At 42.3% G+C, this 72,089-nt stretch overlaps 2 protein-coding genes and 2 non-coding genes across 5 annotated transcripts; all 4 read right to left on the reverse strand.

The window, feature by feature from the left end:
- Positions 1 to 9,173: 9,173 nt before the first annotated feature.
- chd1 (chromodomain helicase DNA binding protein 1) lies at positions 9,174 to 49,243 on the reverse strand. Of its 2 annotated transcripts, XM_042302694.1 has the most exons (38): positions 48,906 to 49,243; positions 47,542 to 47,604; positions 47,235 to 47,369; positions 40,906 to 41,089; positions 40,411 to 40,515; positions 40,093 to 40,145; positions 39,849 to 39,995; positions 39,030 to 39,304; positions 38,056 to 38,281; positions 37,775 to 37,875; positions 37,380 to 37,558; positions 36,692 to 36,816; positions 36,097 to 36,313; positions 34,624 to 34,713; positions 33,680 to 33,870; positions 32,753 to 32,941; positions 29,359 to 29,521; positions 28,228 to 28,380; positions 27,673 to 27,744; positions 27,297 to 27,446; positions 25,299 to 25,447; positions 22,103 to 22,199; positions 21,578 to 21,673; positions 21,075 to 21,251; positions 20,630 to 20,790; positions 20,370 to 20,411; positions 20,141 to 20,274; positions 19,612 to 19,750; positions 17,575 to 17,725; positions 16,969 to 17,091; positions 15,073 to 15,210; positions 14,382 to 14,639; positions 13,381 to 13,509; positions 13,097 to 13,275; positions 11,907 to 12,006; positions 11,681 to 11,732; positions 11,247 to 11,487; positions 9,174 to 11,001 (listed from the first exon to the last, which is right to left on the reverse strand). In XM_042302694.1, exons 3-38 carry the CDS (start codon positions 47,285 to 47,287, stop codon positions 10,635 to 10,637), a joined length of 5,406 nt encoding a protein of 1,801 aa, XP_042158628.1. In that variant the 5' UTR covers positions 47,288 to 47,369; positions 47,542 to 47,604; positions 48,906 to 49,243; the 3' UTR covers positions 9,174 to 10,634. The 2 variants fall into 2 exon arrangements, with proteins under 2 accessions (XP_042158628.1, XP_042158627.1); XM_042302693.1 differs by lacking the exon at positions 47,542 to 47,604.
- Positions 14,715 to 14,842, reverse strand: LOC112220443. Its single transcript, XR_002948877.1, has one exon. It is a non-coding gene; the product is annotated as a small nucleolar RNA ACA64 (small nucleolar RNA).
- LOC112220439 lies at positions 30,008 to 30,227 on the reverse strand. Its single transcript, XR_002948873.1, has one exon. It is a non-coding gene; the product is annotated as a small nucleolar RNA SNORA53 (small nucleolar RNA).
- Positions 49,244 to 50,843: 1,600 nt separating the features above from the next.
- LOC121840161 (transmembrane protein 217-like) lies at positions 50,844 to 52,873 on the reverse strand. The gene is made up of 3 exons (XM_042302031.1): positions 52,734 to 52,873; positions 51,329 to 52,208; positions 50,844 to 51,230 (listed from the first exon to the last, which is right to left on the reverse strand). The coding sequence occupies exon 2, from the start codon at positions 51,916 to 51,918 to the stop codon at positions 51,352 to 51,354; it is 567 nt and encodes a 188-aa protein (XP_042157965.1). The 5' UTR covers positions 51,919 to 52,208; positions 52,734 to 52,873; the 3' UTR covers positions 50,844 to 51,230; positions 51,329 to 51,351.
- Positions 52,874 to 72,089: the final 19,216 nt, after the last annotated feature.

Genomic DNA, 72,089 nt, shown 5'->3' on the forward strand with positions numbered 1-72,089 from the left:
GAGGGGGAAGTGCTCTATTGGACAGTCCCCTGGGACAGGAGGCTTCTAGCACAGAGAGGCAAGAGGCCTGCGGGACCCCTGTTCAAATTCACGTGCCTTAAAGGGCCTATCTGTCAACTACAACTCCCACACTGTGAGTTTCATTCTAGTGAGTGACGATTTCATGAAAGACATAGTGCTTCAAGACCACTGTCATTCCGAATGAGCCTATTGTAATAATTGTTTGATATCTCATCATTTAGCTGTTATCATTACTCATCATTTAGCTGTTATCATTACTCATCATTGCCAATCAAGTCAGAGAAATAAGCTCCACATGTTCTTTTTCTTTCCCAGAGGGTGAATGTGACTTCCTGTCTGTAGCCCATGTGATGGATGACAGTTTGGAGTTTATCCGTGACGTTCAGATAACCGAAAAAACATGTTCATATTAAACATCAATGGATTCTCTGCTTATGGCATGGTCAGGGAAGATGACTCGCCCACTGTCCCTATACGTGCACTTATCTTGTTATTTTACAAACTCCCAGTTGTTCCTAAGAAGAGGTCCATCCTTAATGTGTTGTTGCTTCCCAGAAATGTTATGATCAGGGAGGTAAATAGATTAGAGGTGTCAACCAATACTTTGGCTGGAATTTGCATGTTTTGGTAACATTAATACTTGGATAATGTGTTATAGTTTAAACATTGGATAACAAAATGTTATTTTATGCAAACATTCAAAGGTACAGGAGGAGTGGAAGAGAAGGAATGGAGACCAACAAACCTACATTGAAACTAACGCTCACTGCCAACTAATCCCAAAGCAAGAATAACCCTCTCCACTGATCTTACAGATGAACATCAAATAAGACCAAAGGTGATATCTGATATGAGAATGTATTTGCACATTAAAATTATATCACAGACAAACTGTATTTTACACCAGGATGCAGCGTTTGTGGATATCGAATCCTATGAAAACTACATCCCAACATTTCAGTTGTTCTTACAAACTGTTGTTGAACAAGTTGATCTTCTCCTGAAAGAAAATGATGGTGCAGAGTCTGTGTGGGATAGACTTGTCTGGCTTCCAGGTAACACAAAGTTGCTGTACTAGTATTGCAGTTGTTGTTATTGAATTAGTACATCTTTATATCATAAGTTTTGGTTATAATAGACGCAGTCTTATATCACCGTTAATCAGACGGTCTTCTTTTCTCATTCGCAGTTTCACCAACAGAAATAATCTCTACAGGTAACTTGATATTCCACTGAGATTTACCATTTTAAACATCACAATTGAATGATATTACAATGATAAACAAAGACATTATGGAATTAAAGAAATCTGATTCGTAGTGCTGCTCCTGTGTAGTAAAAATAATATTGACTTGAGGTCATAATTTATCTTCGATGTTTAGCATACATCTTGATTTAATCATCCTAAACTGTATTTTACAAATAGTGTTTTCCCTCTCTCAGCGTCCGGCCCTCGCCCTGTAGCCCCTCCTGCCAATCCTCCTACTCTCTCAGGAGGGGACTTCATAACAAAACACAGAGTGAAACTGGAGGAACGCATGGGTGAATTGCAGCCCACACTCCTCAAGCTTCAGGACTGTAACGTACTGAACGATGTGGAGCGCTGAGAAGATTGACAACATGAGTTCACGGATCCAGAGGAACAAGGCCCTTCTGGACATGATTGTGAGGAAGGGACCTCGTGCCCAGGAACAGCTCTACCAGGCCCTAAAAAAGAGGACCCTTACCTGGTGGAACACCTGGAAGAGGAGACATCCTGACCATAGATTTGTGTGTAAGGTTATCCAACGGTTGTGCCCAAAATGACTACAACATGTATATGGACCAGGAGCCAAGAGATCAGGACAGGCTTGCTACACAGGTTCACTGACTGCAAACAGCAAGCTTCAGGACTTTGCTATTTAATGGCATTATATATGTTTTAATCTCTGTATAAAATACATATGTAGATGGTAAGTATATATTTATAAGCCTTTTTACATTTTCATGTCAGTATTTTATACATACAGATTTATGCATCAGTCATTTCTACAGATGTTCAATGTCGCTGGAATTTCTATCCGCACACTTGTGTTTTTATTGGTCTCATACTGTGATGGAGAGATGCTTGTATAAAAGTTGTGTCATTCTTGTCCATATAGAATGTACTGTATGAAAATGACCATATGCCATTCAACAGACTAGGCCTGGCTATATCTGTGGACAAGAGATCCATGCTAAGTGGTGGCAGGCACCCTGTTCTACAAAAACAAAAAAATACAATAACAGTGTGAGGGCAATGTTCCGTGTTCATAATGCTCAATAGTGTAAAGTTATATTACATTTGATCTGAGCTACTCCACCTGTGTCAAAACATCCTGGGTGTGTCATGTTTCCATTGAATAGCAGCTCTATCCTAGCACGTCGTCCCTCGTTCCAAAAAACAGTTCACACATTGATGAGCCGCTTCCGGACCACAGATTAAAAGGGCTCTGTTCAATCGGCGTCGCAGAAATGGATCTTTACAGCGTGATTGACATTTTAAGGAAGTGTTCCCGCTTTAGTGGAGGCTGCATTCACGGTAAACGCTGCATTCACGGTAAACGCTGCATATGTTGGCTCAATCGGAAATGACCTTTACAAAATGTTATTCGTCACATGCTTCGTAATGAACAGGTGTAGACTAATAGTGAAATGCTTCCTTGCAGGCCCTTCCCAACAATGTAGAGAGAAAGAAAATAGAAAAGTTATAACACATAATAATAAAAGTAAAAATAAATACACAATGAGTAACGATAACTTGCCTAAATACACAGGCACCAGGGCCGAGCCCATGTGCAGGGGTACGAGGTAATTGAGGTAGGTACAGTGCCTTCAGAAAGTATCACACCCCTTGACTTTTTCCATCTTTTATTGTGGTACAGCCTGAATTTTTTTAATGGATTAAATGTTAATTTTCTGGCACTGGCCTACACACAATACCCCAATGTCAAAGTGGATTTTTTATAAATGAATTAAAAATGAAAAGCTGAAATGTCTTGAGTCAATAAGTATTCAACCCCAATGTTCTGGAAAGCCTAAATAAGTTCTGGAGTAAAGATTTGCTTAACAAGTCATATAATAAGTTGCTGACATTGAATATCCCTTTGAGCATGGTGAAGTTATTAATTACACTTTGGATGGTGTATCAATACACCATCACTACAAAGATACAAGCGTCCTTCCTTACTCAGTTGCCGGAGAGGAAGGAAACCGCTCAGGGATTTCACCATGAGGACAATGGTGACTTTAAAACTGTTACAGAGTTTAATAGCTGTGATAGAAAACTGAGGATGGATCAACAGCATTGTAGTTACTCCACAATACTAACCTAATTGATAGAGTGAAAAGAAAGAAGCCTGTACAGAATAAAACATATTACAAAATATGCATCATGTGTGCAGCAAGGCAAAGTAATACTGCAAATTTTCAAGCATAGTGGTGGTTGCATCATGTTATGGGTATGCTTGTAATCGTTAATGATGGGCATTTTTCAGGATAAGAAGGAAACAGAATGGAGCTAAGTACAGGCAAAATCCTAGCGGAAACCTGGTTCAGTCTGCTTTCCACCAGACACTGGGAGACGAATTCACCTTTCAGCAGGACAATAACCTTAAACAAGGCCAAATCTACACTGGAGTTGATTACCAAGAAGACAGTGAATGTTCCTGAGTGACCGAGTTACAGTTTTGACTGAAATCTGCTTGAAAATCTATGGCAAGACCTGAAAATGTTTGTCTAGCAATGATCAACAAACAACTTGACAGAGCTTGAATAATTTTTTTAACAATAATGGGCAAATGTTGCACAATCCAGGTGTGGAAAGCTCTTAGACACTTTCCCAGAAAGACTCACAGCTGTAAGTTTGGGTGTGCTTTGCTGGTGACACTGTCAGTGATTTATTTAGAATTCAAGGCACACTTAACCAGCATGGCTACCACATCATTCTGCAACGATACCCATCTGTTTTGAGCTTAGTGGGACTATCATGTGTTTTTCAACAGGACAGTGAACCAACACACCTCCAGGCAGGGCAAGGGCTATTTGACCAAGGAGAGTGATGGAGTGCTAGATCAGATGACCTGGCCTCCACAATCACCCGACCTCAACCCAATTGATATGGTTTGGGATGAGTTGGACCGCAGAGTGAAGGAAAAGCAGCCAAGTGCTCAGCATATGTGGGAACTCCTTCAAGACTGTTGGAAAACATTCCCGGTGAAGCCGGTTGAGAGAATGCCAAGAGTGTGCAAAGCTGTCATCAAGGCAAAGGGGGGCTACTTTGAAGAATTTAAAATAAAAAATATACACTTTTTTGGTTACTACATGATTCCATATGTGTTATTTCATAGTTTTGATGTCTTCACTATTATTTTAGAATGTAGAAAATAGTACAAATAAAGAAAAACCCTTGAATGAGTAGGTGTTTCCAAACTGTTGACTGGTACTCTATGTAAATAAAATAAAAATATAAACCTGTTTTTGCTTTGTCATTATGGGGTATTGTGTGTAGATTGATGAGGAATTTAATACATTTTAGAATAAAGCTGTAACATAACAAAATGTGGAAAAAGTCTAGGGGTCTGAATACTTTCTGGATGCATATAACTAGGGGTAAAGTGCCTAGGCAACAGGAGAGATAAATAGTAGCGTATATGATGAGTCAAAAAAAATGCTGCTTAAAGGGTTAATGCAGAGGTACTTATTGTTGGAGCCAAAGCACACAAAAAATCTGACGGCACATTTGAATTCATGGGCAATAAAGACAAAACACCAGGTAAAAAACCAAGGTATTATTTTAGAATCTGAACTCAATTTTGAATCACAGATTAGGAATGTGACCAATAGAGCTTTTTACCACCTGAGGAACATTGCCAAGGTGCGGCCGTTTCTCTCTCAGGCTGATACAGAGAGACTCATCCATGCTTTTATTACAAGCAGGCTTGACTACTTTGATGCTCTCCCATCTGGTCTATCCAAGAACGCCATTAGTAAAGTGCAAAGCAGAATGCTGCAGCATGAGTACTGACCAAGACCAGACAGAGAGCACACATTACTCTGGTTTGAAGGTCTGCACTGGCTGTCTGGAGTTTTACAATTCATTTTAAGATTCTTCTATTGGTTTTTAAATCCTTTCTCGATTGTGGACCCCAATACATGTCAGACATGCTTTTAAGTTATGTACCCAGTAGATTCCTCAGGCACTGGCCTTTTAACTATCCCAAAGCCTAGGACCAAGAGGCATGGAGAAGCAGCCTTTAGTTACTATGCCTCCAGCCTCTGGAACAGCCTGCCAGAGAACCTGGGGGGGGACAAAACTGTAGACATATTTACAATAGATCTTAAAACAGACCTTCTTAGCCTTACTTTTCCTTTTAGTCGTTCAGTTTTTGTTATTCTTACATTTATCCTCTTATGGTTGTTGTGTAGTAAATATGTTTTTATTATTATTGTTTCCTGTGAAGCACATTACGTTGCATTCCATGTCTGAAATGTGCTGTATAAATAAAGCTTGATTTGATAGTCAGGGTTAACTATTTAGCAGTCTTATGGCTTGGGGGGTAGAAGCTGTTCAGGATCCTGTTGTTTCCAGACTTGATGCATCGGTACCACTTGATGTGTGGTAGCAGAGTATACAGTCTATAACTTGGGTGGCTGGAGTCTGACAATTTTTAGGGCCTTCCTCTGACACTGCCTGATATAGAAGTCCTGGATGGCAGGGACTTCCGCCCCAGTTATGTATTGGGCCGTACGCACCACAGGAGGTTGTTGGCACCTTAATTGGGGAGGATGGACTCATGGTAATGACTGGAGTGGAATCAGTTGAATGGTATCAAATTCGTTCAACACATGGTTTCGATGCCATTCCAGCCATTATTGTGAGCCATCCTCCCTTCAGCAGCCTCCACTGGTACGCGCTACCCTCTGTAGTGCCTTGCGGTCAGATGCCAAGCAATTGCCATACCAAGCGGTGATGCAGCCAGTCAAGAGGCTCTGTGGTGCAGCTTTAGAACTTTTTGAGGATCTGAGGGCCCATGATTGTTTCAGCGGGGTAAGAGGCGTTGTTGTCAAGACTGTTGGTGTGTGTGGACCATGATCGATCCTGAGTGATGTGGACAGGAACTCTCACTCCACTACAGCCCCTTCGCTGTGAATGGGGACGTGTTTCCTGTAGTCCACGATCAGCTTCTTTGTCTTGCTGATGTTGAGGTTGTTGTCCTGGCACCACATTGCCAGGTCCCTGACCTCCCTACAGGCTGTCTCATCGGATCAGGCCTACCACCGTCATGTTGTCAGCTACTTGGTGTTGGAATTGTGCGTGGCCACGCAGTTGTGGGTGAACAGAGAGTACAGGAGGGGAGTAAGCACACACCCCTCAGGGGCCCCCGGGTTGAGGCTCAGCATGGTAGATGTGTTGTTGCCTACCATCACCACCTGGGGGCAGCCTGTCAGAAAGTCCAGGATCCAGGCTTATGGTAGAGAAATTAACATTCAATTCTCTGCCAACAGCTCTGGTGGACATTCCTGCAGCCAGCATGAAAATTGCACTCCCTAAAAACTTGACATCTGTGGCATTGTGTTGTGTGACCTTTTATTGTCCCCAGCACAAGGTGCACCTGTGTAATCACCTTCTTGATATGCTACACCTGCCAGGTGGATGGATTATCTTGGCAAAGGAGAAATGCTCACTAGCAGGGATATAAACAGTTGTGCACAAACATTTTGAGAAATAAGCTTTTTTGTGCATATGAAACATTTCTGGGATCTTTGTTTTCAGCTCATGAAACATGGGACCAACATTTTACACGTTGTGTTTACATTTTTGTTCAGTTTCGACAGATTACCTTGGCGTTCTTGGGCACAGGGACTATAGTGGTCTGCTTAAAACATGTAGGTATTACAGACTGGTTCAGGGAGAGGTTTCAAATGTCAGTGAAGACACTTTCCAGCTGGTCAGCGCATGCTCGGAGTACGCTTCCTGATAATCTGGTTGGCCTTGGTGCCTTGTGAATGTTAGCCAATATAAGACCTTTTAAACAGGTTATGTTGAGCTTGATCACAGTCCGGAACATCTAATGCACTCATGCATGGTTCAGTGTTGCTTGCCTCGAAGCAGGCATAGAAGGCATTTAGTCTGGTAAACTCGCAGCTGGGTTTCCCTTTGTATTCAGTGATAGTTTGCAAGCCCTTCCACATCCGAAGAGCATCAAAGCTATCATTTCTAGGATTTGACCTCGTCAGAGGTCGAAGCAGGATTTCTTAAGCGTCCGGATTAGTGTCCCGCTCCTTGAAAGAGGCAGCTCTAGCCTTTTGCTCAGTGCGTATGTTGCCTGTAATCCACGGCTTCTGGTTGGGATATGTACGTAGTCACTGTGGGGAGAACGTTGATGCACTTATTAATGAAGCCAGTGACGGCTGTGGTAAACTCCTCAATGCCATCGGACAAATCCCTGAACATATTCCAGTCTATGCTAGCTAAACAGTCCTGCAGTTTAGAATCTGCGTCATCTGACCACTTCCATATTGAGTGAGTCACTGTTTTGTTAAAGCAGTTTGGGCTCTGGCTGGGCCACTCAAGCACATTAATTAGACTTGTCCCGAAGCCGTTCCTGCGTTGTCTTGGCTGTGCATTTAGGGTCGTTGTCCTGTTGGAAGGTCAACCTTCGCCCCAGTCTGAGGTCCTGAGCAGGTTTTCATCAAGGATCTCTATACTTTGCGCCGTTCATCTTTCCCTCAATCCTGAGAAGTCCCTGCCTCTGAAAAACACCCTCACAGCATGATGCTGCCACCACCATGATTCACCGTAGACCGTGATGCTTGATATTCAGGCCAGAGTTCAATCTTGGTTTCATCAGACCAGAGAATCTTGTTTCTCATGGTCAAAGTCCTTTAGGTGCCTTTTGGCAAACTCTGTGGGCTGTCATGTACCTTTTACTGGAAATTGTCTTCCTTCTGGCCACTCTACCATAAAGGCCTGATTGGTAGAGGGCTGCAGAGATGTTGGTCTTTCTGGAAGTTTCTCCCATCTCCACAAAGGAATTCTGGAGCTGTCAGTGATCATCGGGTTCTTGGTCACCTACCTGAACAAGGCCCTTTTCCGATTGCTCAGTTTGGCCGGGCAGCCAGCTCTAGGAAGAGTCTTAGTGGTTCCAAAATTCTTCCATTTAAGAATGATGGAGGCCACTGTGTTCTTGCGGACCTTCGATGCTGCAGAAATGTTTGTACCCTTCCCCAGATCTGTGCCTCAACACAATCCTGTCTCGGAGCTCTATGGACAATTCCTTCATCCCAATGCCTTGGTTTTTGCCCGCACATGCACCGTCAATTGTGGGACCTTATACAGACAGGTGTGTGCCTTTCCAAATCATGTCCAATCAATTGAATTCACCACAGGTTAACTCCAAAGGGTCTGAATACTAATACGGTATGTTTTTTTATATTTTTAAATACATATGCAACATTCTAAAAACCTGTTTTTGCTTTGTCGTTATCGGGTAGTGTGTGTGATGAGGGGGAAAAATGGAATCCGTTTTAGATTAAGGCCGTAACATAATGTGGAATTGAAGAGGTTTGAATACTTTCGGAACGCACTGTAATCCATTTAACAGGATGGGAGGATAACAGTGGAGGCTGCAGAGGGGAGAACGGCTCAATGGCCGGAACGGCGCAAATGGAATGGCATCAAACATCTGGAAGCCATGCCGTTCGCGCCAATTAAGGTGCCACCAACCTCCCGTGCATGAAATTGAAACATGCTAATATCAGGTACTTTGACCTCTATTGTTTATCAGTTAGAAAATGCTAAAGGTTAACTGTTGGTGACAGTAGCTAGGTAAACAACCCCAACTTGTGGATTGTATTTTCTCATAGTAAGTTACCAAAAAAGTTATTTGTTATTTGGGGGAATGATCTATTTAAAACTTCCAGGCATGCCTCCTGTAGCTAGTGATAGCATAACCACAGATTTTATGCTGTCCTGGTCCATTGTCTCTTAAATCGGTTGAGGGAAAGATGGATTCTGGGTCATAGTTTAATCCATTGTAAAAAACTGGGGACCACTGTTACAGGACATAATCCAGAATTCCAGTATTGTGACATCTGCACCAACACGAAGACCATTCCAGATTACAAGTGAGTACAGTGATTGAGTTTAATGACTTTATAAACTATATAAAACAATGATCTTAAAAATCCATGCATTTTCAGTGTAAATTCATTTTGAAATATAGAGAAAAAAAATCTATGTACAACTGAACTGTAACAGCAGCTTCACTCCGGCTGTTCACCAGAAATACACTTGGCTGCATAGAAGGTTTGACATTATTGCCTATGTTAAAAAAAAAGAAAAAATGATTTCTGTAAAAAGACTAGTTTATTTGAGATCTTACAGGCGTATTGTATTTGATAGACCCCTCCTGGTTTTCCACGACATGTTTGAGTAAAACTTGAGCGTTCAACTCGTCTATTCCGACATGTATTCACAACAGAATTCACAAAAGAAACAAATAAACGAAGAAGTTGCTTTAGAGCCCTCAAACTCAACTCTGGACCTCCAAGCTAGTTCACTGCTTTTTTTCCCATTCTTCTCCTCTAATCAGGGACTGATTTAGACCTGGGACACCAGGTGGGTGCAATTAATTATCAGGTAGAACAGAAAGCCAGCAGGCTCTGGACCTAGTAGGCTAAGAGTTGAGTACCCCTGCTCTAGGGGAATAATGAACTAATAGAATATTTCCCCGTTTACCAAAGTTATTCTGAATAGCATTTATCATTAAAGTTAAGTGTTGTACGAAACTGACATTTAAAACGGACAAAAAAGCCTGAGTTGATGGGGAAAGGTAAGAGTTGTAATAACAAACCCAAAAGAGCCTGAGAAGAAAAAAGCCCATTGATTTACTATTTTACAATAATTTACAGTAGTATAATTCGTGAAAAGGGACATTTTAAATTGCTCACAAAAAAAATCCTGGTTATTTTACAGCGGAGGCAGAAATTAAATAATTAAAGCATGATGCAAAAAAGAAAAAAACAGATCGTCAAGGTGGTCACTAGAAACACTGTAAACGAGGTACTTTGGAAGGTGAGCCCAAGTCATTCAGACTGCTTTTTGACGAGACCCTTACATCCACTCTTAGCATGATTATGAAAGAAATACATAAACGTTACTTTTCTTCTTGATTTAAACACTTCTTTAAATAAACGTGAAAACCACATTAAAACGTGAGAGAGACAAACAGTCAATAGCAGGATCCAGTGTCGTGGGTTGGTGAGACAGCACTCGAGGGTATTTGTGTCCGTTGGAGTAAAAAAAGGCGTCCATTTTATAAAAATAATAAAAGAAACTATGCTGCGACACCGATGGCACAGCTTTTAACTCTTAAATACAAAAATATGCAATTTGTCTGCCAACCCGCTCCCGCCGCCATCGTTCCTGGGACGTGGTCCACCGTTGGAGATAGGACACCACAGATACAGTGCGTAGTACAGCTTTGTTTACTTCCACAGTCCCCATAAGGCATTTCCTGTGTTCAACGCATGTCTATGGCTGATACTCTCCCCGCTAGGCTAGCTCCTCCAGCCCAGGCCGATGCTGGCGGTTATGTCTTGCGGCTGCTCCAGATTTGCTCTGGCGTGCTCTTGTGGTCTGACGAGTACTCGAAGGGCGACCGGTGGCCTAACGGCGAGCGTCCGTCGTAGGGCGAGCGCTGGTCGCGTGGCGAGCGTTGGTCACGCGGCGAACGGGGACCGCTGGCCGATGCCCGTTGGTCCATCTGCCAGTCTGCGTGGTAGCGGTAGGAGTCCCCTCGCGATGACGACTTGTGGTGGCCCGATGAGTAGTCGGAGCCCGAGTGGTGTTCGGAATGGGAGCGGTGGTCTGAGTGGGAGCGCTCCTTGCTGTCCATCCGTCCGTCTCGGCCTGACCGGTGCTCGTCCACCTTCCTGTGCTTACTGTCGCTGTAGTATCTGATGAAGAGGACACCGTGAGCAAGACTGACCAGCACAGAAAACCAATATACAGAAATTATTAGTTACAGAATTGTTTGATCCACAATGGGACCAATTTATTAAGCATCGAGTTGCACTAGATTCTAGAACTAATGCCCCAAAACCTAATCAGTAGAACAATAATGAAAATGCCCTGAATTGGCACCAACTTGAAAAGAACCATTTACCAAAAAAAGCCTTTAAGAGTATATAGTTGGTCTTACCTGCTGTCCTGCCGGTCTGACCTGTAGTGGTCTCTGTGGTCTTTGCCGTTGCTGAAGGCCGAGTAGGGTCTCTTCCTGGAGTCCCCCCCGCTCCCCGACATCCTGCTGTAGGGGTCGGAGGTGTGCCTGTCCCGGCTTTCGCGGTCCTCATGGTAGCGCGACGACGAGTGATGCCTTTCAGAGCTGTAGCTGTCCCTGCTGCTGTCGTCGTGGTGAGAGTTGTCCTTCAGCCTCTCCATGTCTGGGCCAAGAGGAGAGGAAGAAGAACCGGGATTAATAAGGCCACACACACACTTGCTTGCTTTTCTCATTAATATTTGTTTTATGTATCCCTCATTTAACGAGGTCATTAAGATGACGACCCCCCCCCCCCAAAAAAAGAGAAACTAGTCCAAGATGGTGAACAAACAGACTAAAATGGTGAGAGTTCATACCTGCATGTTTAAAGCCATGGGTATTTACAGTGCTAGTGATCCCATCTGCTGCCTGTAAAACAGATCATAAAACGCTGCCATTAAAATTCTATTTGGAAAGATAAGAAATGCAATCTATATTTGTATCACTTTATTGCCCAGTTAAGCCTTTATGAAGTGATTGAATTGTATTTTCATATCCCCGACATGCTAGAACAGCAACTCTTTCATCAGGGCTTATACATACCTGAGCGTTCTCTTGTCTTTTCTTGATTGCGTGCTTATACAGTTTATGCAATTTTCTTGCATCAAATTCTGTAAATTTTGAAACGAATATCCACAGGTTTCTGGAGATAAGGGGGGGGAGTGATTTAAGTCAACACTGGTCATTGATACAACGAGCCCCATAACAAAGTAATGGTATGACTGCAGTCAAAGGTACATAACCGGCTCAGTTGGATTGGTAAAGGACATACATCGACATGCCCTGAGCTCTGTTTCCATAACCCCAGTGTTATGAAACGTTACAAAACTTCTAATCAGGAAATTAACATTCTGTCAGTTTGCCAAGGCCATTGCCTGTCCTATCTCCCCAAGGATGGGATGATCTTCAATGTTGTTTGTATTTATAAAAAAGCAATACAGCCTGTGTGAATCTGTAAAGGATAATCAACGAGGGGCTATGCGTTTTCTGGAAAATAATGCACAACGTGGAAGGTTTGTTCCACAACACGCTAGAACGCATAGAGCCCCAAGTTAATTATCCCTTTTTGGCTATAATTTAACACAATTACAGCTGAAATGTGTTCAACATCCACTGAAGTAGCTAACAAGTTCACTAGACAGCTACAGGAGTTGCCTTGGTAACCAAACAGACCAAATCAGTCCTAGTTTGCCAAATCGAATTCCACAATGCCAATAATGTTTTCAATTCGACTTTTGTGTTCAAAAGCAGCTCAAACATGTAAGAATGAACTACAGCCATTGAATTGTACCGTGTAAATATACTGTGTGTGATAAGGAAATAATGCACCCTCTAGAATGCCCTTCAAGCCAATCAGAACGAGTATTCAACAATCATGGTATATCAGACATTATAAACTGGGTGGTTGTTGCCCTGAATGCTGATTGGCTGACAGACATGGTATATCAGACTGTATACTGCGGGTATGACAGAGCATGTATTTTTACTGCTCAAATTACGTTGGTAACCAGTTTATAATAGCAATAAGGCACCTCGGGTTTGTGGTATATGGGAAATATACCACAGCTAAGGGCTGTATCCAGGAACAGCCATATACCACACCCCCTCGTGCCTTATTGCTTAAATATACCACGGGTAAAAAACAGTACCACGTATATCAGAGAGCTTGATCTTAAAATCAGCAAATTGATTGTAACAAAACGCTGAATGTGAAAAAATATCAGGCGCATTACTTTCTCCACTGTTTGATCTGCTCGGGGTTGGAGTACTCCTTCAGACACTCGGTGATGTGGTCTCCGATCTTGATGAGACACTGGCGCGTGTGCTCCAGCTGCTCGCGTTCCGACAGGCCCTTCTCCGGACGGTCCAGCTGCTTCAGGGCCGCCTTGACCGGTCGCATCCTCTCCTTACACTGAGGGACACAGACAGGATATACACGGTTAATGGAGGGCCAAAATTGGTAAGGCAGTATTTTGTTACCGTCCCGACTCACTGAGCAGACTTGTGTGTGACTTACCACACTGAAGGTCTTCTGGTCCAGTTCCTCCGACTCCTCCGAGATGTTCTCCCCCACTGCTGTGATGTGGACCGGAGTGTCAGAGGTTTTCTTCACCTTCTCCCGTACCTCAGTCTTCACCTCGCTCGGCTGCAGGAAAAAACAGTCACAATTAATAAGATGCTACGCAGAGACATTATAAACCTTGTAAATAAGACACCAAAGATCCTACATGCTTAACACAATAAATGACTAATAATGCACAAAAATGTGTTAACACCACACATGGAAAAAAGACAAGTGACCAACCTTGACTTTAGTGCTAATACATTTATCATATTTGCAGTGCAACGAACTGCACTTCAAGTTTTTCAGTCCCTTCCAACTATTCACAATGTGGTGAGGTCTTACCTGGTCATGTCTAGAAGGGATACAGCTTTTGTCAGTGTTTCCTCTATATTCATTTAGCAGCAGCGGACTGTTAAATTGTTGCCGCCACTCCAATATATATATATATTTTTTTTTATTACTTAAAATGATCAAAACCAGATAAAGTAAGTAGAAAAGATAATGGAGTTATATATATATATTTTTAAATAAGATCATCTTTGAGAATTAACAATCACCAAAATAAAAACTAGAGTCAGGGAGAATCAAAAATGTACATAAATGTGACGGGCGACCCCATAGATTTTTATTATATTATGTTTGAGTCACTCAGATAGCGAACATGTCAAAGGCTATGACAACATGTGTAGAATTGCAGGACATTTGCTTTAAACAGCAACATTGTCTATGCAGTCAAGAGTAGGGCGTCAACATTTTTAAAATTGGCCACGCCCACTACCCCCCCTAGCCACCGCCACTGAAAAAAAACACCTAGGGGAAACACTGTCAAATGAACATCAAATGCATTTTATCTAAGCCCAAACCCTTTCCAAACCTTAAACCAATTTTCCTAACCTGCTACAAACAATCTAATCTTACAGAAGCTGTATCCCATCTAGTCAAAACTATCTTACCTTCTCCCCTGTGACCTCTTCCTGTTCATGTACTGGATCCACGGGCTTGGTTTCTTTCTTCTCTTTCAGGTCCTTCTCTTTCACCTCGCGGCTCTCTTCTTTCTTCTCCTTTTTAACCTCTTTCTTCATCTCCCTTTCTTTGGGCTCCTTCTCCTTCTCCTCCTCTGGCTCGGGCTCCTCCTCTGGCTCAGGCTCCTCCTTCACCACCACGCGCTCCGTTCGGCCCCTTCTGGGTGGCAGCTTTACCGGGACCACCTCCTGGGAGGTGGAGAGATGGTTAGAATAGCTTGACAGCCTCGATGCAAGATTACCTTAACTGAATTCTATACGTATGCTTGTGGGCACATGGGTTTAATCACACTGCTATACAGAGCAGGCAATAAGCTTAACGTACCACAGTAATGTAGGCCCAGTTCTCTCTCCCTTGACAACTGATATATCCAAGGTTATTTTCAGACTGGGCCCATACATTGAGTTTAGCTGACTGATTACTGGGGTTAATTTGATCTGTTACTCGTTGTTATTTCTTTAAGGGATCCCTTGTCTACTATCCACAGCCATAAGGAGTCTCCGATCATAGTTGGAATAGGGTAAAGTTGCCCCTAGATGCTGAACTCTGTTCAGTTTGGCATTTTCCCCACTAATGGCTAAGGTTAAGATTGGGGGAGAGGAAGCTGATCATTCCACATACCTTTTCCTCCTCAATCTCGTCCTCTGAGGACTTGTCTGAGTGGGGCGTAGAGGACGGACTCTTCACCACTTCGTCCACCTTGGCTGGCTTCACAGCTTTGGTCTTCTTACTCCTCGGTTTCCTCTTCCGCCAATTGGCCTACAACAACAACAAAAAGGGACTTAATTCTTAATTCATTCTTTACAACGAATTGAAAAAAACACATGGGCCCTTGAAATAGAATGTGTGCTGGGTTTTGGACTTGTCAATGTCACAATTGAATGTTTAAAATGAGTGATTAATCATCCTCCTGGTGATTATATTTGCCACACTTGGGTTTGCATTCTCTGATGGCCAAAGCCAGCTCAATCATTGGTCCATACATATATAAAATATGTAATACTATTTATATATATTTTTCTTTTTTCTCCCACCATAGCCTTTGAGACACTTGATACGTTGTTGACGATGATAAAACTGCAGACAGTTTGTCATGACTAACTTCTTGTTTTTGACACCAACTAAAACCGCTCAACTCTTCACGTTATTAGGAGGAACTGACACTCTGTCATACAGACCAGACATGACAAAGAGACCAAAAGAGGTCTCTGCTCTGATCAAATGGCAGCATCCACGAGATCAACAACATTCGTTAAAGCTAGCCTGGGATTGGTACATACATTTTTGGACTTGATAGTCAGCGATGCACAAAGTTAAACAGAATATTGTCCGACTTCCGCAACAACTAAGAACGTGAAGCACAAGGCTACAGTTCTCCACTGTTTGTCTTGCAGCTATCACATTGCTGCAGAGTGAAGGGCACCACAGCATAAGCGCAGGTACTCCTTTGGAGACAGTACGTAGTCTTGTATCGTGCAGCTCGTTGGACTGGACTGTCAGTTATTGTATCGTGAGCATAGTCAATGAATTTAAAAAGCTTCAATTCCCTCGCTTTCATCCCTCATCTGCATACCAAAACAAGTGGCAAGGCGGCCGCTTTGTTTTGAGAATCCCAGACCAACTTTAACGGTGGACTTCTTAAGGTGTAAATGTGAGACTAAATGAAACACTACACAACTCCTCACCTGCATATAGCTAGGAATGCAGACAGAGTAATTCATAATCTTATTGCAGAGGAACTGCCAATGGAAAAGGAGATGCACTAAAGCACACAGACTGTGTATTCACCTTATGACACCTGGCAACAACAAGAGCACATCCAATTTGTTGCAATTGTTTTCCTCCTTTCCCGGTCCATTCACAAACAAGCAAAATATTGTTAAAAATGAAATAAAATTGTGCCAAGAACTAAAATACCATGCACATAACATGAAAGGTATGTTTGTTCTATGTTGAGGAAAATATTTAACAAGTTTGTTTTTATAAAGTATAAGCACTCCGGAAGCCCACATTAGTTAGCATTCTCTTTGGCTTTGACTGGCGTCGCTAGCTTTGTGGCACAACAGCTAGCAATTATCCTAATGTTATCTCCACAAAATGCTATCGGCATGGTTTCGGTCATTGATGTTGTGTCTAACATTTACCATTTTATGCATTGAACTTTGATTAAAAAAAGGGATACAGCCTGTATGGATTACGACCATTTGATACAGTCTAATATGCTAACTAGCTAATGACGCCAGTCAAAAGCTATGAGAATGCTAACGAACGTGGGCTTCTGAGTGCTTATACTAAGTAAAAACAAGCATACGGTTTTCCCTCTACAAAGAACTAACACAACTTTCAATTTTTTGGGCACATTATTTAAATAGTTTTGACAAAAGTAATTCATATTTTCTTGTTCGTGAATGGGCTGGGAGGAGGAATACAATTACGTTCGATCAGGAATTGGGTCAAGTGGGCGTGGCAACATAATAGTGTGTGAAGAGTGTGATCCAGCCAGTTATGGACACGTACCGTCCCTGCTTGCCTCTGTGCTTCCTTTTTGGCCAGGTCCTTGCTCAGTAATTTGATAAGATAGTCTGCTCTCGTCTGCAGTTGCTTGGCCTGTGGCTTCTTGTCAGGGTCGTCTGGTAGGAGCTGGTTCACACAAAGGAACAGATGCGTAAATTAATACAACTATAACACAAAAGCTCTTACCTAGTAGTAGTAGTGATGGTAGTAGTAGTAGTAGTGATGGTAGTAGTAGTAGTAGTAGTAGTAGTAGGTTGTAGTGGTAGTAGGTTGTAGTGGTAGTTGGTTATAGTGGTAGTAGTTATAGTGGTAGTAGTTATAGTGGTAGTAGTTATAGTGGTAGTAGTTATAGTGGTAGTAGTTATAGTGGTAGTAGTTATAGTGGTAGTAGTTATAGTGGTAGTAGTAGTAGTAGTAGTAGTAGTAGTAGTAGTAGTAGTAGTAGTAGTAGTAGTAGTAGTAGTAGTGGTAGTAGTAGTAGTAGTAGTAGTAGTAGTAGTAGTAGTAGTAGTAGTAGTAGTAGTAGTAGTAGTAGTAGTAGTGGTAGTAGTGGTTTTTAGAGTAATATAAAAACTGTGGTGCACATACATGTAATTTATTCAGACTCACCTTGTGTGTCAGGTTGAGGTCAGGGTCCATTTTAATCATTTCCCAGCTGCCGTAACCATACTCGTAGATTCCTATGAGCAGGCTAGAGTCGTCCTCCTTGCCCCAATCAATGTCAAAGTGTGCTGCCTTGGAGTGGCATGGAATTGTGTACCTAAGAAAAGAGAAGGGTTTGGATTCAGTAAGAGTAGAAAGTTTCATTTTATATTAATTGGTCCTAAAACTAGGTATGCAAACAATCATATTTACATTGTAAGTACAGATTGGTTTCATAGTTCTTACAACATTGTGAAAGTCATGTCTGCCCTTTAATGAATAAATAAATGTTGTGGATTTAGATAGGCCTATGCCAGGGGTTTTCAACCGGGGATTCGCAGACACCTAGGTACTGCAGGGGGTCTGCAAAAATATAAAATAAGATTTCTTATTTGTATTGAAATGTTCATGAATATAGTTAGCAACAGAATAAACCACCTTTAATTTTATTTTTTTATTATATACCTGCATTAGAAAAGACAAGAGTGTTATTTCTAATGATGTCAACTCCTAATATTGAGCAAATTATACTAATTGAAGCCAATTAGACGACTCACTGGAGAACCTGAAATATAGAACGCTTTGGAAAAAAAAAAAAAAAAAAAAAAAAAAGCAATAGGAAATTTTTTTGCTAATGTATGATGGGGGTTCCTGGGTCACCAGTTTGCCAGGAAGTGGGTCCCTGGGCAAGAAAATGTTGAAGACCCCTGGCCTATGCTATTTAATACACTGTGTGGATTTAGATGGGCCTATGCTATTTAATACACGGTGTGGATTTAGATGGGCCTATGCTATTTAATACACGTTGTGGATTTAGATGGGCCTATGCTATTTAATACACGTTGTGGATTTAGATGGGCCTATGCTATTTAATACACGTTGTGGATTTAGATGGGCCTATGCTATTTAATACACTGTGTGGATTTAGATGGGCCTATGCTATTTAATACACGGTGTGGATTTAGATGGGCCTATGCTATTTAATACACTGTGTGGATTTAGATGGGCCTATGCTATTTAATACACTGTGTGGATTTAGATGGGCCTATGCTATTTAATACACGGTGTGGATTTAGATGGGCCTATGCTATTTAATACACGTTGTGGATTTAGATGGGCCTATGCTATTTAATACACGTCGTGGATTTAGATGGGCCTATGCTATTTAATACACGTTGTGGATTTAGATGGGCCTATGCTATTTAATACACGTTGTGGATTTAGATGGGCCTATGCTATTTAATACACGTTGTGGATTTAGATGGGCCTATGCTATTTAATACACGTTGTGGATTTAGATGGGCCTATGCTATTTAATACACGGTGTGGATTTAGATGGGCCTATGCTATTTAATACACGTTGTGGATTTAGATGGGCCTATGCTATTTAATACACGTTGTGGATTTAGATGGGCCTATGCTATTTAATACACGTTGTGGATTTAGATGGGCCTATGCTATTTAATACATGGTGTGGATTTAGATGGGCCTATGCTATTTAATACATGGTGTGGATTTAGATGGGCCTATGCTATTTAATACATGGTGTGGATTTAGATGGGCCTATGCTATTTAATACATGGTGTGGATTTAGATGGGCCTATGCTATTTAATACACGGTGTGGATTTAGATGGGCCTATGCTATTTAATACATGGTGTGGATTTAGATGGGCCTATGCTATTTAATACACAGTGTGGATTTAGATGGGCCTATGCTATTTAATACACGGTGTGGATTTAGATGGGCCTATGCTATTTAATACATGGTGTGGATTTAGATGGGCCTATGCTATTTGTTATGCCAAGGGATTTCCGTTTGTATTGGCTGCTATGCGAGTGTAAAACTTGAAACAATTAACTGTTGTGTGATGGAGGAGTTGAGTAAAAACAGCATGGCTTTGTTCCAAATGGACCCTGGTCAAAAGTAGTGCACTAAATAGGGAATAAGGGAGCCATTTTGGACGTAACCCAAGTTTGAGGTATGAGACCGAATGTAGACAGACCTCTTCCTCTCATCGGGGTCGGCAGGAATGGCTTTGTGGAGCGGCGCCAGCTCCTCCTCGTGGGAGATCACCAGCTTGGCGTTCACCTGGACGCCCGAGATCCTGAATGTAGGGCCTTTCACTTTCCCTCTTCTGCCTCCTGGTGGTGAGACAGAGAGAGGTTTAAAACCAGTGACAGCCACTTACTGAGCAACTTAACAGTGGATTTTGACATTGTTTGGATTAGCAGGAGAGAGATGGATGGATAGAGATGGACTGGAAAGAGAGATGAATATATTGGGATGGAAGGATGGATAGAGACAGACAGTCAAAAGACAAGACAGTGGAAAGTACCCAGTGTTCGACTTGGGCAGGTGCTAACCGGAGCTGAGTACCAGCACCTCAAATTCTAAACTGTTTGAGCCCCTGTTCCGTTTATAGAATATTAGCTCAAATGTATTGTGGAGCGGCTGCACCTAAATAGAAAACAGTAATGGCACCCAAAATTAGTATCGACACCTATTTCAGAACAAGTCAAACACTGAAGTACCTGACGTCTTCTCTGGTCCACAGGGGTTCTCCCTGAGAGTCTTCAGACAGCCGTTGTGAACCGTCTCCGCCAGACGCTTCAGGTCATGTTCAGACTTGTCCACTAGTTCGGCATCACGGGCAATAGCATCCAGTCTGAAAGAGGTTGATTTTTTGGTTGGTCAAAAAGCATGTTGACAAAAGTTGTCAAATAACTGAAACCACATTTTGTCGTTTTTGCCTGCAGTTACCTTTCAAGTGGTCCACCAAACTTTTTGTAGCTCTTGATAAATCTATGGAGGAAAAGACAAAGTTGTGAGGCGAAGTCGAGGTAATGGAAGTGAGTGCATTTTCTACATCCCCAAAAAGGTATTGTGGGGGGGGGACTTATTCCCACAGGATAGACGACATTTAACAACATCACGTGTATCCCAAAATGTTCCCCAAATCCCTATAGTGCTATTAAGGGAATCGGGTGCCATTTGGGATGCATCTCATGTGTAGTGCTTACCTTCGTATCTCAGCATCGCTGAAGCCCTTGATGTTTTCTCGTGGAATGGTCCGAGGCCGTCCTCGTTTCTTGGGCCTCTTGCGATCCGAGACGGAGTCGCTGTCAGAGCCGGAATACCGTCTGTTTCTACTACGCCGGCTCTCACTGCCGTTAAAGTTGACCTGGAACCATATATCAAACAACAGTGTATTATTAGAATAAGAACCATGTTCTCCGAGGGTTTCAATGGAACCCGCTGCACATCATCCACTGACAGGGACGGAACTGTTCGGCACAACAAATTAGTTCAGAAGACAAAGAAAGCTACCAGTCTATTAAAATTCTAAGACAGAAGCATTTAGAAAAAATCTGGCATTCCTGTTATGATTAATTGATAAACCCAAACTCAGCATTGGAGAGTACTGCTGTGTGTGTGTGAGAGAGGAGGGAGTGCCCCCAAGCTAACCTGTTTGGCACAGTTCCTCATGCGGGGCAGCAGGTAGATCTCCTCCAGCTCTTTCTGCCTCTCCTCCTCCTCCATCCGCCGCCGCTGCTCCTCAGGAATGATGTCATCCCAGCCCCGATGGTGGCGCTCAGAATCCATGACGATCTCCTCCTCCTCCATCATGGAGAAGTTGGCCACCTGGCAGGGAGGGGTCAGAGTTAGGTCGAGAGGTCAGCTCAGCGGATTGACTTATCATTTTATTTGTTTTGCTCTTATTAGGGCCCGTTTCCTGGACACACCGATTTAGCCTAGTCCTGGACTAGAAATAGCATGGTAAATGGAGAATATTCATAAATATTTTTTTGTCCAGGACTAAACTTAATCGGTGTCCAGAAATGTTGCCCTTTACGTTTACATAATAAAAAATTAAAACATGTAAAACACTATTGTACTTATTTTCATTCTTACTAGTGCCTTAGTGGTTATTTTTTATAGCCTTTACTTGTGATGAACTTGATATATACCTTGAACTGTGAGAGCAGCTCCTCTCCAACAGTGGAGGGGCCGGGGTCATTCTCTCTGGTCTCGGCTCTCTTCAGGATATCGTCGATGTCCATATCCTGCCAAAGTGAAACCCGAAAAGTCAGTTTATGAAAAACGTATTAACTTCACCGAACCACAGAGGGGAACCTGAATTTGTCAACCAACATCAGACACACGGGGACAATATAGGTCTACATCAGAACAAATGCAACATGAAAGATTAATAGGAACTGCAAAGTAGCACAGTTTGGACGTACAATGATAAGGATTAGGGTTGTCAGGATATCAGTATCATGGCAAGTAAACAAAACATGAAGCAGAATTCATATCTTGTTGAAAACAAACAGCCTTATTTTTCCATCCAGTCACATTTGTTTACCCCTCCCCCATTATATAACTATTTTAAATTAAGCATGTTTTTAAAAGTTTAGTCCGCTTTGTGTCCTTTTTTGTCACAAAAAAATGTGTAACATAGTATTGTGATAGTGATGAGTTGAGTGACAAACCTGAGGCTCCTGCTCCTCCCCCTCCTGCTCCTTGAACAGCTCCTCGGCACCAAACTTCAAAATGGCCGACAGCTCCTCCTTGTTGAACGGAGTGGCACTGCAAGTGATGGAAGTTCCAAATGAGAACACAAAAAACCTTGCAGGGGTGTGTGCATGACCGTGAACACCTCAGAAGGATGGTGTGTGTTTGTGAGTAAGCATCTAGAGGGTAGCTATAGGGTGTGTGTTTGTGAGTAAGCATCTAAAGGGTAGCTTTTGGGTGTGTATTTGTGAGTAAGCATCTAGAGGGTAGCTATAGGGTGTGTGTTTGTGAGTAAGCATCTAGAGGGTAGCTATAGGGTGTGTATTTGTGAGTAAGCATCTAGAGGGTAGCTATAGGGTGTGTGTGAGTAAGCATCTAAAGAGTAGCTTTTGGGTGTGTATTTGTGAGTAAGCATCTAGAGGGTAGCTATAGGGTGTGTGTGAGTAAGCATCTAAAGGGTAGCTTTTGGGTGTGTATTTGTGAGTAAGCATCTAGAGGGTAGCTATAGGGTGTGTGTGAGTAAACATCTAAAGAGTAGCTTTTGGGTGTGTATTTGTGAGTAAGCATCTAGAGGGTAGCTATAGGGTGTGTGTGAGTAAGCATCTAAAGGGTAGCTTTTGGGTGTGTATTTGTGAGTAAGCATCTAGAGGGTAGCTATAGGGTGTGTGTGAGTAAGCATCTAAAGGGTAGCTTTGGGTGTGTATTTGTGAGTAAGCATCTAGAGGGTAGCTATAGGGTGTGTGTTTGTGAGTAAGCATCTAAAGGGTAGCTTTTGGGTGTGTATTTGTGAGTAAGCATCTAGAGGGTAGCTATAGGGTGTGTGTGAGTAAGCATCTAAAGAGTAGCTTTTGGGTGTGTATTTGTGAGTAAGCATCTAGAGGGTAGCTATAGGGTGTGTGTGAGTAAGCATCTAAAGGGTAGCTTTTGGGTGTGTATTTGTGAGTAAGCATCTAGAGGGTAGCTATAGGGTGTGTGTGAGTAAGCATCTAAAGGGTAGCTTTTGGGTGTGTATTTGTGAGTAAGCATCTAGAGGGTAGCTATAGGGTGTGTGTTTGTGAGTAAGCATCTAAAGGGTAGCTTTTGGGTGTGTATTTGTGAGTAAGCATCTAGAGGGTAGCTATAGGGTGTGTGTGAGTAAGCATCTAAAGAGTAGCTTTTGGGTGTGTATTTGTGAGTAAGCATCTAGAGGGTAGCTATAGGGTGTGTGTGAGTAAGCATCTAAAGGGTAGCTTTTGGGTGTGTATTTGTGAGTAAGCATCTAGAGGGTAGCTATAGGGTGTGTGTGAGTAAGCATCTAAAGAGTAGCTTTTGGGTGTGTATTTGTGAGTAAGCATCTAGAGGGTAGCTATAGGGTGTGTGTGAGTAAGCATCTAAAGGGTAGCTTTTGGGTGTGTATTTGTGAGTAAGCATCTAGAGGGTAGCTATAGGGTGTGTGTTTGTGAGTAAGCATCTAAAGGGTAGCTTTTGGGTGTGTATTTGTGAGTAAGCATCTAGAGGGTAGCTATAGGGTGTGTGTGAGTAAGCATCTAGAGGTGCTTTTGGGTGTGTATTTGTGAGTAAGCATCTAGAGGGTAGCTATAGGGTGTGTGTGAGTAAGCATCTAAAGGGTAGCTTTTGGGTGTGTATTTGTGAGTAAGCATCTAGAGGGTAGCTATAGGGTGTGTGTGAGTAAGCATCTAAAGAGTAGCTTTTGGGTGTGTATTTGTGAGTAAGCATCTAGAGGGTAGCTATAGGGTGTGTGTGAGTAAGCATCTAAAGGGTAGCTATAGGGTGTGTGTTTGTGAGTAAGCATCCAGAGGGTAGCTATAGGGTGTGTGTTTGTGAGTAAGCATCTAGAGGGTAGCTATAGGGTGTGTGTTTGTGAGTAAGCATCTAGAGGGTAGCTATAGGGTGTGTGTTTGTGAGTAAGCATCCAGAGGGTAGCTATAGGGTGTGTGTTTGTGAGTAAGCATCTAGAGGGTAGCTATAGGGTGTGTGTTTGTGAGTAAGCATCTAGAGGGTAGCTATAGGGTGTGTGTGAGTAAGCATCTAAAGGGTAGCTTTTGGGTGTGTATTTGTGAGTAAGCATCTAGAGGGTAGCTATAGGGTGTGTGTTTGTGAGTAAGCATCTAAAGGGTAGCTTTTGGGTGTGTATTTGTGAGTAAGCATCTAGAGGGTAGCTATAGGGTGTGTGTGAGTAAGCATCTAAAGGGTAGCTTTGGGTGTGTATTTGTGAGTAAGCATCTAGAGGGTAGCTATAGGGTGTGTGTGAGTAAGCATCTAAAGAGTAGCTTTTGGGTGTGTATTTGTGAGTAAGCATCTAGAGGGTAGCTATAGGGTGTGTGTTTGTGAGTAAGCATCTAAAGGGTAGCTTTTGGGTGTGTATTTGTGAGTAAGCATCTAGAGGTGTGTGTGTGAGTAAGCATCTAAAGAGTAGCTTTTGGGTGTGTATTTGTGAGTAAGCATCTAGAGGGTAGCTATAGGGTGTGTGTGAGTAAGCATCTAAAGGGTAGCTTTTGGGTGTGTATTTGTGAGTAAGCATCTAGAGGGTAGCTATAGGGTGTGTGTTTGTGAGTAAGCATCCAGAGGGTAGCTATAGGGTGTGTGTTTGTGAGTAAGCATCTAGAGGGTAGCTATAGGGTGTGTGTTTGTGAGTAAGCATCTAGAGGGTAGCTATAGGGTGTGTGTTTGTGAGTAAGCATCCAGAGGGTAGCTATAGGGTGTGTGTTTGTGAGTAAGCATCTAGAGGGTAGCTATAGGGTGTGTGTTTGTGAGTAAGCATCTAGAGGGTAGCTATAGGGTGTGTGTTTGTGAGTAAGCATCCAGAGGGTAGCTATAGGGTGTGTGTTTGTAAGAGACTAAGCACACTGAGGAAGTATGTGTTTTGTTGATGTAGTTGAGAGTGTAAGGTGTAACTGGCTATGTGCGTATAAAGCAGCATGTAGCCTAGTGGTTAAGAGCGTTGGGCCAGTAACCGAAAGGTCGCCGGTTTGAAATTTCTGTTGACGTTCAAGGCACTTAACCCCAATTGCTCCTGTAAGTCGCTCTGGATAAAAGAGTCTGCTAAATAACTAAAAATAAAAAAATGTGTGAAGAGTAAGTGCGCTTGCATGTGTTCTCGTGTGAGTTTGTGGGCTCTTGCCTGTGTGTAAGCACCTAGAGATGTGAGTGTGTTTTCAGTGTGTATTTGTGTACCTGGAGGGGGCGGTGCCAGTGTGGAGGACCGTCTTGCCCGTGGTGTCCATCCTCTGGATGACTAGATGGTCCAGCACCATCTTCTTCTTGGCTCGCTCAATGATCTCCTCCTCCACCGAGCTCTTAGTCACCAGGCGGTAGATGTTCACCTGGGAGACATACAGGTTTCATGTTGGATGTCCACAACTACGTAACTCTTTATTATAGACTGGGAAAGCATGTTTGTTTAGGATATAGGGTGAATGACAAAATCAGAGTAGATTAACAGCAATAGCTTTACAAAACTATTCAATACAACATGGACTCATATGACCATGTATCTTGGTCTAGTGCCTGCGGTCATTGGGTATCAATAGAACTTGACAATGCGTGTTGTGCGAACAACGGCCTGTTTTCTATTATAATTATTTTATTTTCACAGTGAGTCATGCTGAGACCAAGGTCTCTTTTACAGATGAGCCCTGTATACTGTATACATCAATATACACTACAAGTCGACCGATTAATCGGCAGGGCCGATTTCAAGTTCGTAATTGCTAATCGGCATTTTTTTGGCGCCGATTATGGCCAATTACATTGCAATCCACGAGGAAACTGCGCAGCAGGCTGACCACCTGTTATGCGAGTGCAGCAAGGAGCCAAGGTAAGTTGCTAGCTAGCATTAAACTTATCTTGCAAAAAAACATCAAACTACACGATTGATGATATTACTAGGTTAAATAGCTTGTCCTGCGTTGAAAATAATCAATGCGGTGCCTGTTAATTTATCATCAAATCCCAGCCTACTTCGCCAAACGGGTAATGAATTAACAAAGGCGCATTAGAGGAAAAAAAGCACAATCGGTGCACCAATGTACCTAACAATAAACATCAATGCCTTTCTTTAAATCAATACACAAGTATATTTTTTAAACCTGCATATTTAGTTAAAATAATTGCATGTTAGCAGGCAATATTAACTAGGGAAATTGTGTCACTTCTCTTGCGTTCAGTGCAAGCAGTGTCAGGGTATATGCAGCAGTCTGGGCTGCCTGGCTCGTTGCTAATTGTGTGAAGACCATTTCTTCCTAACAAGGACCGTAATTAATTTGAAAAAATGTTACATAATTATGACATAACATTGAAGGTTGTGCAATGTAACAGCAATACTTACGACGTAGGGATGCCACCCGTTAGAAAAATATGGAATGGTTCCGTATTTCACTGAAAGAATAAACGTTTTGTTTTCGAAATGATCGTTTCCGGATTTGACCATATTAATGACATGGCTCGTATTTCTGTGTGTTTATTATATTATAATTAAGTCTATGATTTGATAGAGCAGTCTGACTGAGCCGTGGTAGACAGCAGCAGACTCGTAAAGCATTCATTCAAACAGCACTTTCCTGCGTTTGCCAGCAGCTCTTCGCAATGCTTGAAGCACAGATCTGTTTATGACTTCAAGCCCATCAACTCCCGATATTAGGCTGGCAATACTAATGCCGATAAGAACATCCAAAGGTATATGAAATACAAACGGTATAGAGAGAAATAGTCCTGTAATTCCTATAACTACAACCTAAAACGTCTTAAGTGGGAATATTGAACCACCAGCTTTCATATGTTCTGAGCAAGGAACTTAAACTAAATTGATTTTATTTACGTATTATATTAAGTTAAAATAAGTGTTCATTCAGTATTGGTGTAATTGTCATTATTACATACACACATACATGCATCTTTTTTCAAATTGTATTTTATATCAGCCAATTTAAAATCGGTATCAGCTTTTTTTTGATCCTCCAATAAATCGGTATTAAAATCATAATCGGCCGACCTCTACACTACACATTACTATACAGATAGATGGTAAGAGAGACCAATGACCAATAGCACATAGCTCTAAAAACCTGTTTTAATCAACGCTATTTTGGTTTCTTAACTGCTTTGTCATTGGGTAACAAAACTTGACGTTGAACTTAACCGCAAGTCAACTTCACAAAGTAATTGGTTGCATACCTGTCTCTTCTGGCCAATCCTGTGGGCTCTGGCCTGGGCCTGCAGGTCATTCTGTGGGTTCCAGTCAGAGTCAAAGATGACCACCGTGTCGGCCGACGCCAGGTTGATGCCCAGACCGCCCGCCCGCGTTGACAACAAGAAGCAGAAATCCTGGACGGGAGGAAGTGAGATGTAATAACGTGTGGTGTAAGATGGTTCATTACAGTAGATTTCCAATTATATATTCACCCCATCAGTGAATTATTGAGTAAAACTTGAGTAAAATTAGCAGGGTTGGGGTTTTCAACTCAGTCGATTCAGGAAGTAATCTGATTTGTCCCCAACCCTGGCTGTTAGCGTATTAGTAGATATTATGGTGCATTCATTCCACACTTACCTCAGAGCCCTCAGCGTTGAAATGGTCCAGCGCCTGTTTCCTCATCTCTCCCTTGATGGAGCCGTCCAATCTCTACAAAGATAAGACACATTTAGTCCTTGTCCCAGCAAACTCTCAATGTTGTTCAACGTTTAAATGTTTTGGTATTTTGCTTATCTTTAGGGGTTTAAGTATGGTAACTTTAGGACCTTCTAGGTACTTTGCTTAGATAACCACTGAGCTGAATCCTGACTAGGAAAGCACCTTATTTACCATTTTTAGTAAGCCATTGTGCATTAAGCCAATACAAGATTTGCTAAAAAAAATGTAAATGTTGAACAGACTTCTTTAGGGAGTATTTAACCTACAAATTCCTTAAAGCAGGGCTGCCCAAACTTCTTCCTGGAGATCTACGATACACCAGTATATGGGAAGGGGATAGGAATGTGGTGAAGTCGCCCTTAAACACTGATCTTGGGTCAGTTTACAATTTTTCTCGCTAATGGGTTAAGTTTAGGATTAGGAGAGGAGAAGCTGATCCTAGATCTGTACATAAGGAGCCAGAGAGCTGCTGACCTGGAAGAGGAACTGGCGGCTCTTCAGGTACTCGGCCAGGATGTCCAGCATCCGGACCATCTGGGAGAAGATGAGCACACGGTGGCCACGCTCCCGCAGACGCAGCAGCAGCTTGTCCAGCAGCACCAGCTTCCCACTGCTCCGGATTAGGTGCTGCAGGGAGAGGGCGAGGGGCAGGGGGAGAGGGCGAGGGGCAAGGGGAGAGGGCGAGGGGCAGGGGGAGAGGGCGAGGGGAAGGGGGAGAGGGAGGGGGAGAGATTAGTGTGCGTCCATGCGAACTCTGGAAAGAATTCAATGTTAATAATAAATATCCTGATATATGGACATTGGACAAAACCCAGCATCACCTTCTTATTAAAGAGGCCAACAGTAACTAAACATAGGCCTCTAACTTCACCACATTCCGTGAGCAAACTTATAAAAGAGTGGTGTAACCAAGATTAGCACCAGTGTAACAGCCAAAACATGTCAACTAACGCTGATGAGTGGCTTGTGGCTGAAACACACACATTCAGCATTTTTTTTAGGGTTGATGTTTACACAGCTCTCACTATTAAAGGCAATGTAAAAAAATAGTCCACAAATGTGCCTACATTTCTATAATATGAAAATAGTTTATGATTAGTGAATGTAGATATTGTTAGATTTTTGTCCCTATTAGCTGAAATCCTATTTTTTCAAAGCCATTTTAGCTGTCGTGCTAGCTGTTCAGCCTGAACAGATTAAAAAATATATATATATTATTATATATATATATTTTTTTAAATCGCATAATGCAGATGTCAACTCCCTCAGAGGCACGTGCTGCTAGGCAACCCCCCACACACACACACACACACACACACACACACACACACACTTGCAGGGCTGGCCTGCTCCCTTCGTGGCTAGTGTTGTTAGGAAAACGTGACGTAGTGTTATTGGAATGTCCAGCAGTTGTTGGTAAGTAATGAATATAATGCTAGCAAAATATAATTTTTCAAAACCCAAGACTGAAATGCAGCTACTTTCCCACGTTTAAAACTAAATTTAGGCTTCAAGTCAGTGGACGTGCTCCCGCCCCCCCAGAATGCCAAGGTTTGAGTAAAAAAGTTAAAGTTTGCATGTACATTTACTCCCACCCCCACTCACCTGTAAGGCCTCCTGTTTGTTGTAGAACTCGCTGTCCTCTGGGGGCTTGATGAGATAGCAGTGATTGCAGCACTTCTTCAGCTCCATCATGATGTTAAGGAAGCCAGACGTGCTACCTTTGGTACCTTTACTCAGGGCCTTGTAGTTCCTCGTCAAAATCCACCTGTTTGACCCAACACAGGCTTAGTAGTTCAAAAAAATAAAAATACCCTAATACAGCGTGATTACTACCATTTCTAATGTATTTAATACAATTTGTAATAATTTCTGGATTAACTCGTTTGGAAAAGGAGCACTCCAAATGAACTTCCAACTCCGTCAGGATAAACAGGAAACCTGAAGTTACACCTACATCCAAGGTTTAGTTTATAACCGCACTTAAATACCTAGACTATTTTATACTGTTTGAGAAGTTCAATTTTCCTCTGTCCAGTTTAAAAGTGCAAATTAGTCCAAGATAAGGCTTCATTTCTGTCCGGGAAACATCCCCTCTATGTTATGGAGCCATATGCCTGTTTACATGTATATTGAGGTGAGGTGGCTGACTGGTTTATTTAAATAAAAGGTGAAGTACATCTTTGATATCTTTTGGAACATTGCACACTCCTGATGAAGCCCCCAAAGTCCCAGTGGAACTACAAGGGGGTGTGTTGTCCACCCCCCAGCCAAGCTGCACTGGTTGATAACTGAGAGTTGCCAGTACAGAAGGAGGGCTGGGGAGGCAGGTAGACTGCTCTACAACACCAATGACTAAAACACCTCCGATTGTACAGCCAGAAAGCTGCTGAGAGCCTCTGGGCTGAAGCTGCAGCACTCGGAGACGACAGCACCAGTACAGGACCACCTCCAGAGGTGGATCTAAGTGTTCAAATCTTCCTAAAATGTTATACCAGAGATTCCTTTGATGTAATTGATCAATATATTGTGTTAAATGAGGCCAACTGGGTCTAAGCTGTGGAACTGAATATCTGGAGATGTCCTTGATGTGCATAAACATTGACCTAGTCTGCTCCCATGTTAGTTTCTATTGGTTTCATGCTTCTGGTCATTTGCATTGCAGGATATGGCAGAGGGCAATGATGCAGAGAGTTGAGTTATGACGTTACTAGTAGTTCTGTTCAGAATGAGTACTGTCTAGTGGAACGATAAACCCAAAATTACAGACGGCGACGTCGCCTTCCTCTTACCCAAGCATTTTGCTTACGTCGATAACTGTGGTTTTTCTACACAACGTTCCTGTAGATTGTTCTAGAACCATTATTTGGTCAACAGTAATAGCCTGTACATCATGTTGATTCCTGCTATGAAAGTGTCCGCCTGTCCCCCCGTTTCGCTATCGGCAACCGACTTCCACTGTGCGCACGGAGGAGGGAGAGAGGCAAATCAGAAGCATATGACCATTCCCAAAAATATTGGGGAAAAATACAGTTTTCAAAGACGCTACTGTTGTAGTTACAGAGAGGAGAGTCACAGCTTGTTTCTCACCTTTAAATATTGAGTTCATGACAACTTTACAACCGGAGTAGGTGTGCCCAGAGAGCGCAGCGCTCCATTTGCAGTGAACAGGTCTACATAAAGTAACCTAGCCCTAGTGTAGGACATTAGCCTACATTAGCCTACATTTACTAATAGATTAATCAATTAGCCTACATGGCTATATCAATATCACATTTAGAGTTAGCAATCCAGCTAAGTGTTTTGAGTTCCCACTTCCTCATGTGGTGAATAATATAGCCTGTAGCACAATGTGCACAAAGATGTCTGGAAATTCTCTCAAGAGACAAATAAAATCAGATCATTCTGGATCCCATTTTGACAAGTTGCACTTAAAAAATACCAAATCATGCTTCCTGGATATGTTAGATGAAAGTTTTTTTTTTAAATCAGTCTACCATCCAAATTATGTTATTTTACACAGAAGAAAAAATATGGTCTAGTGTAAAGTAAAATGTATGTTGTTACCAAACAAAATAGTTCCATTAGTCACAGTATGTATTTTGGTCCACATACCCAGCTCTAGCATCTCTCCCAAAAATTATATATCGTAACCGCAAAAAATATATATTTGCCCAATTTGGAAATTTGTTCAAATCACAAACTCTAATATCCATCTGTTCTTACTTGTAGTACCGTTTCTGAATAAGTAGTAATTTAATTTACACAGCTTTTTTTGTTAAAATAAGCCTACATTTTGATTCTCAATTTTACCCACTCAAGTTAACGAATATATTCAGATATTTGCTTAACTGTGCCCAACCCTAGTATTCGTCTGCTCTTACTTGTAGTACGGTTTCTGAATGAGTAGTATTCGTCTGCTCTTACTTGTAGTACGGTTTCTGAATGAGTAGTATTCGTCTGCTCTTACTTGTAGTACGGTTTCTGAATGAGTAGTATTCGTCTGCTCTTACTTGTAGTACGGTTTCTGAATGAGTAGTATTCGTCTGCTCTTACTTGTAGTACGGTTTCTGAATGAGTAGTATTCGTCTGCTCTTACTTGTAGTACGGTTTCTGAATGAGTAGTATTCGTCTGCTCTTACTTGTAGTACGGTTTCTGAATGAGTAGTATTCGTCTGCTCTTACTTGTAGTACGGTTTCTGAATGAGTAGTATTCGTCTGCTCTTACTTGTAGTACGGTTTCTGAATGAGTAGTATTCGTCTGCTCTTACTTGTAGTACGGTTTCTGAATGAGTAGTATTCGTCTGCTCTTACTTGTAGTACGGTTTCTGAATGAGTAGTATTCGTCTGCTCTTACTTGTAGTACGGTTTCTGAATGAGTAGTATTCGTCTGCTCTTACTTGTAGTACGGTTTCGAATGAGTAGTATTCGTCTGCTCTTACTTGTAGTACGGTTTCGAATGAGTAGTATTCGTCTGCTCTTACTTGTAGTACGGTTTCCGAATGAGTAGTATTCGTCTGCTCTTACTTGTAGTACGGTTTCGAATGAGTAGTATTCGTCTGCTCTTACTTGTAGTACGGTTTCCGAATGAGTAGTATTCGTCTGCTCTTACTTGTAGTACGGTTTCCGAATGAGTAGTATTCGTCTGCTCTTACTTGTAGTACGGTTTCCGAATGAGTAGTATTCGTCTGCTCTTACTTGTAGTACGGTTTCCGAATGAGTAGTATTCGTCTGCTCTTACTTGTAGTACGGTTTCCGAATGAGTAGTATTCGTCTGCTCTTACTTGTAGTACGGTTTCCGAATGAGTAGTATTCGTCTGCTCTTACTTGTAGTACGGTTTCTGAATGAGTAGTATTCGTCTGCTCTTACTTGTAGTACGGTTTCTGAATGAGTAGTATTCGTCTGCTCTTACTTGTAGTACGGTTTCTGAATGAGTAGTATTCGTCTGCTCTTACTTGTAGTACTGTTTCTGAATGAGTAGTATTCGTCTGCTCTTACTTGTAGTACTGTTTCTGAATGGCGCTCATCTCCACTCTGAGGATCTGCTCCACTTTAGCAGGAAGAGACTTCTCCACATCCTTCTTGACTCTACGCAGCAGGAAGGGCTCCAGCTCCTTGTGTAGACTGGTGTAGCCAGAGTCCCTACCCTTCCCATGTTCCTCCTCAAATATCTCCCACGAGTGGAACCTGAAAACACAAGACACACACACAAACATGGGCAGAAGGCCAGACATCAGCAATACTCGAGGACCAAAAGCTCCAGAACAAGGACAATGAAACAGAACATATTTCAACCAGCTTGGTATCTTGATTCCAAGTCACCCCATAATATTATAGAGGACACAGTTCTCTGATACACACAATTAACTTATATAGGACAGTTAGGCTTTACACAGAGGGTTGGGCCAGTAACCGAAAGGTCACTGGTTCGAATCACAGAGCCCAAAAGGTGCCAAATCTGTCGATGTGACCGTAAGTGCAAGGCACTTAATCCCAATTGCTCCAGGGCGCTGGACAGTGTTGCTTGGAAGGAGCCCACAGTGTTGCTTGGAAGGAGCCCACAGTGTTGCTTGGAAGGAGCCTACAGTGTTGCTTGGAAGGAGCCTACAGTGTTGCTTGGAAGGAGCCTACAGTGTTGCTTGGAAGGAGCCTACAGTGTTGCTTGGAAGGAGCCTACAGTGTTGCTTGGAAGGAGCCTACAGTGTTGCTTGGAATGATTGTGTATTTTGCTAAGTACTGTGATCAGTGATATACTTTCAGACAGACATTGATTCAGCTTTGATCTAACTCTACTAAACGAGCAACATCAGTGATGCAGCCGTTAACTCATATAGGACAGCTAGTCTTCTCACACACACAATTAAATCAAAATAGGACAGTCAACACCCCCCCCACCACCACATACACACCGGCTAGGTGACCTACTTTTCGGGCATGATGAAGTGCAGCAGGGACCAGAGCTCTTTGAGTGAGTTCTGCAGCGGCGTGCCAGTGATGAGCAGCCGGTGGTTGGACTTGAAGTCCATCATGGTCTTATAAAGGAGCGAGTCGTCGTTCTTCAGCCGGTGGGCCTCATCCACGCCGATGAAGGCCCATGGCACGTTCCCCAGGAATCCCTGCATAGTGGACACAAACTGGCAGTTATACAATGTGGTGCCAATGGCACACTGGGTTAGCACATGGTAATGGCCACACCAGAGTTGGGTCTTCGATGTTAATGTTGACAAGTAAATCACTTGGGCAAAAGCTAAATGAATACGGGGCAGCAGGGTAGCCTAGTGGTCAGAGCGTTGGACTAGTAACCGGAAGGTTGCAAGTTCAAATCCCCGAGCTGACAAGGTACAAATCTGTCGTTCTGCCCCTGCACAGGCAGTTAACCCACTGTTAACCCACTGTTAACCCCCCTAGGCCGTCATTGAAAATAAGAATTTGTTCTTAACTGACTTGCCTAGTTATACAAATAAATTAATAAAACATTAAAAGGGATACTTCATGATTTTGGCAAAGAAGCACTTGATCTACTGACCCAGAGTCAGATGAGGCCCTTGATCTACTGACCCAGAGTCAGGTGAGGCCCTTGATCTACTGACCCAGAGTCAGATGAGGCCCTTGATCTACTGACCCAGAGTCAGATGAGGCCCTTGATCTACTGACCCAGAGTCAGATGAGGCCCTTTATCTACTGACCCAGAGTCAGATGAGGCCCTTGATCTACTGACCCAGAGTCAGATGAACTCATGGATACCAGTTTGTCCTGTGTGCAGTTTAGCTCAGGTATTATTGTGTAAATCATGGATTAATTACGTTTTTTTTTTGCTCTTCGAGAGAAAAATCTTTCAACTCACAAAGATCTAAGAAACGTGATCTTACCTTATCTTTTAGGAGAATTTCATATGTTGTTAGCAGGATGTTAAACTTGAGTCTCTTGTTCTGAACGTGCATCCATTCATGTGTTCTGATCTAAAAAGTAACAAAGAATTCATAATTAAATGCAGCCTCAACTCAAGAAAAGGTGTCTCAATCTTTAAATAGTAACTTCATAGTAAAACACTCCTCAAATATCAAGAACCAGAAACCCCTATTATTTCATCTTTATTTTACTAATCAAGTCAAGTTAATAACAACTTCTTATTTACAATGACGGCCCACCCCGGCCAAACCCTAAACCGGCCAACGCTGGGCGAATTGTGTGCCGCCCTATGGGAACCCCCAAACACGGCTGGTTGTGATACGGGTTAATTAATTAATTAGTGTCTTAGACCGCTGCACCACTCAGGAGCCCCTATGCAATATCAGCAGTTTGAAAAACCCTCTCATCTGTTCTGAATCATAAATAACCTAAATGGGGAATATTATTGTATACCCCCATCATATCCATCACTGAGGCTGTAGCCTATCATGTCATCTATCATATTGTTAGAAATGTATGCTATTCTCAATAACACAAACTCCAATGCAAATCAGAGGCAAAAAATAGGTTTATTTGAGAAGGCCAAATCAATATGTTATGCTTGGGAGGTAGATGTTCAGTCCCTCGTCCTCAGCTCCCCCCACCCCCCCCAAACAAAGGAACAGGATGCTATTTATAACCCCCCCCCCCACCATAGCCTGGGTTTGACCAATCAGAAGTCCATGCAGTACAACTTACCCAATTGCCAAATAACAAGTATCCTGCCCCCAACTCAATGTACAGACCAATGAAAACGTGGCACATGTTGCCCTGAGTTCAGGAGTGACATTCCATAGATTCTGAACATATGTTGAACTGAAACCCAACTCCTATTTTCAATTCGCTACTGCCCATTGGTACTCTAGTCCTCTCATCCTGTCCGTTGTGTATTTATCTTCAAAATATTCTTAGAATATCCATCTCTACTGCTGTAGCCTACCATGTCATCCATCATATCCATAACTACCATGCCATCCATCGTATCCATAATTACCATGCCATCAATCATACCCATAACTACCATGCCATCCATCATACCCATAATTACCATGCCATCCACCAAACCCATAACTACCATGCCATCCACCAAACCCATAACTACCATGCCATCCATCATATCCATAACTACCATGCCATCCATCATATCCATAACTACCACGCCATCCATCATATCCATAACTACCACGCCATCCATCATATCCATAACTACCACGCCATCCATCATATCCATAACTACCACGCCATCCATAATTACCATGCCATCCATCATATCCATAACTACCACGCCATCCATAATTACCATGCCATCCATCATATCCATAACTACCATGTCATCCATCATATCCATAACTACCATGTCATCCATCATATCCATCACTACGGCTGTAGCCTACCATGCCCCGGCTGCTAATGTCACCCAGGTAGACCACCACGTTCATGAGCGGGGCCCACAGTTGGATCTCTCTCTGCCAGGAGACGAGCGTGGACAGGGGCACCACCAGCAGGAATGGTCCGTACAGCTGGTGTTCATGGAACTGGTAGTTGAGGAAGGAGATGGTCTGGATGGTTTTTCCCAGGCCCATCTCATCTGCCAGGATGCAACTGTTCCCCCTGGGGAAAGAAGAGAGGATGGTGAGAAAAGTGTTAGGAGCACCGACAGGATGATGCAAACTATATATAATCTTTTTTTTAAAGAATTATACAAAAAATATATTGGTCCTTATTTTTTTTAAAGGTATTTTTTATCTTCAGTAAAGTTATTCTAAGTGATTTTATTATCTGGTTTCAGATGGTGAAAAGTGAAATCGAAATCAAATTCAGGATGCCTGGACTTCGAACAGTGATATTTAATATGAATTACGGAACAACCAAATGCTGAGTTGAGCAAAAAATAAATTTAAAAAACCGACGAAAATTATTCTGCAAAAAATTGGAATACAACAACCATGGTGACAACAACAACGGAAGCTCAAGAAGACTATGACGTACTTGCACCATGAGTGAGCCATCCAGTTCAAGCTGTCTAACTGGTAGTCTCGGAGCTGCAGTCCTTCTCCACCGATGTAGGACGGCTGTTTCTTCATGGGAATAAATCTCGGCCTCTGTTTCAACACCTGACGGGGGAGACAGGAGAGAGCATGAGTGAGTTTGAAGTTCAAAATTAAAACAAGTCAATGCAACGGAGTCCGCCAGTTCTCTGTCGTTCCCCCCAAAAAAGGGATGAACGCTCTAAGTCAACTACTCAAACTACAGCCCGGTTCCTAAAACGATCCCAAGTCTCTACAACTGGGTCCTTGCCAGGTCCTCAGTTTTTAAAGGGAATGGATAGGAAACAGAAAAATTACAACACTGCTAACTTCCCCTCTCCAATCCAAGCAGATGTGTTACGTAAGGACAGACCACGAGGGGCTTTAAGTGGAGGAAATGGGTTACGTTAAATAAAAGACAAATAACCCAGAATTAGGCTAAAAGGAAATCGTACTCAAGAAGACCGAACAAATTATTATCTCCTGTGTATGAAATTGTTTTCTTCTAAGTACAATTTATTTGGGGGCTTAGTTGTGGTCAATTTGCAGTGTAGAAATTATTGTAGTTATGTTCCAGCCCCCGAACATCCGCTCCGACTGAATCTAGTCGCCTATACCTGGTCTAGAGGCAATATCACCCTACACTTTACCTTGCAGTCTCTGGAGGGAATGGTCTTGGACTGGTTTCTGCGCATATAGTCATCTATGCTCTTCTGGTACTTTCTGGAGATGAGGGCTCCGTCCTCCCAGCTGCACTCTGAGTACGACAGGCCCTGCCACTTGCACAGGTAGTCCGGAAAACCGGCCGCCGACTTCTGATTTGAATGCCCTGGGTGACATTAAAACAGAATACACGTTAAAAGGGCGCAATTCCAGACCAAAACAAAAATGTTTAGGCAATACTATTTATAGAATGTTATTTATAGAACTACCACAAGACTGACTCTGCATAAAGTAGTGTAGTCTGCCCTATACATCTCAATCCTATGTCCCAGCCCCAAACCATAAACAATGGAAGGAACGCCTCGGCAGAGGGACATCTCACCAATTATCCTCTCCACCAGCTGATATTGTGAGTGTAAGTCGTCCATGAGTTCCTGTTGACAGTTGAAGTATTCCACATCCTCTGGTGAAGAACATTTTATCCTGGAGAAGGAAAACTTAGTGAAAAAACCTGGAACTCAAAAACACCTCTTCCAACCAATAGCCAAGGCCACATTACAATTGAAATGTACACATCTGTTTTGTAATATTTTTTTATTATTGATAGTTTATCTTTTTGACTGATTGACAAACCAATTTCCCCTCACAGATTAATTATCTTACCATTTCTTCTTGTCCGATTCCTTCTTCTTGAAGTTGTCTAGTTTCTTCATGCCCTTGACGTTCTGCAGCTTCAGCGTCTCCTCCGTCTCCCAGGTGTTGTGGATATGGGACCAGCCTTTCCACTTGAACAGGTACTGCTGCTCGCCCGCCTCCTTGTTGGGGTTGAAGTTGGCGTTGGGGTCTCCGTCCGCCTCCACTGCATACACCGTGGTGGTGCCTCCAGTTGCTGTGGGGAAGAAAAAAACAACAACCGGTGTTTAGTATGGAAATAATAATAATTTATTAAAAATCTCAAACCGAAAAACTAACTAACTAACAAACAAGCAAGCAATATATCATGCCAGGTCAGGTCAACTAAAAGAGACCATGTCTTTGAAAGCTGCATCCTCTGCAGGTGGAGAGGGTTAGTTCATGGTGTCAGCGTAGGGAGCAGGTCAGAGGATAGTAAATTACTCTGATGATCTGGCACAGGGCAAGTCTGGGTACCAGCCTGAGTCTTATAGTCACTGGACTTCTCTTCCACTCTGATGCACCCACTTGAGGGATGCCTCAGCAGCTCTGAGCGCCAGAAAGCTCACCACACAAAGCTCAGAGTAGTAGCCAGTCATCCTCACTACGAGCACTCTGCCTCACCACTTTTTTCCGTTCCTCTCACGCTACAAGCAGCCAGGTGAAATTAAAAAAGCAGGTACTCTGAGGTACTCTGTCCAGATGCATTTTCGAAACAAAAACATGTTCTACCTAGCCAGCCAAGACAAAGAGTTGACCGGTTAGTCAATCTGCAAATCTGTGGCTCAAAAACACCAGATACATGCAACAAAAACTCAAAAAAGATACAAAACAATGAAAATAACACTAATGAACTAAATATGTAAAAACATACAAGACCTCAGTCTAGGTTGCTACCAGGGCGTCATGGCAACTATCAACTTAGTTGAATGGGTACAATGACTCTTCTGGTTTTTCCCCTTTACCTCCTCTCCTCCCTATCCGCGTCTCCATCACACGCTCCAGGGTCTCAAACTCATCCTCGTCCGGCGGAGGCACATCCTCCCCGCACACCTCCACCAGGTCGTCAGAGTCAGTCTTCTGCTCCTCGTCCTCCTTGTAGCTGACGTTCTGCGTGGCCTGGCGCCTGGGCCCCTGGTTCGACGACGACTTCTTGCCGTCGTAGTCGTCGTCCGAGGATGAGCCCGCAGAGGGCTTTTTCCTCTGCACATTGCTCTTCTTGCCGTTTCTGGCGTTGGCCCTGAAGGGAGAGAGAGCAGACAGACACGTTACGGTGAGTTCTGGACAACTGCTTTGAGAACAGGAGAGTTGCAAAGTACCAGACAGTGGTGCTGCAACATATGGACACAACATATGGACCCAACATATGAGCAGAAATGTCATTCTCTTGAGAGTTCTAGTCCATGACTGAAAGGGTGTTTCCTCTCCTTGACCCTTAAAGGTAATTTGATCTTCAAATCAAATTATATTTATCACATATACAGATTACAGCAGGTGTAAAAGGTGCAGTGAACTGCTTACGTGCTAGCTGCCTTAACAATACAGCACATCTTTATAGCCAGAGTGCATTGACCGTCAATTGATGAATTGTGGTGGCTGAACATCCATTCTAAAAGGATTGGTTTGGATCCAGAAACTGTTCTATGGGATCAATGGACCTAATAGGTATAAACTTTGGAAATGAACTATTTCCACAGTGAAAGGGCAAAAATTAGGAGTCTCGATGAGATAAATAGTAATCTGTTGGCATACAACAGCTTTCGAGGGAGGAAAAAAACTCTTACTTGGTTGGAAGCTTCCTGCTTTTGACTTTGTGACTGGGCTCGTAATCATCCGACTCTTCACTGTGCTCCTGTTCCTGTGCTGACGAGTCAGAACCGGAACCACTTCCAGAACCCGATCCAGACCCGGAGGACGATCCAGAACCCGATCTAGAGGGAGCATTATACCAACAGTATAGCCCACAGTATAGCCCACAGTAAGTGCGTTTGATATCACTGCTGAACGGTGTCAGGGAGTACAACTCACTTTCTTCTCTTTCCACTCGAGTCGTCATCTGAATCCTCACTGCTCGACGAATCCTAAAAAACATCAAATGGAAAACAGATTAGAAAAGAAGTCCCAAATAACATTTTCTAGCCTACCTGGGTGTAATGTTGTGAGTTATAACATATATCACCAAATCAATGAATGACAGAACTAACTACCACCAAACACCAGGCTATAAATCTGAGTGAAATGTTATTCAAATTTTAAAGATTGAAAATCTCCCGTCTTCACTGAATTTGAGCCTTAGAACACACTTTGAATAACGATGGAATTAGAATGATTAATAACGCCACCCACCGATCCACTGTTTGAAGAGCTCTGTTGTTGTTGCTGCTGGAGTTGCTGTTTCCTGAGCATAGCTGACCTTTGAACTGCTAGGATACTGGGGTTGGACTTCCAGAACTGAGATAAAGATAGGAGCGTCAGCTACAAGTCAAGTACCGTTCCCCCGTGGACAACACAGTTCTTGTTCAACAGAAATACAAAATGGGGCTGTTGACCAGGGTCGTATGTATCAATGGTCTGATTTAGGTTCAATGTAGCCTTTTAGATTGCAATGAATAATGTGACATGGTAAGGAGAGACTTGATACTGAATCAGCTCTTTTACTCTGAGATGCTTGACACATACAGCCCCAGAACTCATATCTTTTGATTAGATCTCTTATCTTGTTTGAACTATCCAACCTCTACTCTTTCACTTCAACCTGACAAGATCATCTTGTGCTAACCACAGTGAATCAATCTCAAAAGTACATTTCACGTAGTTTTAGCTGAATGTCGGTGTTCCTACCTCGGCTCCGTCGATCTTGGCTTTGTTTTCTGGTTCGTTCTTCTCCTTGGATTTCCCAGAGTCGGAATCGGACTGGCTGCCGGAGTCTGAGCCGCTTCCTGAGCCGCTCCCTGAGCTGCTACTGGAACTGGAACTAGAGCTGGAGCCCGATCCAGAGCCCGACCCGGACTCATCGTCCGAGTTGCTGCAAGCAAACAAATGATTTCTTAGACTAAGATCAACACAATAACCTATACTTGAAGTGGACTGAAATAGGTGTCTGGACTCTGTAGTCATTTTGGGTGCCGGTACCATTTACATTTAGGTGCCAGAACTCTGCAATGTTTTTTACATTTTTTTAATGTGCACCTTCTAAGAGGTGCTCGTACTTAAGCAGTAGAAAAATCTAGGTGTGTTCCTGCCCAAGTCTAGCACTGATAACTAAACACACAGAACTCTTAGGAAATCCTAGAGCCATGTCTAAAAAGGTTTCATTTTAGATGAGTCAGTTGTGAGCACACATTCCCTCCTGCGTGCGAATGTGCATATCTCACTCTGCCTCAAAACAACAACAAAAAGCATATGTGGTGCTCCAGCTCTTCAAACAACACGGCTAAACTAGTGTATGGAGGCCGTTGGTAAGGACTAGGTACAAGCTAAATAACATGTTAATGGTGATGCACAACATATCTGTACTATCTACATGAACATGTAAATAAATCACTATGCCATATTTTGGTAAACAAAAACAATACTGTGCTGAACAAAAATATAAATGCAACAATTTCAAAGATTTCACCAAGTTACAGTTCAAATAAGAAAATCAGTCAATTGAAATAAATGAATTTGGCATTAATCTCTGGATTTCACATGACTGGGAATACAGATATGCATCTGTTGGTCAGATATGTATAAAAAAAAATATATATATATATATTATTATTTTTTTAATTAAAAAGGGTAGGGGAGTGGATCAGAAAACCAGTCAGTATCTGATATGACCACCATTTGCCCCATGAAGCGTGACACATCTCCTTCACATAGAGTTGATCAGGCTGTTGATTGTGACCTGTGGAATGTTGCCCCACTCCTCTTCAATGACCGTGTGAAGTCAAATCCAATTTTATTGGTCACATACACGTGTTTAGCAGATGTTATTGCGGGTGTAGAGAAACGCGTGTTTCTAACTCCGACAGTGCAGCATTATCCAACCTTTTGGCCCAGTGTTGTCCGGGTTTGGCCAGGGCAGGCCGTCACTGTAAATAAGAATTTGTTCTTAACTGACTTTCCAAGTTAATTTAAGGTTCAATTTTAAAAAATAGACTAACAATTTCACAACATATACGCTATACACACAAATCTAAGTAAAGGAATGTAATTAATAATATATAAATATATGGATGAGCAATGTCAGAGTGGCAGACTAAGATACAGTAGAATAGTATAGAAAACAGTATATTACATAAGAGATGAGTAAAGCAAGATATGTAAACATTATTAAAGTGGCTAGTGTTCCATTATTAAAGTGGCCAGTGATTTCAAGACAATGTACACAGGCAACATCCTCTAATGTGCTAGCGATGGCTAATTAACAGTCTAGGGGTCAACCGATTATGATATTTCAATACCAATATAAATTATTGGAGGACCAAAAAAAGCTGATACCGATAAAATTTTTAAAAAACAAACATTTTTTCTTTCTTAAATCGGACGATTTGTATTTGTATTTATATATATGTAATATTTAAATAATGCAAACACACAGTGTTGGAGAAGAAAGTAAAAGTGCAATATGTGCCATGTAAAAAAAGCTACCGTTTAAGTTCCTTGCTCAGAACATGAGAACATATAAAAGCTGGTGGTTCCTTTTAAACATGAGTCTTCAATATTCCCAGTTATGAAGTTTTAGGTTGTAGTTATCAAAGGACTATTTAATATACCTTTGACTATTGGATGTTCTTATAGACTCTATAGTATTGCCAGCCTAATCTCGGGAGTCGATAGGCTTGAAATCATAAACAGATCTGTGCTTCAAGCATTGCGAAGTGCTGCTGGCAAACGCAGGAAAGTGCTGTTTGAATTAATGCTTACGGGCCTGCTGCTGTCTACCTCCGCTCAGTCAGACTGCTCTATCAAATCATAGACTTAATTATAATATATTAAACACACAGAAATACAAGCCGTAGTTAATTAATATGGTCAAATCCGGAAACGATCATTTCGAAAACACGTTTATTCTTTCAGGGAAATATGGAACCATTCCATATTAACCCTAAGTCTAAATATTGCTGTTACATTGCACAACCTTCAAAGTTATGTCATAATTATGTAAAATTCTGGCAACTTAATTATGGTCTTTGTTAGGAAGAAATGATCTTCACACAGTTCACAAGCCAGGCAGCCCAAACTGCTGCATATACCCTGACACTACTTGCACTGAACGCAAGAGAAGCAACACAATTTCCTTAGTTAATATTGCCTGCTAACATGCATTTCTTTGAACTAAATATACAAGTTAAAACATATATAAACTTGTGTGTTGATTTAAAGAAAGGCATTGATGTTCATGGTTAGGTACATTGGTGCAACGATTGTGCTTTTTCCCCCGAATTAGCTTTTGTTAAATCATCACCCGTTTGGCGAAGTAGGCTGTGATTCGATGATAAATTAACAAGCACCGCAATGATTATATGCAACGCAGGACAAGCTAGTTCACCTAGTAATATCAACCAAGTGTAGTTAACTAGTGATTATGTTAAGATTGATTGTTTTTTTATGAGATAAGTTTAATGCTAGCTAGCAACTTACCTTGGCTCCTTGCTGGATTGCAATGTAATCGGCCTCCAAAAATGCTGATTACCGATTGTTATGAAAACTTGAAATCGGCCATGCCAATTAAATCAGTCGACCGCTATAGCAGTCTGATGGCCTTGAGATGGATGTTTTCAGTCCCAGCTTTGATGCACCTGTACTGAGCATGCCTTCTGGATGATAGCAGGGTGAACAGGTAGTGGCTCAGGTGATTGATGTCCTTGATGATCTTTTTGGCCTTCCTGTAACATCGGGTCCTGTAGGTGTCCTGGAGGACAGGTAGTATGCCCCTGGTGATGCGTTGGACAGACCGCACCACCCTCTGGAAAGCCCTGCGGTTGCAGGCAGTGCAGTTGTTGTACCAGTCAGTGATATAGCCCGACAGGATGCTCTCAATTGTGCACCTGTAAAAGTTTGTGAGGGTTTTAGGTGCCAAGACACATTTCTTCAGCCTCCTGAGGCTGAACAGGCACTATTGCGCCTTCACCACACTGTCTGTGTGGGTGGACTATTTCAGTTTGTCAGTGATGTGTATGCCGAGGAACTTAAAACTTTCCACCTTCTCCACTGCGGTCCAGTCGATGTGGATAGTGGGGTGTTCCCTCTGCTGTTTCCTGAAGTCCACAATCATCTCCTTTGTTTTGACGATGTTGAGTGAGAGGTTATTTTCCTGGCACAACTCCAAGAGCCCTTACCTCCTCCCTGTAGGCTGTCTTGTCATTGTTGGTAATCAAGCCTACTACTGTTGTGTCGTCTGCAAACTTGATGATTGAGTTGGTGGCGTTCTTGGTCACGCAGTCATGGGTGAACAGGGAGTAGAGGGGGCTGAGCACACACCCTTGTTGGACCCACGTGTTGAGGATCAGCGAAGTGTAGGTGTTGTTTCCTACCTTCAGCACCTAGGGGCAGCTGTCAGGAAGTTCAGGACCAAGTTTCACAGGGCGGGGTTCAGACCCAGGGCCTCGAGCTTAATGTTGAGCTCGGAGTTGAATGCTGAGCTATAGTCAATGAACAGCATTCTAACACAGGTATTCCTCTTCTCCAGATGGGATAGGGCAGTGTGATGGTGATTGCATTGTCCGTGGACCTATTGGCGCAGCAAGCAAATTGAAGTGGGTCTAGGGTGACAGACAAGGGTAGGGGTGATATATGATCCTTGAGTAGTCTCTCAAAGCACTTCATGACGACAGAAGTGAGTGCTACAGGGCGATAGTCATTTAGTTCAGTTCCCTTTGCTTTCTTGGGTAAAGGAACAATGGTGGCCTTCTTGAAGCATGTGGGGACAGCTGATTGGGATAGGGTGAGATTGAATATGTCCGTAAACACACCCGCCAGCTAGTCTGTGCATGCTAAGGATGCGGCTTGGGATGCAGTCTTGGCCGGCAGCCTTGCGAGGGTTAACGTACTTAAAATGTCTTACTCACGTCAGCCACGGAGGAGGAGAGGCACAGGCCTTGATACCAGGCCGCGTCGGTGGCACTGTGTTATCCTCAAAGCGGGCGAAGGTGTTTAGCTTGTCCGGAAGCAAGACGGTGTCCGCGTCATGGCTGGTTTTCCTTTTGTAGTCATTGATTATCTGTTGACCCTGCCACATGTCTCGTGTCTGATCCTTTGAATTGTGACTATACTTTGCCTGTTTGATTGCCTTGCGGAGGGAATAACTACACTGTTTGTATTCTGCCATATTCCCAGTCACCTTGCCATGATTAAATGCGGTGAATATTGGCGGAAACTGGAATACGCGGTCATACACGTTGATCCAGAGCATCCCATGTCTGGTGAGTATGAAGACCATGGAAGAACCGGGACATTTTCAGCTTCCAGGAATTCTGTACAGATCCTTGCGACATTGGGCTGTGCATTATCATTCTGAAACATGAGGTGACCGCATCAGATGAATGGCACGACAATGGGCCTCAGGATCTCGTCACGGTATATTAGTGCATTCAAATTGACATCAATAAAATGCAATTGTGTTCGAAGCTTAAGCCATACCAGATCCCCATCATAGGGCACCGTTCACAACATTGACATCAGCAAACCGCTCGCCCATACGGCACCATACACACGGTGTGCGGTTGTGAGGTCGGTTGGACGTACTGACAAATTCTCTAAAACATTGGAGGCGACTTATGGTAGAGAAATGAACGTTAAAATTATCTGGCAACAGCTCTGGTGGACATTCTTGCAGTCACCATGCCAATTGCACGCTCCCTCAAAACTTGAGACATCTGGAGCATTGTGTTGTGGCAAAACTGCTCATTTTAGAATGGCCACGTCCCCAGCACAAGGTGCACCTGTGTAATGATCAAGGTGTTTAAATAGCTTCTTGATATGCCACTCCTGTCAGGTGGATGGATAATCTTGGCAACAGAGAAATTCTCACTAACAGGGATGTAAACTCATTTGTGCACAACATTTGAGAGAAATAATATTTCTGAGCGTATGGAACATTCCTGGGACCTTTTTTTTCAGCTCATGAAAAATGGGACCAACACTTTACATGTTGCGTTTATTTTTGTTTAGTAGTGTATATAAATCCTATCAAATGTTTCTTCATTACTTTGGCTTTAGTGACTGCGTCGTGCAGTAAAACTCAACAAACATCCGGGTGTGAGATATCACAACAAAACAGAAAAACATTCATTAGAAGACAGTGGTAGCCAATGGATTGACACTGACAATGTGAAACAAGAAAAGCATGACGACTCAAAGAGCTATGTCATAAGGAAGCATGTTGTTTTACATCACACACACACAAACTGTTTGCTGTTGTATTTGTGCTTTTGCCAATGTCTTATCTGTGTTATCCGATTTGTCTTGCATTGTTTTTAACCCAGCCCCCGTCCCCACAGGAGGCATTTGCCCTCATTATAAATAAGAAATTGTTCTTAATTGACTTTCCTGGTCAAACAATGGTTAAATTTAAAATGTAATATAGTGCCAGCATTAAAAATTACAAACAACAAAACTATGGTTTGCCATCTTCCAGGTATTCTCTATAAGCACACAGTGGTCTCATTTTATGTTCATTTCAACAAGGATACGAAACCACTTGCTTATTCACTTGGAGCATCCAGTAGAGTGATTGTTTTGGCGCTAACTTGTCATCAACATATCGGCTAGTCCACACACACACACACACACACACACCTTTGCATCCAGTATATATACAGAACAAAAAATTTCAAAACCTAATTTCTTGATTTCCTTATTTGAACTGTAACTCAGTAAAATCTGTTATATATATATATATATATAATAAAAGCGCAAACACATAATCATCAGTTAGCAAGCTCCAATGTAAAAGTTTGTCCTCAATGAAGATCAAACAAGGGATGTTCTCTATTCTCTAGGAACCAAACAGAAGCAAGCGGGCTGAAATGGGACTGGGACTCGGATCTACCTGAACGTGTCCAATAAGAAACTTTTGTTTCCATTGCAAATTGTTTAGCTATGGTTTGCACTAATGAATACACCCTGGACCAGTTGGTGGTCACATCACTGTCATATTCCCCAAACAGATGGAGACACATTACCTTGACTCTCCACTGCTGTTGCTCACACCCTCGTCTTCACTTCTTCCAGCCATCTCTTAGAGTCCCAGATATATGAGCTTCTGAGAAAATGTTATAATCCAAGCTGCCCTGGTTTACGTGTTGTATGCAGTTCACCTGTAAAATCAAAAGCCACAAAAATAAAAAATAAAATACAATTTTGAAGTATGTACATTCAGTGTACACAACGTGACTGTTCTAGATTCATAACCTTGTACAAACTGAGAAACAAGTAATTTGCTAAACAAACCCATTCAATGTTTTATCCTTAAATTAATATAAACGTTACCTGATTATGGTTTGACTGCTTCCTTGTGACTGTTTGCCCTGCACTGCTTCCCATGTAAGATAGCTACAAGAAAACAGTATTCTATAAACCCGGTGTGTTGTTTATAGCCATCTAGCTATTCTAAACTTGTTTAGCCTTACATGACGTTAGCTAGTTAGTAGCTAGCTACATTGAACTATAGAGCAAATTAGCTAACACATAAAGCTTGCTGGTTTGTTTTCATCCCTGTCACATTAGCTAGCTTCCTACGTCTGAATGCAAACGATAGCGGTAAGTTACCAAGCCAGCGCTTTTCCGACCGCACAGGCCTGTTGTGAGGCCTGCACAGCATGTGAGTTTCGCGCACTGTCCTGGACAATGCGCCGCACTCCAGATCTCTTTCGCAGGAGGCCCGAAGCAAGATAGTACCACGCCTACAGTATTCTTCTCTCGCATACATCGACAAAACAGAGTTGCGCAGCAAGCCAGTAAACTAGCAATGGCAAACCAAGCTCGGGCTGTGTGCAGAAGACAGATTTATTTCTGAGATGTTTAGCATTAAGCGCATCATTTCAGCTGCTAGCTTTTGGCGGAATTACACTGATGCTAACTGCCCAGCTATAAACTAATATATAGCAATACGTCTATGAGCGTACTACATTTAAATCCATATTTTTTCCCCTCTAGCTCTGAAAAGTTGTTTGCTAACCTAGCTAGTTGCTAGCTGATGTTCTAGCTAAACAGTAAACTGAACTCAAGACCACTAACTAGCTAGCACACTGGCCTTGAAAGAGGAAAAAGCAACTAACCTTAAGCCACGTGAAACAATATTTAGCTAACAATAGTAAGTTATGGACGTTTAACAAAATATTTTCCACTTGTGGCAATTATTTGCCCAGTTATCCTTTATTTTTTTCATATGTGGACATCTGAATGACCTAGTTAGCTTACTAGCTAGCTTAACAGTCACATTTTAGCAAACAAACTAGCTAGGTACTGTAGCTTAGCTAACAAGCTAGCTAATCTAACAAACCAGGTCATGGGGAAAGTGTTAGGTAGGTTTTTTACATAAAACTTGTAGCCAATTGTGATTGTACCATTGTTTCTAACAGTGCTCTAATCAATATATGCAAATTCCCATGACCTCAAACACATTCACATACTCATCACGTTTTATAATCACCCTTTTCCCGCACTCCCAAGCTAGCTCCCTCGTTGCTAATAGCTAACAAGAGTGTTTATCAGGTCGCTTACTTCCCAAAAAATCTAGCTAGGTGACAGGCTCCTTGCTTACTATGGAGTTATTTAACTAAACTAAGCAATAACACCATATAAATGCCTAAAAAAAAAAATTTAATCGGGGTTTGTTTAGTATTTTAGGCTACCTTGAAGCTACGGCGAACTGCCAGTCTGATTCTGCCGTCCGACTTCAGTGGTCCTTTTTTCTTATTTTCTTTGGCTAGCGAACTAGCAGCTAAAGACAGCTAGCTAGCTCCCGGGCCGGGGTGAGCAGCCCCAACGGATCTTACTAGAATTCGAGCCAAGTTTCTTGATTTCTTCCTCCAGAAGTGTAAAAATATGTTTCACTTTTAATTTTCCGTTTTGAATTCGAAACAATATATGATTTAATTGACAGCGATTGTAGATAACATTTCAGCTGCGGGTCCTACTACAGCCGGTCTCCGCCATGACGCCGTCGAGTTCACTCTGTAACATTAGCGATGTTGAGTGTGGAAACCCCGGGTAGTGACGTAACGACGATGTTTTTTGCAGTCTCTTACAACTGCAAACTACAACAGACGAAAGGTGATGGTAGTCGTCGACCTATTATGTAAAATATAGTTGTAATTATAAAACAGAGGTAGCTAGTAGTCCACGTGAGAATTAAATAGCATTGGGTTGAGTGCTGGTTATTTTGACACCCTTCACTGCAATGCTTGCTTCAACCAAGCATTAACCTGCTTCAAATAATTGAATCCCAATTTATCTATTTGGACAAATACTTAAAATGACCGTCTACATCTCTTATAATGGTCCTCATCACCACATTTTTTATGTAGATGATGTAACTGTTTCTAGAACTCCCTCTGCCAGAGGATAAATATATTATTTGGTAAATCAAGCCTCCTGAATCTCAATAAAAATGACAAATGCAAACTAACAATTTAACAGCAAAAAGTACAATTTTCTACATATTGAATGGTTATGGAATTTAAAAGAGTGCTGATTTCAACAGGTTATGGTCAGGGATATCTAGCAGAGTAACATGAGATAGGTGGTAAAAATTAAACTGTGGTGGTTATTAGGGGGGGGGTTGCCAGGGACCTCACATTACGATATTATCACGATACTTCAGTGCAGATACGATATGTTTTGTGATTCTCACGATTCTATATGTATTGCGATTCAATACAGTGATTTTATTGCGATTCCATGGTCCAAACATATTGCTCACCATGTCTGCTGCAGAGGGACAAAAGAGTGCCATGATAAAACAAGTTTTGATCAGTCATGGAAATGAAAGTGCTGAAAACAAATTGACTCCCTATTTAAAAAGAAGATGGAGAACAAGCTATGAAGGAAAAATACTGGAGTTCTGGTCTAGGTACCAACTAGTGCAAAATGAGTCTTGGGATATTGTCATAGCGATTACGATGTATCGTCAAAAATAATATCACGATATGTAACTGTATTGAACCCCCTCCCATCACTAGTGGTAATACAACTGGTGTGCTTCTATACGGACCTAAAGGACCAAAAGGCTAGGCCCAATGGCTGTCAAACCTAATTTAGGTCTGGCGGTAACTAAAACGATAGAGGAAAATGAACGAACAAAGATGATCAGCACAACTGTGGGGCATATTATCTTGGGGCCTCCATCCACTATTGTTATTCAGACAACAGGTCACGTGACATGACCTAGATTTCTTAGTGCTCCCTCAGCTCCCCTTTAGTTGGATATCTGTAGCGGCTTTTGTGTATTGCCCTCTGGGGGAATCTTTAGAAAGTCCATTTAGTTTTGAATTACTTTCATGTTCTAGTCATCAATATGGAGTAACAGGTAGGTCTGGTACTTTTGGGGAATTGGTAATACATTCACTGAACTTTGGCATTGACTAGAGTTTCCATATTTGAAGTGTACACAGATGTAGGTTGATTGAACCAGGGAGTTAAGCCCCACACACAAAGCAGCTCAGTGCTACAATGGCCTCCAAGACATTAAGTTGAGTTTTAATGCTACATTTTTGGAATGCAAATACATCAACATGAAGCTAATGCTTTTATGAATAAAGCAGTTCTCTTTTCAAAGGGAAGTATGCAGAGATGTTGTTGAATTTACAAAACTGTCTGCTTAGGTTTCTGAACACAGTACCTTTAACACATTTGGGCGATAAAATACCATAAACATATATTTACTTGACCAGTGGTAGCCATATGTTCGATTATTCTTTTACGCTAGAAGAAGCTACAAATTATTTTTACTGAGTAATCATTATGTAATCAAAACAAAAAGTAGACAGTAAACATTAATGACTGAACAGACACATTATTGCAATGAAAAACGGTATAATTTTAAATTTGGAGGATACATACGTAACACAGAGAACATCAAAGTAAAACAAAAAAAACAACGTTAAAAATACTCATATTATACTTTCTGCATGTAAGTAAAAATCCCAAAACGTTTTTATTTTCGTATCTGAAGAGACCTGTGAGAAACAAAAATAATAAATGACGTTAATTAAGACTGAAATATAAACCAGCATCTGGAAGCACTGTAACAAGTCAGTTGGTCATGTTTACATACCGGTGTCTATTAGGGTCTCCATTTCAAACACTACTGTCAAAGGCCTTAAATTTCAGTTTGAGCTGTGTCCCCTCCTTTGGAATCCCGCCTTTGCGTTGTCGTGTCCCAAGCCGATGCCTCTCAATCTGCACTTCCAAACCGTGTGTGATTACAAGGGCCAGCCAGAAGGGGTCTCCCATGACCCTGCATATCACGCCGTACCACTCCAGTACACTCAGCTCCAAGCCCAGTGCCTGCATCTGCCTCTGGAGCAGGCAAGTGACCACCAACAGAATCACGTCGTACAGCGTCAGCCAGACTGCAAAGCCCAGGATGCCCACATGCTGGTGGGCCCAAACTGCTCCGAGCATGCACAGGGTCAGCAGTAGGGTGATGCCACCCAGGATAAGCAGAGAGTAGTAGTAACCGAAGCACACCTGGGGCAGAAGCTGGGAGCCTGTGATGTTGTTTGTGCTCTCCTTGGCTGTGCGCAGATGGCCAAACTCAAATACCATTTGCATGACGCCCACCATCAAAAAATAGAGTCCTCCTACTATGGAGCCCTGGTAAGGGGTCATGCCACACAGGCCTGAAGACAGAAGTAGCTTCATGGTGACAATCACAGTCCAATGGGACAGAGGAGAGTGAGATGGAGAGAATAGATGAAAACAAGGAGACAGATGGTGAAAGGGTAAAAGAGTTGTAGTGGTTGAGAGGCAGAATTGGAAAATAAATATTTAAAAACACAGCGGCGAGGCCTCAGTCAGATTTGTTATCATTCCATCACAATGTCTCACTGAAAGAGGTCAGAACTCTTCTCGTTTAATATTCACAGTGGATGGCTGAGACTATGCAGAACAATCTGTTCACTCCTGGAAGAGAGGGAAATCCACAACAGCACCTGAAGGGAAGAATCAGAAGACTGCATTATGTTTGAAAGCAAAATATTGGAGACTGGTATGATAATAGATTATTATTGCAATAAAACTGATCTCACACTGACACCAAACATAGGACAGGTAACAGTAGCTACAGGATAAAACTGTCACTGAAAACTGCTGGGAGAGAAATAAGCTGTCAATGAGGATGACTGTGTGTAAGAAAGGCCTGTCTGTTATTAAATTGAAAACGGTCTGTAATGTTAGCTGGCTATCTGATAACACATAGAGACCAATATTTTATCCAACTGTATGAAAATATGTGATGACTGTGTCAACGTCAACAGAAACATTTAGAAAAAAATCACAAACAGCCCAGGCCCAGCTAACGTTAACTACAGTAACATTAGCTAATTTAACGTTAATAATAAGTTCGTTTCTAATGTTACATCAGTCGATATATATACACTGCTTTCTAATAACAAAGGTGACGCGAAAATATATATATTTTTCACAACCATAAATATTAGCTGTGTGGCTCGACTCACTTGCTGGCGGGACATTTGTTGGAATTGGGCACTTTGTATTCCCACCTTCTTGTTATTTTTTCACACTAAAAAATTGCTAGTTAGTAGAGCAATTAACATGTTCATCCGTTGTCCAGGTGATGAGCGAGGCCAGCAACCGTTGAAACCCCCTAGTGAAGCCGCGCGCGCACGACTCAACATTAGGCCTTTGGCCTCACGGCAAAAATAAATAAATAAATAAATAAATACAACATATTACAATTCTTTATCATGGTCTCATGAGCTGAGCAAAAATAAATTAAATAAATAAATACAACATATTACAATTCTTTGTCTTGGCCTCACAGCCTCATGAGCTGAGCAAAAATACATTAAAAAAATTAATACAACATATTACAACTCTTTCTCCGCTTGAGGCATAATAAATACAATATATACATTTAAAAAATCCCCATCAAAATCTGTTTGTAAAATGTATCTATTTTTCTGCATGCGTCTCAATCCACCATCGCCTTCAATGTTGGCCTTTCGCATCTGCGATGGATCGTGGCAGAACTACAACGGTGTTTGGCAGACCAGGATACGTCTCGAAAATCGGTCTTCTCACGAAAACTTGAAGTCTGTAGCGTCCGACAGTGGTGGAACAAGTACCCAATAGTCCTACTTGAGTAAAAGTAAAGATACCTTAATAGAAAATGACTCAATTAAAAGTGAAAGTCACACAGTAAAATCCTACTTGAGTAAAAGTCTAACAGTATTTGGTTTTAAATATACTTAATTATCAAAAGTAAATGTAATTGCTAAAATATACTTAAGTATCAAAGTTGTCAAAAATAGAAATAGTAAAGTACAGATACCCCAAAACACTACTCAAGTAGTACTTTCAAGTATTTTTTTTACCTAGGGTACTTTACACCACTGGCATCTTGGCCTTCAAACTAATATGACCCCTCTATGGAAAGATGAGACTCTCACGGACACAGTGTTCTCCGTTTTGCTCTACAGCCCCATACCAGTGTCACAAGACTGGTCTGAAGGTAACGTGAGCTTTCTTATATCTACCTTTTGATTAAATGTTTGACTGTTTTTCCATGTATGAATCTGTTATTCAATGTGTTCCTATGGGCAAATAGAAGTCCAAATTAAATGTTATATCAAATAATGTTTTTATATACAGTACCAGTCAAAAGTTTGGACAAACCTACTCATTCAAGGGTTGTTCTTTATTTTTACTATTTTCTACATAGTAAAAACAAAACTATGAAATAGCACATATGCAATCATGTAGTAACCAAAATACATTTTAGATTTTAGATTCTTCAAAGTAGCCACCCTTTGCATTGATGACAGCTTTGCACACTCTTGGCATTCTCTCAACCAGTTTCACCTGGAATGCTTTTCCAACAGTCTTGAAGGAGTTCCCACATATGCTGAGCACTTTTTGGCTGCTTTTCCTTCACTCTGCGGTCCAACTCATCCCAAACAATCTCAATTGTGTTGAGGTCGGTTGATTGTGGAGGCCAGGTCATCTCATGCAGCACTCCATCACTCTCCTTCTTGGTCAAATAGCCCTTACACAGCCTGGAGGTGTTGAAAAACAAATGATAGTCCCATTAAGCGCAAACCAGATGGGATGGCGTGTCACTGCAGAATGCTGTGGTAGCCATGCTGGTTAAGTGTGACTTGAATTCTAAATAAATCACTAACACTGTCACCAGCAAAGCACTCCCACACCATCTCCTCCATGCTTCACGGTGGGAACCACAGATGCAGAGATCATCTGTTCACCTACTCTGCGTCTCACAAAGACAAGGCAGTTAGAAGCAAAAATCTCAAATTTGGACTCATCAGACCAAACAACAGATTTCCAACAGTCTAATGTCCATTGCTCGTGTTTCTTGGCACAAGCAAGTATCTTCTTCTTATTGGTGTCCTTTAGTAGTGGTTCTTTGCAGCAATTCGACAATGAAGGTCTGATTCACACAATCTCATCTGAACAGTTGGTGTTGAGATGTGTCTGTTACATGAACTCGGTGAAGCATTTATTTGGGCTGCAATTTCTGAGGCTGGTAACTCTAATGAACTTGTCCTCTGCAGCAGAGGTAACTCTGGGTCATCCTTTCCTGTGGTGGTCCACATGAGAGCCAGTTTTATCATAGAGCTTGATGTTTTTGCGACTATACTTGAATAAACTTTAAAAGTTCTTGACATTTTCCAGATGGACTGACCTTCATGTCTTAAAGTAATGATGGACTGTCATTTCTCTATACTTATTTGAGTTGTTCTTGCCATAATATGGACTTGGTCTTTTACCAAAAAGGGCTCTCTCTCTATACTAACCCTACCGTGTCACAACACAACTGATTGGCTCAAAGGAATTGTTCATTGAAATGCATTCCAGGTGCATTCCAGGTGACTACCTCATGACGCTGGTTGAGAGAATGCCAAGAGTGTGGAAAGCTGTCATCAAGGCAAAGGGTGGCTACTTTGAAGAATCTCAATATAAAATACAGTGCCTTGCGAAAGTATTCGGCCCCCTTGAACTTTGCGACCTTTTGCCACATTTCAGGCTTCAAACATAAAGATATAAAACTGTATTTTTTTGTGAAGAATCAACAACAAGTGGGACACAATCATGAAGTGGAACGACATTTATTGGATATTTCAAACTTTTTTTAACAAATCAAAAACTGAAAAATTGGGCGTGCAAAATTATTCAGCCCCTTTACTTTCAGTGCAGCAAACTCTCTCCAGAAGTTCAGTGAGGATCTCTGAATGATCCAATGTTGACCTAAATGACTAATGATGATAAATGCAATCCACCTGTGTGTAATCAAGTCTCTGTATAAATGCACCTGCACTGTGATAGTCTCAGAGGTCCGTTAAAAGCGCAGAGAGCATCATGAAGAACAAGGAACACACCATGCAGGTCCGTGATACTTTTGTGAAGAAGTTTAAAGCCGGATTTGGATACAAAAAGATTTCCCAAGCTTTAAACATCCCAAGGAGCACTGTGCAAGCGATAATATTGAAATGGAAGGAGTATCAGACCACCCCAAATCTAACAAGACCTGGCCGTCCCTCTAAACTTTCAGCTCATACAAGGAGAAGACTGATCAGAGATGCAGCCAAGAGGCCCATGATCACTCTGGATGAACTGAAGAGATCTACAGCTGAGGTGGGAGACTCTGTCCATAGGACAACAATCAGTCATATATTGCACAAATCTGGCCTTTATGGAAGAGTGGCAAGAAGAAAGCCATTTCTTAAAGATATCCATAAAAAGTGTCGTTTAAAGTTTGCCACAAGCCACCTGGGAGACACACCAAACATGTGGAAGAAGGTGCTCTGGTCAGATGAAACCAAAATTGAACTTTTTGGCAACAATGCTAAATGTTATGTTTGGCGTAAAAGCAACACAGCTCATCACCCTGAACACCATCCCCACTGTCAAACATGGTGGTGGCAGCATCATGGTTTGGGCCTGCTTTTCTTCAGCAGGGACAGGGAAGATGGTTAAAATTGATGGGAAGATGGATGGAGCCAAATACAGGACCATTCTGGAAGAAAACCTGATGGAGTCTGCAAAAGACCTGAGACTGGGACGGAGATTTGTCTTCCAACAAGACAAGACAATAAAGCAAAATCTACAATGGAATGGTTCAAAAATAAACATATCCAGGTGTTAGAATGGCCAAGTCAAAGTCCAGACCTGAATCCAATCGAGAATCTGTGGAAAGAACTGAAAACTGCTGTTCACAAATGCTCTCCATCCAACCTCACTGAGCTCGAGCTGTTTTGCAAGGAGGAATGGGAAAAAATTTCAGTCTCTCGATGTGCAAAACTGATAGAGACATACCCCAAGCGACTTACAGCTGTAATCGCAGCAAAAGGTGGTGCTACAAAGTATTAACTTAAGGGGGCTGAATAATTTTGCACGCCCAATTTTTCAGTTTTTGATTTGTTAAAAAAGTTGGAAATATCCAATAAATGTCGTTCCACTTCATGATTGTGTCCCACTTGTTGTTGATCCTTCACAAAAAAATACAGTTTTATATCTTTATGTTTGAAGCCTGAAATGTGGCAAAAGGTCGCAAAGTTCAAGGGGGCCGAATACTTTCGCAAGGCACTGTATATTTGGAGTTATTTAACACTTTTTTGGTTACTACATGATTCCATATGTGTTATTTCATAGTTTTTTATTTTATTTTTATTTTTATTTCACCTTTATTTAACCAGGTAGGCCAGTTGAGAACAAGTTCTCATTTGCAACTGCGACCTGGCCAAGATAAAGCATAGCAGTGTGAGCAGACAACACAGAGTTACACATGGAATAAACAATTAACAAGTCAATAACACAGTAGAAAACAAAGGGGGGAGTCTATATACAATGTGTGCAAAAGGCATGAGGAGGTAGGCGAATAATTACAATTTTGCAGATTAACACTGGAGTGATAAATGATCAGATGGTCATGTACAGGTAGAGATATTGGTGTGCAAAAGAGCAAGTAAATAAATAAAAACAGTATGGGGATGAGGTAGGTGAAAATGGGTGGGCTATTTACCGATAGACTGTACAGCTGCAGCGATCGGTTAGCTGCTCAGATAGCTGATGTTTGAAGTTGGTGAGGGAGATAAGTCTCCAACTTCAGCGATTTTTGCAATTCGTTCCAGTCACAGGCAGCAGAGTACTGGAACGAAAGGCGGCCAAATGAGGTGTTGGCTTTAGGGATGATCAGTGAGATACACCTGCTGGAGCGCGTGCTACGGATGGGTGTTGCCATCGTGACCAGTGAGCTGAGATAAGGCGGAGCTTTACCTAGCATGGACTTGTAGATGACCTGGAGCCAGTGGGTCTGGCGACGAATATGTAACGAGGGCCAGCCGACCAGAGCATACAGGTCGCAGTGGTGGGTGGTATAAGGTGCTTTAGTGACAAAACGGATGGCACTGTGATAGACTGCATCCAGTTTGCTGAGTAGAGTGTTGGAAGCCATTTTGTAGATGACGTCGCCGAAGTCGAGGATCGGAAGGATAGTCAGTTTTACTAGGGTAAGCTTGGCGGCGTGAGTGAAGGAGGCTTTGTTGCGGAATAGAAAGCCGACTCTTGATTTGATTTTCGATTGGAGATGTTTGATATGAGTCTGGAAGGAGAGTTTGCAGTCTAGCCAGACACCTAGGTACTTATAGATGTCCACATATTCTAGGTCAGAACCTTCCAGGGTGGTGATGCTAGTCGGGCATGCGGGTGCAGGCAGCGATCGGTTGAAAAGCATACATTTGGTTTTACTAGCGTTTAAGAGCAGTTGGAGGCCACGGAAGGAGTGTTGTATGGCATTGAAGCTTGTTTGGAGGTTAGATAGCACAGTGTCCAATGACGGGCCGAAAGTATATAGAATGGTGTCGTCTGCGTAGAGGTGGATCAGGGAATCGCCCGCAGCAAGAGCAACGTCATTGATATATACAGAGAAAAGAGTCGGCCCGAGAATTGAACCCTGTGGCACCCCCATAGAGACTGCCAGAGGACCGGACAGCATGCCCTCCGATTTGACACACTGAACTCTGTTTGCAAAGTAATTGGTGAACCAGGCAAGGCAGTCATCCGAAAAACCGAGGCTACTGAGTCTGCCGATAAGAATATGGTGATTGACAGAGTCGAAAGCCTTGGCAAGGTCAATGAAGACGGCTGCACAGTACTGTCTTTTATCGATGGCGGTTATGATATCGTTTAGTACCTTGAGCGTGGCTGAGGTGCACCCGTGACCGGCTCGGAAACCAGATTGCACAGCGGAGAAGGTACGGTGGGATTCGAGATGGTCAGTGACCTGTTTGTTGACTTGGCTTTCGAAGACCTTAGATAGGCAGGGCAGGATGGATATAGGTCTGTAACAGTTTGGGTCCAGGGTGTCTCCCCCTTTGAAGAGGGGGATGACTGCGGCAGCTTTCCAATCCTTGGGGATCTCAGACGATATGAAAGAGAGGTTGAACAGGCTGGTAATAGGGGTTGCGACAATGGCGGCGGAAAGTTTCAGAAATAGGGGGTCCAGATTGTCAAGCCCAGCTGATTTGTACGGGTCCAGGTTTTGCAGCTCTTATTCTACAATGTAGAACATAGTACAAATAAAGAAAAACCCTTGAATGGGTAGGTGTGTCCAAACTTTTGAATGCTACTGTATATAGTGCCTTTGGAAAGTATTCTGACCCCTATTATAAATTGATGAAATTGTTATTTTTCCTCATCAATCTACACACAATATCCCATAATGACAAATAATTTTTGCAAATTTTTTACAATAAAAAAATGGAAATATCACATTTACGTAAATATTCAGACCCTTTACTCAGTACTTTGTTGAAGCACCTTTGGTAGCGAATACAGCATTGAGTCTTCTTGGGTATGACGCTACAAGCTTGGCACACCTGTATTTGTGGAGTTTCTCCCATTCTTCTCTGCAGATCCTCTTCCTGCACAGCTATTTTCAGGTCTCTCCAGAGATGTTTGATCGGGTTGAAGTCCAAGCTCTTGCTGGGCCACTCAAGGGCATTCAGAGACTTGTCCCGAAGCCAGCCTTGCGTTGTCTTGGCTGTATGCCTTGGGTCGTTGTCCTGTTGGAAGGTGAACCTCGCCCCCAGTCTGAGGTCCTGAGCACTTTGGAGTAGGTTTTCATCAAGGATCTCTCTGTATTTTGCTCCGTTCATCTTTGGCTCGATCCTGACTAGTCTCCCAGTCCCTGCCGCTGAAAAACATCCCCACAGCATGATGATGCCACCACCAGCTCCGTAAGGATGGTGCCAGGTTTCCTCCAGATGTGCCTTTTACTGAGGAGTGGCTTCCATCTGGCCAGGCTACAATAAAGGCCTGATTGGTGGAGTGCTGTAGAGATGGTTGTCCTTCTGGAAGTTTCTTTCATCTCCACAGAGGAACTCTGGAGCTCTGTCAGAGTGACCATCGGGTTCTTGGCCACCTCCCTGACCAAGGCCCTTCTCCCCCGATTGCTCAGTTTGGCTGGGCAGCCAGCTCTAGGAAGAGCCTTGGTGGTTCCAAACTTCTTACATTTAAAAATCATGGAGGCCACTGTGTTCTTGGGGACCTTCAATGATGCATAAAGGTTTTGGTACCCTTACCCAGATCTAAAAAGAATAGTCACGCACTGTTGCACCTACGACACTAATCTAGAAAGCACTATTGGAGCTCCGCCCAAGCCAGGCTTTTGATTGGTTTGACGTGGAGCAAGTCGTCACTGATTTACAAGTGGTCTCCACCCGTATTAAGGCAACCTGCCTAAATGACTAAAGACCCGTAGCACTCACGTCCGTAGCCATGAAGTGCTTTGAAAGATTGATAGCTCACATCAACACCATTATCCCAGAAACCCTAGACCCACTCCAATTTGCATACCGCCCAAACAGATCCACAGATGGTGCAATCTCCATTGCACTCCACACTGCCTTTTGCCACCTGGACAAAAGAAACACCTACGTGAGAAGGCTATTCATTGACTACAGCTCAGCGTTCAACACCATAGTACCCTCAAAGCTCATCACTAAGCTAAGGATCCTGGGACTAAACACCTCCCTCTGCAACTGGATCCTGGACTTCCTGACGGGCCGCCCCCCAGGTGGTGAGGGTAGGTAGCAACAGATCTGCCACTCTGATCCTCAACACTGGAGCCCCTCAGGGGTGCGTGCTCAGTCCCCTCCTGTACTCCCTGATCACCCACGACTGCATGGCCAGGCACGACTCCAACACCATCATTAAGTTCGCAGACGACACAACAGTGGTAGGCCTGATCACTGACAACAACGAGACGTTGGAGGAGGTTAGAGACCTGGCCGGGTGGTGCCAGAATAACAACCTATGCCTCAACGTAACTAAGACTAAGGAGATGATTGTGGACTACAGGAAAAGGAGGACCGAGCAAGCCTCCATTCTCATTGACGGGGCTGTGGTGGAGCAGATGGAGAGCTTCAAGTTCCTTGGTGTCCACATCAGCAACAAACTAGAATGGTCCAAACAGACCAAGACAGTCGTGAAGAGGGCACGACAAAGCCTATTCCCCCTCAGGAAACTAAAAATATTTGGCATTGGTCCTCAGATCCTCAAAAGGTTCTACAGCTGCACCATCGAGAGCATTCTGACTGGTTGCATCACTGCCTGTTACGGCAACTGCTCGGCCTCCGACTGCAAGGCACTACAGAGGATAGTGCGTACGGCCCAGTACATCACTGGGGCTAAGCTGCCTGCCATCCAGGACCTCTACACCATTCGGTGTCAGAGGAAGGCCCTAAAAATTGTCAAAGACCCCAGCCACCCTAGTCATAGACTGTTCGCTCTACTACCACATGGCAAGGGGTACCAGAGTGCCAAGTCTAGGACCAAAAGGCTTCTCAACTCTTTTTACCCCCAAGCCATAAGACTCCTGTACAGGCAATCTAATGGCTACCCGGACTATTTGTATTGTGCCCCATCCCAACCCAACCCCTCTTTTATGCTGCTACTCTCGGTTTATCATATATGCATAGTCACTTTAACTATACATTCATGTGCATACTACCTCAATTACCTCAATTAGCCCCCGCACATTGGCTACCCGGACAATTTGCAATGTGTCCCGCCACCCGCCTACCCTTCTTTTAAGCTACTGCTACTCTCTGTTTATCATACAGTGCTCAAAAAAATACAGGGAACAGTAAAATAACACATTCTAGATCTGAAGGAATTAAATATTCTCATTAAATACTTTTTTCTTTACATAGTTAAATGTGCTGACAACAAAATTACACAAAAACTATCAATGGAAATCAAATTTAGCAACCCATGGAGGTCTGGATTTGGAGTCACACTCAAAATTAAAGTGGAAAACCACACCACAGACTGATCCAACTTTGATGTAATGTCCTTAAAACAAGTCAAAATGAGGCTCAGTAGTGTGTGTGGCCTCCACGTGCCTGTATGACCTCCCTATAACGCCTGGGCATGCTCCTGATGAGGTGGCGGATGGTCTCCTGAGGGATCTCCTCCCAGACCTGGACTAAAGCATCCGGATGGAGCGAGACATTATGTCCCAGATGTGCTCAATTGGATCCAGGTTTGGGGAACGGGCGGGCCAGTCCATAGCATCAATGCCTTCCTCTTGCAGGAACTGCTGACACACTCCAGCCACATGAGGTCTAGCATTGTCTTGCATTAGGAGGAACCCATGGCAAACCGCACCAGCATATGGTCTCACAAGGGGTCTAAGGATCTCTTCTCGGTACCTAATGGCAGTCAGGCTACCTCTGGCGAGCACATGGAGGGCTGTGCGGCCCCCCAAAGAAATGCCACCCCACACCATGACTGACCCACCGCCGAACCGGTCACGCTGGAGGATGTTGCAGGCAGCAGAACGTTCTCCACGGCGTCTCCAGACTCTGTCACGTCTGTCACGTGTTCAGTGTGAACCTGCTTTCATCTGTGAAGAGCATAGGGCGCCAGTGGCGAATTTGCCAATCTTGGTGTTCTTTGGCAAATGCCAAACGTCCTTCATGGTGTTGGGCTGTAAGCACAACCCCCACCTGTGGCCCGTCACACCCTCATGGAGTCTGTTTCTGACCGTTTGAGCAGACACATGCACATTTGTGGCCTGCTGGAGGTCATTTTTCAGGGCTCTGGCAGTGCTCCTCCTACTCCTCCTGCTGCTGGGTTGTTGCCCTCCTACGGCCTCCTCCACGTCTCCTGATGTACTGGCCTGTCTCCTGGTAGCGCCTCCATGCTCAGACACTACACTGACAGACACAGCAAACCTTCTTGCCACAGCTCGCATTGATGTGTCATCCTGGATGAGCTGCACTACCTGAGCCACTAGTGTGGGTTGTAGACTCCGTCTCATGCTACCACTAGAGTGAAAGCACCGCCAGCATTCAAAAGTGACCAAAACATCAGCCAGGAAGCATAGGAACTGAGAAGTGGTCTGTGGTCACCACATGCAGAACCACTCCTTTATTGGGGGTGTCTTGCTAATTGCCTATAATTTCCACCTGTAGTCTATTCCATTTGCACAACAGCATGTGAAATGTGTTGTCAATCAGTGTTGCTTCCTAAGTGGACAGTTTGATTTCACAGAAGTGTGATTGACTTGGAGTTACATTGTGTTGTTTAAGTGTTCCCTTTATTTTTTTGAGCAGTGTATATGCATTGTCACTTTAACCATACCTACATGTACAAACCCTCTCAATGAGCCTGATTAACCAGTGCCTGTATATAGCCTCGCTACTGTTATAGCCTGTATATAGCCTCGCTACTGTTATAGCCTGTATATAGCCTCACTACTGTTATAGCCTGTATATAGCCTCACTACTGTTATAGCCTGTATATAGCCTCACTACTGTTATAGCCTGTATATAGCCTCACTACTGTTATAGTCTGTATATAGCCTTACTACTGTTACAGCCTGTATATAGCCTCACTACTGTTATAGCCTGTATATAGCCTCGCTACTGTTATAGTCTGTACATAGCCTCACTACTGTTATAGCCTGTATATAGCCTCACTACTGTTATAGCCTGTATATAGCCTCACTACTGTTATAGCCTGTATATAGCCTGTATACAGCCTCGTTACTGTTATAGCCTGTATATAGCCTCGCTACTGTTATTGCCTGTATATAGCCTCGCTACTGTTATAGCCTGTATATAGCCTCGCTACTGTTATAGCCTGTATATAGCCTCGCTACTGTTATAGCCTGTATATAGCCTCGCTACTGTTATAGCCTGTATATAGCCTCGCTACTGTTATAGCCTGTATATAGCCTCACTACTGTTATAGCCTGTATATAGCCTCACTACAGTTATAGCCTCGCTACTGTTATAGCCTGTATATAGCCTCACTACTGTTATAGCCTGTATATAGCCTCGCTACTATTATAGCCTGTATATAGCCTCACTACTGTTATAGCCTGTATATAGCCTCACTACTGTTATAGCCTGTATATAGCCTCACTACTGTTATAGCCTGTATATAGCCTCACTACTGTTATAGCCTGTATATAGCCTCACTACTGTTATAGCCTGTATATAGCCTCACTACTGTTATAGCCTGTATATAGCCTCACTACTGTTATAGCCTGTATATAGCCTCACTACTGTTATAGCCTGTATATAGCCTCGCTACTGTTATAGCCTGTATATAGCCTCGCTACTATTATAGCCTGTATATAGCCTTGCTACTGTTATAGCCTGTATATAGCCTCACTACTGTTATAGCCTCACTACTGTTATAGCCTGTATATAGCCTCACTACTGTTATAGCCTGTATATAGCCTCACTACTGTTATAGCCTGTATATAGCCTCACTACTGTTATAGCCTGTATACAGCCTCACTACTGTTATAGCCTGTATATAGCCTCGCTACTGTTATAGCCTGTATATAGCCTCGCTACTGTTATAGCCTGTATATAGCCTCACTACTGTTATAGTCTGTATATAGCCTCACTACTGTTATAGCCTGTATATAGCCTCACTACTGTTATAGCCTGTATATAGCCTCACTACTGTTATAGCCTGTATATAGCCTCGCTACTGTTATAGCCTGTATATAGCCTTGCTACTGTTATAGCCTGTATATAGCCTCACTACTGTTATAGCCTGTATATAGCCTCACTACTGTTGTAGCCTGTATATAGCCTCACTACTGTTATAGCCTGTATATAGCCTCACTACTGTTATAGCCTGTATATAGCCTGTATACAGCCTCGTTACTGTTATAGCCTGTATATAGCCTCGCTACTGTTATTGCCTGTATATAGCCTCGCTAATGTTATAGCCTGTATATAGCCTCGCTACTGTTATAGCCTGTATATAGCCTCACTACTGTTATAGCCTGTATATAGCCTCGCTACTGTTATAGTCTGTATATAGCCTCACTACTGTATATAGCTACTGTATATAGCCTCACTACTGTTATAGCCTGTATATAGCCTCACTACTGTTATAGCCTGTATATAGCCTGTATACAGCCTCGTTACTGTTATAGCCTGTATATAGCCTCGCTACTGTTATTGCCTGTATATAGCCTCGCTACTGTTATAGCCTGTATATAGCCTCGCTACTGTTATAGCCTGTATATAGCCTCGCTACTGTTATAGCCTGTATATAGCCTCTACTACTGTTATAGCCTGTATATAGCCTCGCTACTATTATAGCCTGTATATAGCCTCGCTACTGTTATAGCCTGTATATAGCCTCACTACTGTTATAGCCTCGCTACTGTTATAGCCTGTATATAGCCTCACTACTGTTATAGCCTGTATATAGCCTCACTACTGTTATAGCCTGTATATAGCCTCACTACTGTTATAGCCTGTATATAGCCTCACTACTGTTATAGCCTGTATATAGCCTCACTACTGTTATAGCCTGTATATAGCCTCACTACTGTTATAGCCTGTATATAGCCTCACTACTGTTATAGCCTGTATATAGCCTCACTACTGTTATAGCCTGTATATAGCCTCACTACTGTTATAGCCTGTATATAGCCTCACTACTGTTATAGCCTGTATATAGCCTCACTACTGTTATAGCCTGTATATAGCCTCGCTACTGTTATAGCCTGTATATAGCCTCACTACTGTTATAGCCTGTATATAGCCTCACTACTGTTATAGCCTCACTACTGTTATAGCCTCACTATATAGCCTCACTACTGTTATAGCCTGTATATATAGCCTCACTACTGTTATAGCCTGTATATAGCCTCACTACTGTTATAGCCTGTATATAGCCTCGCTACTGTTATAGCCTGTATATAGCCTCTGTTATAGCCTGTTATAGCCTGTATATAGCCTCGCTACTGTTATAGCCTGTATATAGCCTCACTACTGTTATAGTCTGTATATAGCCTCACTACTCACTACTGTTATAGCCTGTATATAGCCTCGCTACTGTTATAGCCTGTATATAGCCTCACTACTGTTATAGCCTGTATACAGCCTCGCTACTGTTATAGCCTGTATATAGCCTCGCTACTGTTATAGCCTCACTATATAGCCTCACTACTGTTATAGCCTGTATATAGCCTCACTACTGTTATAGCCTGTATATAGCCTCACTACTGTTATAGCCTGTATATAGCCTCACTACTGTTATAGCTGTATATAGCCTGTATATAGCCCTCTACTGTTATAGCCTGTATATAGCCTCGCTACTGTTATAGCCTGTATATAGCCTCGCTACTGTTATAGCCTGTATATAGCCTCGCTACTGTTATAGCCTGTATATAGCCTCACTACTGTTATAGCCTGTATATAGCCTCACTACTGTTATAGCCTGTATATAGCCTCACTACTGTTATAGCCTGTATATAGCCTCACTACTGTTATAGCCTGTATACAGCCTCGCTACTGTTATAGCCTGTATATAGCCTGCTACTGTTATAGCCTGTATATAGCCTCGCTACTGTTATAGCCTGGCTACTGTTATACTGTTATAGCTACTGTATATAGCCTCACTACTGTTATAGCCTCACTACTGTTATAGCCTGTATATAGCCTCACTACTGTTATAGCCTGTATATAGCCTCACTACTGTTATAGCCTGTATATAGCCTCACTACTGTTATAGCCTGTATATAGCCTCACTACTGTTATAGCCTGTATATAGCCTCGCTACTGTTATAGCCTGTATATAGCCTCGCTACTGTTATAGCCTGTATATAGCCTCGCTACTGTTATAGCCTGTATATAGCCTCGCTACTGTTATAGCCTGTATATAGCCTCACTACTGTTATAGCCTGTATATAGCCTCACTACTGTTATAGCCTCGCTACTGTTATAGCCTGTATATAGCCTCACTACTGTTATAGCCTGTATATAGCCTCGCTACTGTTATAGCCTGTATATAGCCTCACTACTGTTATAGCCTGTATATAGCCTCACTACTGTTATAGCCTGTATATAGCCTCACTACTGTTATAGCCTGTATATAGCCTCACTACTGTTATAGCCTGTATATAGCCTCACTACTGTTATAGCCTGTATATAGCCTCGCTACTGTTATAGCCTGTATATAGCCTCGCTACTGTTATAGCCTGTATATAGCCTCGCTACTGTTATAGCCTGTATATAGCCTCGCTACTGTTATAGCCTGTATATAGCCTCGCTACTGTTATAGCCTGTATATAGCCTCGCTACTGTTATAGCCTGTATATAGCCTCGCTACTGTTATAGCCTGTATATAGCCTCGCTACTGTTATAGCCTGTACTATAGCCTCACTACTGTTATAGCCTGTATATAGCCTACTGTTATAGCTACTGTTATAGCCTGTATATAGCCTCGCTACTGTTATAGCCTGTATATAGCCTCGCTACTGTTATAGCCTGTATATAGCCTCGCTACTGTTATAGCCTGTATATAGCCTCACTACTGTTATAGCCTGTATATAGCCTCACTACTGTTATAGCCTGTATATAGCCTCGCTACTGTTATAGCCTGTATATAGCCTCACTACTGTTATAGCCTGTATATAGCCTCACTACTGTTATAGCCTGTATATAGCCTCACTACTGTTATAGCCTGTATATAGCCTCACTACTGTTATAGCCTGTATATAGCCTCACTACTGTTATAGCCTGTATATAGCCTCACTACTGTTATAGCCTGTATATAGCCTCGCTACTGTTATAGCTACTGTATATAGCCTCGCTACTGTTATAGCCTGCTACTGTTATATAGCCTCACTACTGTTATAGCCTGTATATAGCCTCACTACTGTTATAGCCTGTATATAGCCTCACTACTGTTATAGCCTGTATATAGCCTCACTACTGTTATAGCCTGTATATAGCCTCACTACTGTTATAGCCTGTATATAGCCTCGCTACTGTTATAGCCTGTATATAGCCTGCTACTGTTATAGCCTGTATATAGCCTCACTACTGTTATAGCCTGTATATAGCCTCACTACTGTTATAGCCTGTATATAGCCTCACTACTGTTATAGCCTGTATATAGCCTCACTACTGTTATAGCCTGTATATAGCCTGTATACAGCCTATAGCCTACTGTTATAGCCTGTATATAGCCTCGCTACTGTTATAGCCTGCCTGTATATAGCCTCGCTACTGTTATAGCCTGTATATAGCCTATAGCTACTGTTATAGCCTGTATATAGCCTCGCTACTGTTATAGCCTGTATATAGCCTCGCTACTGTTATAGCCTGTATATAGCCTCACTACTGTTATAGCCTCACTACTGTTATAGCCTGTATATAGCCTCACTACTGTTATAGCCTGTATATAGCCTCACTACTGTTATAGCCTGTATATAGCCTCACTACTGTTATAGCCTGTATATAGCCTCGCTACTGTTATAGCCTGTATATAGCCTCGCTACTGTCATAGTCTGTATATAGCCTTGCTACTGTTATAGCCTGTATATAGCTGTATATAGCCTCGCTACTGTTATAGCCTGTATACAGCCTCGCTACTGTTATAGCCTGTATATATCCTCGCTACTGTTATAGTCTGTAGATAGCCTTGCTACTGTTATAGCCTGTAGATAGCCTCACTACTGTTATAGCCTGTATATAGCCTCACTACTGTTATAGCCTGTATATAGCCTCACTACTGTTATAGCCTGTATATAGCCTCACTACTGTTATAGCCTGTATATAGCCTCGCTACTGTTATAGCCTGTATATAGCCTCGCTACTGTTATAGCCTGTATACAGCTTCGCTACTGTTATAGCCTGTATATAGCCTCGATACTGTTATAGCCTGTATATAGCCTCACTACTACTGTTATAGCTCGCTACTGTATATAGCCTCGCTACTGTTATAGCCTGTATATAGCCTCGCTACTGTTATAGCCTGTATATAGCCTCACTACTGTTATAGCCTCGCTACTGTTATAGCCTGTATATAGCCTCACTACTGTTATAGCCTGTATATAGCCTCACTACTGTTATAGCCTGTATATAGCCTCACTACTGTTATAGCCTGTATATAGCCTGTATACAGCCTCGTTACTGTTATAGCCTGTATATAGCCTCGCTACTGTTATAGCCTGTATATAGCCTCGCTACTGTTATAGCCTGTATATAGCCTCGCTACTGTTATAGCCTGTATATAGCCTCGCTACTGTTATAGCCTGTATATAGCCTCGCTACTGTTATAGCCTGTATATAGCCTCGCTACTGTTATAGCCTGTATATAGCCTCACTACTGTTATAGCCTCACTACTGTTATAGCCTGTATATAGCCTCACTACTGTTATAGCCTGTATATAGCCTCACTACTGTTATAGCCTGTATATAGCCTCGCTACTGTTATAGCCTGTATATAGCCTCGCTACTGTTATAGCCTGTATATAGCCTCGCTACTGTTATAGCCTGTATATAGCCTCGCTACTGTTATAGCCTGTATATAGCCTCACTACTGTTATAGCCTGTATATAGCCTCATACTGTTATAGCCTGTACTGTTATAGCCTACTGTTATAGCCTGTATATAGCCTCACTACTGTTATAGCCTGTATATAGCCTCACTACTGTTATAGCCTGTATATAGCCTCACTACTGTTATAGCCTCGCTACTGTTATAGCCTGTATATAGCCTTGCTACTGTTATAGCCTGTATATAGCCTCACTACTGTTATAGCCTGTATATAGCCTCACTACTGTTATAGCCTGTATATAGCCTCACTACTGTTATAGCCTGTATATAGCCTCACTACTGTTATAGCCTCACTACTGTTATAGCCTGTATATAGCCTCTGTTACTGTTATAGCCTGTATATAGCCTCGCTACTGTTATAGCCTGTATATAGCCTCGCTACTGTTATAGCCTGTATATAGCCTCGCTACTGTTATAGCCTGTATATAGCCTCACTACTACTGTTATAGCCTGTATATAGCCTCACTACTGTTATAGCCTGTATATAGCCTCACTACTGTTATAGCCTGTATATAGCCTCACTACTGTTATAGCCTATAGCTACTGTTATAGCCTGTTATGTATATAGCCTCACTACTGTTATAGCCTGTATATAGCCTCACTACTGTTATAGCCTGTATATAGCCTCACTACTGTTATAGCCTCGCTACTGTTATAGCCTGTATATAGCCTCGCTACTGTTATAGCCTGTATATAGCCTCACTACTGTTATAGCCTCACTACTATATATAGCCTCACTACTGTTATAGCCTGTATATAGCCTCACTACTGTTATAGCCTGTATATAGCCTCACTACTGTTATAGCCTGTATATAGCCTCACTACTGTTATAGCCTCGCTACTGTTATACTGTTATAGCCTCGCTACTGTTATAGCCTGTATATAGCCTCACTACTGTTATAGCCTGTATATAGCCTCACTACTGTTATAGCCTGTATATAGCCTCACTACTGTTATAGCCTGTATATAGCCTCGCTACTGTTATAGCCTGTATATAGCCTCGCTACTGTTATAGCCTGTATATAGCCTCGCTACTGTTATAGCCTGTATATAGCCTCACTACTGTTATAGCCTACTCACTACTAGTTATAGCCTGTATATAGCCTCACTACTGTTATAGCCTGTATATAGCCTCACTACTGTTATAGCCTGTATATAGCCTCGCTACTGTTATAGCCTGTATATAGCCTCGCTACTGTTATAGCCTGTATATAGCCTGCTACTGTTATAGCCTGTATATAGCCTCGCTACTGTTATAGCCTGTATATAGCCTCACTACTGTTATAGCCTGTATATAGCCTCACTACTGTTATACTGTTATAGCCTCGCTACTGTTATAGCCTGTTATATATAGCCTCACTACTGTTATAGCCTGTATATAGCCTCACTACTGTTATAGCCTGTATATAGCCTCACTACTGTTATAGCCTCGCTACTGTTATAGCCTGTATATAGCCTTGCTACTGTTATAGCCTGTATATAGCCTCACTACTGTTATAGCCTGTATATAGCCTCACTACTGTTATAGCCTGTATATAGCCTCACTACTGTTATAGCCTGTATATAGCCTGTATACAGCCTCGCTACTGTTATAGCCTGTATATAGCCTCACTACTGTTATAGCCTCACTACTGTTATAGCCTGTATATAGCCTCACTACTGTTATAGCCTGTATATAGCCTCCCTACTGTTATAGCCTGTATATAGCCTCGCTACTGTTATAGCCTGTATATATCCTCGCTACTGTTATAGTCTGTAGATAGCCTTGCTACTGTTATAGCCTGTATACAGCCTCGCTACTGTTATAGCCTGTATACAGCCTCGCTACTGTTATAGCCTGTATATATCCTCGCTACTGTTATAGTCTGTAGATAGCCTTGCTACTGTTATAGCCTGTAGATAGCCTCACTACTGTTATAGCCTGTATATAGCCTCACTACTGTTATAGCCTGTATATAGCCTCACTACTGTTATAGCCTGTATATAGCCTCACTACTGTTATAGCCTGCTACTGTTACAGCCTGTATATAGCCTCACTACTGTTATAGCCTGTATATAGCCTCACTACTGTTATAGCCTGTATATAGCCTCACTACTGTTATAGCCTGTATATAGCCTGTATACAGCCTCGTTACTGTTATAGCCTGTATATAGCCTCGCTACTGTTATAGCCTGTATATAGCCTCGCTACTGTTATAGCCTGTATATAGCCTCGCTACTGTTATAGCCTGTATATAGCCTCGCTACTGTTATAGCCTGTATATAGCCTCGCTACTGTTATAGCCTGTATATAGCCTCGCTACTGTTATAGCCTGTATATAGCCTCACTACTGTTATTACTGTTATAGCCTGTATATAGCCTCACTACTGTTATAGCCTGTATATAGCCTCACTACTGTTATAGCCTGTATATAGCCTCGCTACTGTTATAGCCTGTATATAGCCTCACTACTGTTATAGCCTGTATATAGCCTCGCTACTGTTATAGCCTGTATATAGCCTCGCTACTGTTATAGCCTGTATATAGCCTCACTACTGTTATAGCCTGTATATAGCCTCACTACTGTTATAGCCTCGCTACTGTTATAGCCTGTATATAGCCTCACTACTGTTATAGCCTGTATATAGCCTCACTACTGTTATAGCCTGTATATAGCCTCACTACTGTTATAGCCTCGCTACTGTTATAGCCTGTATATAGCCTTGCTACTGTTATAGCCTGTATATAGCCTCACTACTGTTATAGCCTGTATATAGCCTCACTACTGTTATAGCCTGTATATAGCCTCACTACTGTTATAGCCTGTATATAGCCTCACTACTGTTATAGCCTGTATATAGCCTGTATACAGCCTCGTTACTGTTATAGCCTGTATATAGCCTCGCTACTGTTATTGCCTGTATATAGCCTCGCTACTGTTATAGCCTGTATATAGCCTCGCTACT

This window comes from Oncorhynchus tshawytscha, linkage group LG20 (genome assembly GCF_018296145.1).
Source record: "Oncorhynchus tshawytscha isolate Ot180627B linkage group LG20, Otsh_v2.0, whole genome shotgun sequence".
NCBI lineage: Eukaryota > Metazoa > Chordata > Actinopteri > Salmoniformes > Salmonidae > Oncorhynchus > Oncorhynchus tshawytscha.

Coding starts and splice junctions, on each gene's coding strand:
- LOC121840161 (XM_042302031.1), bottom strand. CDS start 51,918: ATGAAGCTACTTCTGTCTTCAGGCCTGTGTGGCATGACCCCTTACCAG.
- chd1 (XM_042302693.1), bottom strand. CDS start 47,287: ATGGCTGGAAGAAGTGAAGACGAGGGTGTGAGCAACAGCAGTGGAGAG. Junction 27,745..28,227: donor GCCGCCAGTTCCTCTTCCAG/GTCAGCAGCTCT, acceptor TTATCTTTGTAG/AGATTGGACGGCTCCATCAA. Junction 21,674..22,102: donor GGGAGGAGCAGGAGCCTCAG/GTTTGTCACTCA, acceptor TCACTTTGGCAG/GATATGGACATCGACGATAT.